The sequence below is a fragment of the Peromyscus californicus genome, unplaced genomic scaffold (assembly GCF_007827085.1).
Source record: "Peromyscus californicus insignis strain IS unplaced genomic scaffold, ASM782708v3 Scaffold_5__1_contigs__length_169319896, whole genome shotgun sequence".
NCBI classification, from domain to species: Eukaryota; Metazoa; Chordata; class Mammalia; order Rodentia; family Cricetidae; genus Peromyscus; species Peromyscus californicus.
The window spans coordinates 85,960,899-86,032,987 of record NW_026294573.1 but is presented as its reverse complement, the minus strand read 5'-3'; the positions used below and the strand labels follow the sequence as shown (position 1 = coordinate 86,032,987).

General features: G+C 42.7%; 1 protein-coding gene across 1 annotated transcript; it reads right to left on the bottom strand.

The window, feature by feature from the left end:
- Positions 1 to 38,434: 38,434 nt before the first annotated feature.
- On the bottom strand, positions 38,435 to 66,253 carry Tnfsf8 (TNF superfamily member 8). The gene is made up of 4 exons (XM_052718240.1): positions 65,469 to 66,253; positions 56,218 to 56,260; positions 44,781 to 44,852; positions 38,435 to 42,313 (listed from the first exon to the last, which is right to left on the bottom strand). Exons 1-4 carry the CDS (start codon positions 65,676 to 65,678, stop codon positions 41,919 to 41,921), a joined length of 720 nt encoding a protein of 239 aa, XP_052574200.1. The 5' UTR covers positions 65,679 to 66,253; the 3' UTR covers positions 38,435 to 41,918.
- Between the last annotated feature and the right edge of the window lie 5,836 nt (positions 66,254 to 72,089).

Here is a 72,089-nt window from a genome sequence, read left to right as displayed (position 1 = left end):
TTTTTTTTACTGAGTAGTTAGGTAACATTAAATTTTAAATCTGGAGAGAAAGCAGGGAGTATTTCACATCCAATTGTAGAATCCAAGAGGACTAATTATAGAGAAATAAAATGAGGAAAGATGCCAACGCTGAGGGATTCACAGGAGAGAACTGCTTCTGTGAGTAGAAAGGGAACATGTTCGTTATTTCCCCAGTGGAACTCACAATTTTTCAGTGATTGGTTTCAACAAAAAACTGATGCAACAAGAGAGGAACTCACAGAACCACTCCTAGTCAGGTCTTCCAGCCAGATTTCCTCCATTGCTATATCCAAGGCAGAGCAATGCAGGGGATTCTCCTAAGCCTTTTAGGTTTGGGACCTCAATAATGTCAGGTGAAAGCCCTTTGTCTTTTAGGGCTAGTGTCTTGGGGGCCCTTGATATGTGGCCTAGCTTGGGAATCAGAGGTGAGAAATACAACTCTTCAGCCTCACAATGCTCAGCTGGTGACACATTTGAACTTGAACTTGGGAGCCAAGGTCTTAGAGGAGAGTTGGGTAGTGGTAGAGGAGAGTTCAGACGAGGCTGCCCTAGGAAAATCCCAAACCTGTTCTCTTTTCAAATTTTTTTCTTTCATTCCTTGTGTTAATTTAAACACACTCAGATTTTATATAACACACATGGCCTTGGTCCAGCACACAGTGTTCTCCTCTGATTTCTAGTTGTCCCCTAATTTTTTGCTTTCTTTTACTAGGAAAACAACATCCTGCTTTCCTATACCAATTATGAATCCTCAGTGAAACCCTTCTCCCCTTGGATCAAGGTCATGGCCCCCTCATTTGTGTCCTCACCTCCAGTGCTTTCCTTTTGTCCTTCCAGCACAGAATGAGTGGATGATGCTCATGTTCCTACAATACCCACCTGTGGAGGATACAGCTTTAGTTCTATTATTGCTAAGGCTATGTGTTTTGACTATTGAGTGAAGTCTAGATAAAACATAGCGTGTAAACTCATTTCACTCATTTCTAGTCCTTTCCACTGCCGCCTTATCCTCTCGTTATTCCACACTATCATGATGTAGTCAGACTTTTCTTTGGGCTGTCAGCTCACAATGACAAGGAGACTTATGATTGATGATGAAAGCTTGGCCTTAGCTTAGGCTTTTTCCTAACTAGCTCTTATAACTTAAATTAACCTGTCTCTATTAATCTACATTCTGCCACATGGCTTGGTTACCTCTGCTCTGTAGTATGTCCAACTTCTTCAGAGTCTCCTGATATCTCCACATCTCTTCTTCCCAGAATCCTCCCTTTCCCCAGAAGCCCTGCTTACTCTCTCCTGCCTAGTTATTAGCAGTCAGCTCTTTATTAAGCCAGTCAGAAGGCACCTTAGGCAGAGACACATCTTTACACTGTACACAAATATTCCACAACATCATGGTCCAACCCTGTGTCTTTCCCGTGTGGTTTTCCCTCTTCCCATGTCTTCTTGGTTTGATCATGTTCATCTTTCAACACTCCCTCTCAAAGTTTCCATGTGCATAAAGTCTTGCCGGGTGCTTCAGCCAGGATGGCCTTCCTCTGCATTTTTCATAATTACTTTTATTGTCTTCATTTGATTATCTAGTGTATTTTGCATGTGTCCCCCGTCCTTTCTTGAGGAGCTCCATGGTATTCTTCTGACAAGGGACTTACGTAACTTGTCTCCTGACTTCACTCTTCCCAAGGTTTTACATGCAGTGAACGTTCAGCACACACCCGCCAAATCGTCAGTGCTCAGTAAGCATTTAGCATTGACAATTCTGCTGGGTTGCCATTAACCCAGGGGTCAACTTAAATTTAATTGCCACTTAGAAGTTTCTAGAGCAAGGCTAATTAACACTATTTGCACAAAAGCTTTTAGGGGAAGGAGACATTTTCACAGCTCGTTTGAAGTATGGATTTTCAAGCCTCATTTTGAATTTGTAAGTAGCAACTCTGTATTGATACCTCAACGAATTCATCCTTTCATGGTAAGTCTGTCTTAAGTCAGGTCTAAAATAACAGCTGCACACAAGTCTTTATAAGGCATACTAAGTTATGGGGAATGAAGTAAAACAGAAATGTACTTTTAAATCATCTTTAAGAAACTATAAAAGATGAACAATAGGTACATTCTACTCGCTGTTTGTTGTATTATTCTAAGTGCTCAACTTGTGTTAATGTATTTAACCCTTGGAATGCCTCTAAGAGATATTTAAAAATTATATTTTTTTTTTGTTTTGAAACAGCAGCTTTCTATGTAACCAGGGCTGGCCTCAAACTGTAGGCCTCCCCAGTGCTAGGATTATCAGAGTGTACCACCCTGCCTGGCCTCAGTTAGCCTTTGGTCTGACTAGACCACATGCTGATCTAGAGGGTTCATTCAGAAAGAAGATAGGATATAAAAGTTAAGAGGAACATTATAGAACCAAAGGCTCTGGGCTTCTGAGATGAATTTTCTGTTCCACAAAGAGAAGTGAGCTGCGAATCTTAAGATTTGTATTTTGTCATACCCTGAAAGTATGCTGTTGTGGAATATTACTTTAAATATGTAAAGGTGTGTTACATTTGTTTATGCTGCATTTATTTAATGATGTAAAGATGTGTTGCCTTGCCTGCCTAATACACCTGATTGGTCTAATAAAAAGCTGAATGGCCAATAGCAAGGCAGTAGAGGGATAGGTAGGGCTGGCAGGCAGAGAGAACAAATAAGAGGAGGAATCTAGGCTCAAGAGGGAGGGAGAAGGGGAGACAGCTGGGGCTAGTCAGCCAGATACCGAAGAAGCAGGAAAAGTAGGACATACAGAATGAAAGAAAGGTAAAAAGCCCTGAGGCAAAATGTAGATGAAGAAAAACAGGTTAATTAAGTTATAAGAGCTAGTGGGACAAGCATAGGGCTGAACATTTATAACCAATAACAAGTCTCTGTGTTTTGGAGCTGGTTGGTGGCCCAGAAGAAAGTTTGCAGCAGTATGCACCCAAATTTCTTTGCTATAATGTCCTAATATGTGAGTATTTATTCCAGTGAGATAAAGTCATACCTCATTCAGAGCAGAAAAATGAATTCTTTGATCAATTTTTCTTATTGTGTTTAGAGCTTATACTAGGAAAAATGGATCTACAGTTCTCAAAATGTGATCTGGGGCCCATGGGTGACCTTAAGACACTTGAGACCCATGGATGCCCCTAAGACACTTCTAAGATTATCTTCACAAAAAAACGAAGATTCAGGGCCCATGTGGCCATCATGGTCTATTATGTGGCTGCCAGTTAAAGGCAGGAGCAGATGTGAGAATATGGCTGACTTCTGCCATACCAAAAATTAAATTTGAAAATAAAAAGTAAAATACCTATTTTTCTCATCAAATTATTTTTGTCTTGGAAAAGTTATTTTTTATAACAATATATTAATTATATTGACCTTTTGACATCTGGTGGGTATAATGGGTTTACTGTTGTAATTTCAAAATAAAAAAATATATTTTTAAAGATTTATTTTATTTTAAATTATGTGTATGTAGGTGGGTATGTGCATATGTGTGCATGTGCCTGCTGGGGCCAGAAGAACCCCTGGAGCTGGGGTTTCAGGCAGGTGTGAGCCTCACAATGTGGGTGCTGAAACCGAACTTCTGCCCTGCCAGAGTGGCGAGTGCTCTTAACTGCCGTGCCGTCTTGCCAGCTAGCCCAATGAATAAATATTCTAAGTGCTCACTTAAAAATCTGAATTTAGTCAATATTAACAGATACAACCCGTATGAACAAAAACATAATATAATTGGTGAGATTAGGATCATATTTATTAATTTACTCATTGTATTAAGTTAAAACACAAAGGAACCAACAATTTGAAATCTATTGATGTGGGGGAGCTAGAACGGATGCAAGTCTTGAATTGCACCTAGATTATCCTCTTTTTTTCTTTTTTTGCCCCAAAATTTTTTACTTAAAAATACCATTGTTTGAGAATTTCTTACACGAAGATAATGTGTTTTGATCAGATACACCCCATCTCTACCCCTCTCCTCTAACTCTTTCCACGCTCCCCCACTTTTCTGTTTTAAGTTTATGCTTTCCTTATTTTGTTATTTTTTTATGGTTCTGGAGTTTGAACCCAGAGCTTGGCTAATGCTCCTCTGTGGAGCTACATTCCTTCCTTGAATTGGTTTCTGAAACTGTAGTTCAGTTCTCCGTGTGTGCTTAAATATTTAAACTTGAATGCATTCTGTCCTGTGGGTTCATTTGATTTGAAATTTTATTCAAGTATGCAATGTGTATTTGTAAATCCTATCATGTGGTAGGTGCACAGCTGAGCATTAGAAGCAAGATGGGACATGGGAATGCCTGCCATCAAGGAGCTTGATCTTGGCGTTCAGTCTGAACAGTTCCCGAGTGGCTGTTCTCTGTGTCTACTGCTTAGCAAGGCCCCTGGGTAGTTGATAACAAGGGGAGCTAAGGTGCCATGTGGGCTCTTCCAAGCAAATCAAGGTGACTACACTTTAGACAATGCCCCCTAGCAGGTCTGTAGTTGGTTTTTATTTTTACTCTTTGCTTTTGGGGGGCCTGCCACCCAGCTCCCAAATAAATACACAGAGACTTATTCTTACTTAGCTTGACTTATTTCTAGCCAGCTTTTATTAACTTAAATTAACCTGTCTACCTTTTTGCTCTTGGCTTTTACCTTTCTCTATTCTATATACCTCTCTTTCTTTCTCTATGGCTGGCTGTGTGGCTGGGTGGTAGGCCCCTGGTGTCCTCCTCTCCTTTTCCTTTCTCACTCCTCCCCCTTTGCTCATTCTTCTCTCTTCTTTTATTTATTCTCTCTGCTCATTTCTCTCTTCTTCCTAGCTATTGGCCGTTCATCTCCTTATTAGACCATTTAGGTGTTTTAGACAGGCAAGGCAACACAGCTTTACAGTGTTAAAAAATGCAACATAAAAGAATGCAACGCATCTTTGTATCATTAAACTAATATTCCACAGCATAAACAATGTAACACATCTTTAACTTAATATTCCACAACACAGGTCTCAGGATACAGAGTCCAAGGAAGGGAGAGGTCTGTGCATACTGACATGAAAGGACATTTGGGTCTGGTGTGAACTCTGAGGTTCAGAAAACAGACAGACTGAGACTGAATGGCTAAGTTGAACTGAGTAGCTGGCAATGTCAAGCTAAGTGTGGAGAGGTGGGCATGCTCATGGAAGTGAGATCACTGCTCCCTGTGTACAAAATGTGGGGTGTGGCAGGAGCCTGCCAGGGTAGACACTGGAGGGGGGATTTCTGACCCACACTAGCCTTTCTGCTGTTGCCTATGAGAGCTTTCTGATGTCTTCTAGATTACTGGCAAGCAGATTTCTCTCTTGGGTGTGCTTAAATGTCCATGCCATCATCTTGTGTTTCCTAAACTTGCCAGATTCCAAACTTTCCCACAAGCGTTAACTGGAAGGGCTAGTTATGGACACATGTGTCAGAGTCAGCCATGGATGTGTTGACCTCAGCAGGGGCCTGGGGTTCCGCGTCCTCATCCAGATGTCCAGGAAGTCTTCTTTAAAAATTACCATCAAGGGTTTGTGAAATGGCTCAGAGGTTAAGAGCACCTGCTGCCAAGGCTGATGACCCAAATTTACCAGAACTCACATGGTGGAGGGAGGGAACCAATTCCTGAGAGTTGTCCTTTGACCCTCTACAGGTGTGCTGTGGGATGACACCTTCCCCTAAATAAATAAATAAATAAATAAATAAATAAGACGACTGTAATCCCATTACCAACTTCAAAACTGCACACTGGGAAACTTAAAAGATAAAAAAGCCCCAAAATGTTTGTTAGACCCTAGTCACAGTGACCCAATCTAACACAGCAAAAACAGTCACAGTAAATGTATGCTAGCAATAATCAGGACACTATGATGAGAGTCTTGGGCATTTGCTTGTTCCTTTAATGGCACCATGTCCTTCACAGCCTCAGAGCCCTGGCTCTGCTGGGACATCACAGGTGACCTCATTGCTGGTGTTTTCCTGGTTTTAAGATGCATGCCAAGAACATGGCATTAGAGTGAGGGGTATGATTAGTGGTGCTGGAGGAGGTGGGGGAATGACAGCTTGCTGGTGGGGAAGGGGAGGCAAGCTTGTCTTTGGTTGGGGCTGTAAGTGTTTGTCAGTTCATGGCCAAAGTTAAGAGCAATCTACTGAGGCCAAGTGGAAAATGGAGCTCTAGGCTTCACTTAACTGGAAACTTTGAAGGACTGGAGAGAGATGAATCACAGCCGGGCTCTCATTTGTACCAGAGAACTTCCTGAGTAGCAGTGAAGTCTGTGTTGTCTGATCCCACGGTAAAGCACTTCAGTTTTACTGGAGAAAGTGGTTTTTCAATTTGTGAAATTACGGATACCATGTTTTGAGGACAACCAAGCTAAAAGATATCAGAGATACCAACCTTCTGTTTTTTCCTCACACAGCCTGGTCTGGGAGCCAGTAGATATGAACTGTAAGCTACCTGTGGCACTGGCTTGCAGGGTGACCTGGGGCAAGCTCATGCCTTTTTCCAGTCTCATCTTCCCAGCCTGCTTAAAGAAAGGTGCATGGATTCCTTCTGTTTGGAATATTGCAAAAACAGAAAGCTGTCATGACCCTGTCTGCAGTCTTCTTAGAGGAAGCAGCCTGAGTATATGGGGGTAAAAGTCTGAGCTGTCTCTACTGTGTTCTGAACTACTTTTGTTGTGTGGCCAAAATACACAGTGTCAGCTTGGGAACTCAAAGAACAAGTGTGTGTGTGTGTGTGTGTGTGTGTGTGTGTGTGTGTGTGTGTGTGTTTGGTCATGTATTCATTTACCTAGACACTGAAAAAAAAAAAGCAAGTGAAGAACAGTTCTGGGGCTGGAGAGTTTGCTCAGTGGTTAAGAATGTTTGCTGTTCTCTCGGAAGACACTAGTTCTATTCCCAGTACCCGAGTGGTTTGCTCACAACCATCTATAACTTCAATTTCAGGGTATCTGTTGCTATCTTCTGGCCTCCAAGGGCATTAGGCAAGCATGCAGTGCACATGCATACATGCAAGCAGAACATTCATACGTATAAAGTAAAATAAAGAAATCCTTAATAAAATATCCAGTTTCTTGTGATTGATGGATAAAGATTGGATATAAGTAAAGTATATGATGCTTTAAGATGTGAATACAAACCGACATATAGATTACCTGATATATGATTTTTGTGGGTGGTTATATTGTATAAGATTTTCTTATCATATTTCAGCAATAGAATACAACATTATTAACTATTCATTTTATAACTGTAACTTTATGCATTCTGTCCTTTACTACCTGCCTTCCAGGCCCCTTTAACCACCATTAGACTTTGTCACTGTGAACTTGGCTTTTTAAAAAAACGTGTCACAAATAAGTGAGATCATACAGCATTTACCCGTGATTCTGTATCTGCCTCATTTCACTATCACAATATCTTTACGATATGTCCCTCTTATTAAAAATAGGATTCCCTTCTTTTTTGTAAGGCTGATAAATGTTGATGTGTGTGTGTGTGTGTGTGTGTGTGTGTGTGTGTGTGTGTGTGTGTGTGTGTGTGTATGCATGTCTTTGGTACTCATCAGGCTGCTGCCTCCATGAGTAGCTCTGCAGTGACTACAGGAGTGTCCCCTTCAGCTCCCTGCTGGGTTCAATGGCTGTGAACTTTCCCCTGAGATCATAGTTTTCATCCTCAGGTGTGAATGACAGATTGCCTCTGCCCACCCCAGAGATGTGCTTTGTGATGTATTTCCCAAGTATGAACTTTTTGTGCAAGTCACTGGCATGGATGAAGGACATTCAGGTTCTCTCTAAGGGCAGTTTCCCAGTATGAGGAACAGTCGGCCTCTGCTCACCTTCTCTTCCAGTCACAGTCCTTAGAACTGAGCAGTGTTGGCCAGGACTCGAAATTGCCTCAGGTTGTTAGGTGTCAGGCCTCGGATCAGGACTTTGGATCTGGTCCCAGTCCTTTAGTTTCTTATTTCCTGTGGGACATGGCATGGGTCACCTGCTGCATTGGCGATGGTACTACAAACAGGCACTTTAGAATGTGTGTGGAGCTCTGTACAACGGGCTGTATTGTATGCAGATACACAGGCCTAGACCTCACTGTCAGGGATTCTGGGTCACATAAGTAAAAAAACAAATTGTGAGTCACTCTTCTGGACCTGTGGCAACTGCACATTTAAGCCTAGATGCCTTCCATTGTGTGGTGTGGCGCAACCCACCCACCCATGGAAATATGAGGGAGCCTTGGGCAAGTTTCCTCTTGCATAGGGTTGCCACGAGTTTCTGGGTCTGTCACTCTCCAATGGGTCACAGGATCTTCTGGAAGTCCTCGGCCAGAACCAAATGTGAGCCCTCCCTTCCTGTTTGAAGAGGCTAAGGATATCATAAGTCTTTCCATATGGCTGAGGGCTGTTTGCTAGAATCTTCTATCTCAGCTTGAGTTCTGCCGAAGGCAGATGCTAAAGCAAGGGTGAGATGAGATGCTTATTTAGAAGCTGATCTTCTGGAACGGAAGAGTAGGAAGGGACAATAGTCTAAAGAGAGTATGCTGTTAAGTTGGTCATTCTGTGGACAGCAGGGGCATTTCTTCCTTTTGGGGACCCTTTGTAAATATGTGGAGTTTGGTGGGTTCAGTCAGGCGTGTTTTATTTGACAAGGTATGAAATCATTTTGGTTGTCAAAACTGGAAGATGATATCCACATCGGGGCCAGGCATTGTGGTGAACACCTCATAACATTCACTGGCTTACTGTTAAAAGCTGACTGGGGAAAGAATATATGCTAGATATGTGTACAAGTGTTATTCGGCCATGAAGAATGAAGCGTTATTCGCAGGACAATGGATGGAATAGAAGGATGTCATGTTCGGTTTTGTAATCCAGACAGAACTGAAAGACAGCTGTTGGATGATTTCTCTCATTTGTGGAAGAAAGAAAGAAAGAAAGAAGAAGGATGACCTGAATGTAGAAGATGGACTAAAAGGAAGGGTACTGGGGAGAGAGAAAGAGAAGAGAAGAGATGTGAGATACACAATAAATGTAGGGATAGGAGTGTCATTAATTTGAGCCTAGGAAGGTATCTCAGTGGGCAAAGTATTTGCCATATAACCACAAAGACCTGAGTTCTGATCCCCAGAATTCATGAAAGCTAGACACAAGAGCTTATATCTGTCATCTGAGTGCTCCCATCACCAGAGAGAATCCTTGGAGGTATATGTAGTGACAGACAAAATACCCTGTCTCAAACAAAGTGCAAGGTTACATCCAACCCCTGAGATTGTCCTCTGGTCTCCATGTGTGCTATAGCACATGCTCACTTCCCCTCCCTCCCCCTCACTCTTTTATACACACAGAGAGACATACAGACACAGCATAAACGTACACACATAAGACAAAAAAGAAATGTTGTTAACTGTCACAATTAATATACATTAGAATTAGAAAGAAATTATATGCTCTAAAATATCTACTGTGCTAAATCTGAGAAACCTAGAGATTCTGCCTCAGGGTTGTCCCCCTGGTGGACCATGATCGTGGAGCATCTATCAAGTCTTACCCACCTTCAGGTAAGGGTCCACTCTGAGGATGCAGGTGCCTGCATACAGCCAGGCTGCACTTGCACTAACACCAGTCAGACTTCTGTGGTCTTGGAAAACTCATTGAGACAGAAAAGCAGAGACACCATGACACACATCAGTAGGACAATGCTTGCTTTAGTGCTTGCAATAGCTATGGCACGTACTAAAGTTGTATCAGTGCCCAGTGGGTGTGGCGCGTTATGGTTTTCTTAGTTGAGTAATGATTCTGGGACTCTGTAGAATTTTGGTACAACTGAAAATTCTGTGGAACAAAATTAGTTGTAACTTAATTCTGGTCATGGATATATACAAAGGCTGGAAATAGGGTGGAGTGGCTATCTGATCAAACAGTCCAAAGCTCTGTCTCTAGGCCAAGATCAAATCCAGCCTCCAGTAGTGGGTAGCTTGGTGCCTTTGCCAAGACAATGAACCTTTTTCTGTTTCTGACTTGTCTAGGGTGTGTGTGTGTGTGTGTGTGTGTGTGTGTGTGTGTGTGTGTGTGTGTGTGTGTGTGAGACAGAGAGAGGGGGGGTAGTAGTGCCTGACATTGAGTGAACATTAATTGATTGACAATTGACATCGGACCAGGGATTTTGTGACATCAGTCTACCTTGTTCTCTCCTCCAATCGACACTGGTGCTAGGCACAGGAGTTTCAGTTCAATCGAAAAACATTTATTGAGCTCATGTTGTAAGGTGCTGGGACTGGCTCTTGACCAAGATCTTAGTAATAATAGGAGTCTTTTATTTTCTCTGTCATTCCCTCTGTTTTTGCACTGCTTTTTTTGTTCTTTGTTTTTGTTTTTGAAATGTAAGTAACGGATACAGGGATGTATGCTTGTAACTCCAGAAGTTGAGAGGCTGAGACAGGAGGATCATGAATTCTAAGCAGCCTCAGATGTATAGTGAGACCTTGTCTGAAAGAAATAAAAATTAATAAATGAAACACAGGCGGACAATAAAGATAATAGAAGTTGAAGAGATGAATTGTAGTTCTATGATCAACATTGCTATTGGTTGTGGATTTGAGCTGTTTTTCCATCTTCACATTCACAGAATGAGTGTAACTACATAACTCACACCCACCTCACTGTGTGGCTTGGGGTATAAATGTATCAACAAGTATTCTAAGAATTGATAAGTGAGCCAAAAGTTTATTGCCTTACTAAAACTTAGTGTCCTAACTCTGTGTGAATTTAAGAAGTTTTTCTGCGTTCTTTTTACGTGATTATTGATATGCCTGGATCCATTGTAGCTTGAATCAGAGATGCTTTTCAGTCTCATGTTGTGAACACTCCTAGATGGTGGCACTATTTTGAGCAGCTGTAGAATATTTAGGAGGCACAGCCTCTGAGTGGAAGTAGTTCTGTAAATACAGCTTTATGTTTTATAAGTGGTTTGCTCTATGCTTCCAGCCATGATGTGAACAACCTGTACCACATGCTCCTTCTGCCTTGTACATGGATTTCCTGCCATGGCAGACTGAAATCCTCTTAAACTATGAGACAAAGTATCTCTGCCATCCACTGTTTTTTTTTTCCTTTTGATACTGTGGTTCCAGTTACATGAGACTGTTTAATACAGAGATTTAAAGAATCAGTAATGTAAAGAAATTTAGTATTGATGACCAGCTAGATTTGAAAAACACTGAACCCTGTTGTAAAACTCATTAGCAAGGATCATGCCTTATTATGCTTTGCCATCCCAGGCTAACATAGGTCCTAATGGAGAATGTGATCAATAAATGTTTACGGATAGATAAAAGGCCAAGCTTTAAAGCAGAGTTGCTGTGGATATCGCTCTATATAAATAAAGCACTGATTGGCCAGTAACCAGGCAGGAAGTATAGGTGGGACAAGGAGAGAGGAGAATTGAGGAAGGAGGAAGGAAAGAGGGACTGACTGGAGTCACCGCCAAGACAAGGAAGATGTAAAGTACCGGTAAGCCACGAGCCACGTGGCAAAGTAAAGATTAATAGAAATGGGCTGAATATAAGAGTGAGAGCTAGACAATGATAGGCCTGAGCTAATGGCCAAGCAGTTTAAATAATGTAAGAGTCTGTGTGTTTATTTTATAAGTGGGCTCCGGGACTGGTGGGAGCTGGAGAAAAATTCTCCAGCTACACAGAGTATATTTACAGAACGTGGGAGTCATCCTTCTCCCCAATCTACTTATTTGTCTTAGCCTACTTTTCTTAGATTGAAATACTTGTTGCTACTTGAAGTATGTGAATTGATTTATACCCATAATTGTAAAACCTTGTGTTCAGAATCATCAGAAATGATAATATTTGCTCTTTCTACTACAAAGGTTGTGTTGAAAATGAAGGGGATAATACATTTTAAAAATTGAGTCTCAGATGGCAGCACAGTATAAATATACAAGAAATAAATAGTAATTTCTAAAAATTGTACATGGAGGCAGGAGGATTGGGAGTTTGAGACCAGCCTGGGTTACATAAGTGAGAACCATCACAGAAACTAAAGGAAAAGAAGTTTATATAATGTAACCTCATGATTATTCAAGGCCCAGTAGGTACTGACTGAACAAGAAAGAACACTCTCCAGTTAGTCTCTGTAGTCACCGAGTTAGTACTAATGTGATTCAGAGACCCGACTTAATAGGAAAACATTGAAAGGGCACATACAGAGAGGTCAGAGGAATACAAGTGAGGGCAATCCAAAATAGTACAGAGGGACCATGGTTAACAGCAGAAAGTAAAATTCAAGGCAAGAGACGATTAAGAGTTCAGAAGTGACCACTTTATGATCAACCTTAGGATTTGCAATGAAATGTAACTGTCTAGCACAGGTATGCATGAAAACCACAAGTAGTTGGGCATGATGTCATAGTCCTATGAACTAAGGTGGGGAGGGGCGACTGAGATGAAAGGATCATGAGCTGGAAGGCAACTGGGATGCACAGAAGAAACACTACTTCACAAAACAAAAATAACTTAGTGAAAAACTTACTACACCTGCCTGGCACTTTGGTAGATCTAGTGGGTACAAAGTAAAAGAGGCTATGAACCTAATTTCAAAATTATTTCTTTAGAAGCAAATTGAACTCTGCAAACAATAATAATCACACCCCCACATTTCAAAAAGAGCCCACATAGTGAAATTTTACCACATCTTAGGTGAAAAAAAAAAACCCTAATAGTTTTTCTAGGAGCAAACAACATTGGCCTGAACTGTCCAGTATAGAAATAGTGATTCATGTCTAGTTCCTGAATGCTTGAAATATGGCTTGCTTGAATTGAGCTGGGATATGATGCAAATTGGATTTCAAAGAATCTTGAAAAATACATAATTCATTCATGTTTATATTGATTAATGTTTTAATTAAAATATTTTCCCACATGGAGCTAAATAAAACGTTGAATTTAATGCCATCCATTTCATTGCGCCTTGTTGTGTGACTCTAGATATATTTAAAATTGTATATGTGTTTCATATTTGGGGCTTCCACTTTATATAGATGTGTGTGTGTGTGTGTGTGTGTGTGTGTGTGTGTGTGTGTGTGTCCTGAATGCATGTGTACCTGAGTACAGGTGCCTTTAGGGGCCAGAAGAGGGCATCAAACCCCTTGTGCTTAGAGTTACAGGCAGTTTTGAACCACCATGTGGGTGCTGGGGATCAAATTCTGGTCCTCTGCAAGAATACTTTCAACCATTCAGTAGTCAGTCCAGCCACTGCATGACATTTTTATTGGCTAACACTTCTGTAGATGATATTCTTTCCAATGTATTGTATTTAAAAAATAAAATAAAAAGTATAATAATCCCCAAACTTGGCATAGGAATTGTTAAAAAAATCAAATAGTAAACTGTGTATTTAAAACTTTTTGTGACAAAGAAAAAGCCAAATTGTCAATAGGAGGTGAATACAGTGTGCTGGTTAGTTTTATGTCATCTTGACACAAGGTATTCAAGAGGAGGGAACCTCAATTAAGAAAATGCCTCCATAAGACCAGGCTGTAGGCAAGACTATAGGGCATTTTCTTAATTAGTGATTGATGGGGGAGGGCCCAGCCTACTGAGGGTGGTAGCATCCTTGGACTGATGGTCTTGGTTTCTATAACAAAGAAGGTGGAGAAATCAATGAGAAACAAACCAATAAGCAGCACCCCTTGATGGCCTCTGCATCAGCTCCTATTTCCAGGTCCCTGCCTTGTTTCAGTTCCTATCCCGACTTCCTTTAATAATGGACTACAATGTGTATGTGTAAGCCAAATAAATCCTTTTCTCCCCAACTTGCTTTTACTCATGGTGTTTTATTGCAGCAATAGAAACCTTAACTAAAACAAGTTGGTACCAAGAGTGGGGTATTGCTGTGTCAGACCTGACCTTGTTCTTTTTTCGGAGGATTGTGGAAGGACTGGAATGTTGGACTAGAAAAGTCATGGAAGATAAGAATATTGAGAGCAGTGCAGATGATGGAAGCCTGGCTTCTGAAGTTTCAGAGGGAAGCAAAGACTCTACCGAGCCCTTTTTTTTTTTTGTGAAGAATCTGTGTGTCTGGTAAGCTGGAGCTGAAGAATTGGCCCTAATTAACAAGAGACCAAAACCATGAAAGTAAAACATTTGCTTTGCCGGGGTAATTGATGCTCATTAGTGTCAGCACCCTGAAGTTGTGTCCCAGAGGCAGCCAAGATTGTACCTCCTGCTGGAACACAGCTTTGGTGCTGATCCTGAGGAGCTACTTCCCAGAAGATTCACCTCAATGATGCTGGCCTCTTCTTAACCACAGCTCATTCTTCAGCCCCAGCTAACCAGCATCAATTGTCCCACTGATGACTTGGACTATATACTGGAAGTAGGGATGAAGAAGGGGAGGAATGTGAGATGATATTAGGAGGGAGCACTACAATCACCTGTTGCTTGAGTCTTGGGTATTAGTGAAGATGAGATTCCTGGTTTAGTCAGTAAAGCTGATGATCATAACATTTGGTAAGGAAGTCCAGACAAAGGGAGGCAAGGGAAAGAAGATCCTAAAGTAATGACTCATAGACAGTTAAACTTTGAAATGGCAAGAAGAAAATGTTACAGTTCCATTTGGAAGAGAACTCTCTTAATTAGAGGGAGATGAAGCAGCTACAGCATATATTTGGCATTTGAGTTGATAGTCATTGGGGAGCTAATAGTGGGAAAGATACTCCAAAGAACCCTAAGTTGGAGGAAGAGAGGGACCAGGACACTAGTCACATGGGCATTGAAACTAGGGATGTTGAAGACCCCTAAGTCACTGAGAAAGATATCTCACTTAGGTGGGTGGGAAAAGCCAAGTTATTGTGGGGTTATAGAAACTGAGGCTGATGCATATGGAAGGCAGACACTTGAAAGACTGAGAAACGAGAACAGGAGATGACAATTGAATTTAGAACCATGGGGTTTGTTGGCTGATGATGTGAAGAGCAGTTTTGGTTGGGTGGTGAGGGAAAAGCTAGAGTGATTGAGAATAAAGGTTGGCACCCAAATCCCCTTTTGTTCCACACCTCTAGTTGTGTTATGATTAATTCCACAGCAGTTATCTCTGCTGTGTATTTTGCATGTATACATTTTTTTTAATGAATTAAGGCACAGATACATCTAAGTATCCATTTCTTTCCATTTTAAAATTTCTTAGTAAATGAACATTAAGGGAAAGTATTAAAGTGGGTTTCAAAACAGAGCACATGAAGGTGGGAGACAGAATGGTGGAGTGGTAGGGAAGGAATTAGAAGAAAAGGGTTAAGGGATAAACTTGATCTAAATCCATTGTTGCATATGTGAGATTCTTAAATAATAAGAAGAACTTAGGTATGGAAATATGTTTACTCACCGATGAGAATGATTTAGAAGAGGTGAGGGGAAAACCAATCATGTTTCAGGAAAGAAATAAAGAGAACATATAATACAGTTCTTTGAAGGCAGTGAGGGAGCCATTGAATGGGATTTCAAACCCAAAGGACACTTAATCTTTATTTGGCCTAATGGACACTTCCTCCATCATACAGGTTAAAAGAAGGAAGACATGGCCAGATACTGTGGGCTTGAGACATTGGGAGTCTAATTCTGATAACTTTCATATCCCTTAAGTGTGAGACAAGGTCATCAGCTGACACAGGATGGAGGAGGTGGTGTGAGAAGGGTGGGGAGAGAAAGGTCACTTACTCAGTGAGTGGAAAAAGGAGGCTGTCAAAGAAAGATGGCCATCTTTCTGGTGACAGTGAGAGGTTAGAGTTAGGGTTAGAGATCCTTAGATCATTATGCTGATGAAAAATCCATCATCTCAGTTGTGTGCTTGTTTTCTCTATCTAGCATCACACAGCTGCTTTGGGACAGCCTTAGAGAAAGGAAGTGCTGTGGCTAATGTTTTCAAGTGCATGTGGTGGAAGGCATGTAGATGAAGGGATATTTGCCAGGAAACATTTTAAATGATTATGAATGAGATCTGGCAATATGCATGAAGGGAAAGAGTCTGGAGAGGCAGAGGGATGCTGGGAATTGATGGAGACTGGAGGGTAAGGTCAAATAATTATGATTGAAGTGGTGGGTGCTGTTCTAGAGTTTATGATCTGGGATGATGGAAGATGTTAGGCCAGAAGAGGGAGTTAAAGTTGATTCTTCATATATGATGTTTGTTTTGTTGGTTAGAAGGTCTAGGATATGACTGTGAAATTGGGTAGCTCAGGTAGAGTGGAGGAAGGCAGAAGGCAGAGAGGCCAGGATGCTGGGTGGTTATTTCCTCCTATGAATGCCAAAACTCGACATGTTGAGGATGGGTGTTGGCATGAAGAAAGAAACTTAATTGGGTCTTCAAGATTGTGGAGGGGCTGCTAGGAAGTCATTTGTTCATAATAACAAGGATAGTGTTGCATGACTTTTATAGTTATTCATATATACATATACACAATGGAGTACTACTCAGCAGAGAAAAACAATGACATCATGAAATTTGCAGGCAAATGGATGGAACTAGAAAATATCATCCTGAGTGAGGTAACCCAGACTCAGAAGGACAAACATGGCATGTACTCCCTCATAAGTGAATACTAGAAGTAAAGCAAAGGATAACCAGACAACAAACCACAACTCCAGAGAAGCTAGCTAACAAGGAAGACCCTAAGAGGGATACATGGATTGCCCTGGGAAGGGGAAATAAATGAGATCTCCATGAGTAAACTGGGGATGAGGGGTGGGCAATGAAGTGCAGGGGATAGGGCATGATAACATAAGGGAATGGGATGGTCGAGCTGGAACAGGGATGGAGTGGGAGAGCAATGAAAGAGACACCATGATGGAGGGAGACATCATGGGGATAGAGAGAATTCCTAGGGAAGTTGCCAGGAATCCCCAAGGATGACCCCAGCTTGGACTACTAGAAATAGTGGAGAGGGTGCCTGAACTGAACTGGCTTACCCCAGTGATCAGATCAGTGAATACCCTAACTGTCATCACAGGACTTTTCTCCAGTAATTGATGGAAGCGAAGCAGATGCAGAGATCTACAGCCAAACACCAGGCAGAGCTCCAGGAGTCCAGTCAAAGAGAGAGAAGAGGGATTCTATGAGCAAATACATCAGAATCATGTTGGGGAAACCTGCAGAGACGACCAAACCAAACTAGTGAGTGGGAAGTTGTATCAATGGCTGTGGAGTCTGCATGGGACTGGACTAGGCCCCTCTGCATGGTGACACAATTGTATAGCTTGATCTGCTTGAGGGGCTCCTGGGGGTACGATCAGAATCCATCCCTGGTGCATGAGGGGGCTTTTTGGAGCCCACTGCCTGTGATGGGACACCTCGTACAGCCTTGAGGCTGGGGGAAGGGCTTGGACTTGCCTCTACTGGATGTGCCTCCCCATGGGAGGCCTTGCCTTCTTGTGAGGGGGAGGGGGAGTGGGTTGGGAGGGGGAGGCTGGGGGGGTGGAAGGAGGGAAGAGGGGGATCTTTGGTGTGTAAAATGAATGAAAAAAAGAAAGCTAGCTGAGGATGAACCCATAAGAAATATTCCTTTATGGTTTCTGTGTCAGCTCCTGCCCTGACTTGGGATTGTAAGCCACATAGAGTATTTTTCTCCTCCAAGTTTCTTTCGCTCAAAGTATCTTATCACAGCAATAAATCAATGTAGAACAGTAGTGTAATACCCAAGGCTTATTTATAATCTAGCAAAACTATTAGTGATAATTCTCCCCCTGCAATTTTCATAGTGCCTTCTGGTACTACAATCCAAAGAATAAGTCCAGTCACAGCCTGGTGCTGTGGGATGGTCTGTATGTCAAATGTGTTGCTGATTGGTCAATAAATAAATCACTGATTGGCCCGTGGCCAGGCAGGAAGTATAGGCGGGACAAGGAGGAGAATAGAGAAGGGAAGAGACACACTGCGAGCCGCCATGATGACAAGCCGCCTGGGAAGATGCCGGTAAGCCACGAGCCATGTGGCAAGGTATAGATTAATGGAAATGGATTAATTTAAGCTGTAAGAACAGTCAGCAAGAAGCCTGCCACGGCCATACAGTTTGTAACCAATATAAGTCTCTGTGTTTACTTGATTGGGTTTGAGCAGCTTGGGACTGGCGGGTGAGAGAGATTTGCCCTGACTGTGGGCCAGGCAGAAAAACTCTAGCAACAAATGGCGTCCAACGTGGTGGCAAGAGTTTCCACCTAAAACCTGAGAAAAAAGATTCTAAAACGGAGCTAAAAACAGCTTCCTAATTGTCTCTCTCAAATGAGCGGCAGCTGCCGGTTTGAGCTACTGGCGGGTTGCTGGCGTGCGCGCTCGACCTGCAGTATGGCGGGAATGAGGCCTCTGCAAGTGGCACACTAAGCTACATTGTGGATTTAGCCTTTGCTAGTACAAAACAAAAAAAGAGGTTTCTGGACTGCATGCTGCTTGGATAAAAGCATAGACCCACGATAGCTCCCAGAGCTGGTGGTAAAGTACCACGCCCTGTTGGGAAGCTGCGGTGGGCGGAGCCAGCAGCCACAGCTGCTGCAGCTTAAAGCAATAGATTCACAATAAGACAGATTCAGATGTAATAGTTTAAAATGTGTGTAAAATATACGTAGGCTTGAAAGAGACAAAAAAGGTGATATATACAGTATAGAAACAAATACATGGTTTTAAAAAATAAAGTCTTTAAAGAGACAGTAAAATTAATATAAAAAATAAGCCACGTAGAGATGACTATTACACAGAGAGTCTGGATTGTGTTGTCTTTGGGATTCTTAACTACAGAGAGATGTTTGATTATAAAGGAAGCTGAGTTAAACCAGTACGTATATTTTAAAGATACTTTGACTTCAAAATTTGGATGTAAGGATATGTTGCTTTGGAAAAGAGTCTCTTTTGTTTCCACAGAAAGCAAGAGGCTATGGATTTGTTCCAGAGTAAGATACATCAGGTTTGACCAGCCAAGACCCCCTGAAAGGTCTCCGATGACACCATGGCCCAGATGATCCAACATCCAGAACCGTTTCAAGACAACTGGCTCAGATGATACAGCCTCACGGACTACTCCATGATCCTAAAATTTTCTTTGTTTCCCCGGAAGATACAGCGCCCCCCTCCAGCAGGAAGTAGTAAGAGAAACTACGCCCAAATTCCCAAATATACCAAGCTGACTTTGGAGATGTGTAAAGGTTAAAACCTTCCTTTTTAAGAAAAGAAAAGGGGAGGTGCTGTGGGATGGTCTGTATGTCAAATGTGTTGCTGATTGGTCAATAAATAAATCACTGATTGGCCCGTGGCCAGGCAGGAAGTATAGGCGGGACAAGGAGGAGAATAGAGAAGGGAAGAGACACACTGCGAGCCGCCATGATGACAAGCCGCCTGGGAAGATGCCGGTAAGCCACGAGCCATGTGGCAAGGTATAGATTAATGGAAATGGATTAATTTAAGCTGTAAGAACAGTCAGCAAGAAGCCTGCCACGGCCATACAGTTTGTAACCAATATAAGTCTCTGTGTTTACTTGATTGGGTTTGAGCAGCTTGGGACTGGCGGGTGAGAGAGATTTGCCCTGACTGTGGGCCAGGCAGAAAAACTCTAGCAACAGCCTGGTATCTACAAAGTAGTGGTGTCCTCCACAATATGGCCTTATATTATCTAGTTCTTCAATTTAACCAACCATAGTAACAATAGCCTTATGGCTTGGGTGGCCTCGGGGATCTCCCAGGACACAAATTCAGAGGGAGGTAATTCACTACTTCTTTTTGGGATTTCCTTGGGGAGCCTATTGCCACCCCACAGGATGTCTTTATTTATTAAGGCATTTGTAAGACACTCAGGGTTAGGATTACATAAAGAAACTTCTTTTTTCCCAGAGGAAAGGAACTCTTTAAAGGCTAGCTTTTGTCTACTCTAAGCAAGTGTCAGTTGGTCTTAGGTGGCCAAGGAGATAGTAAAAAGGAATTACTAGTAAGGTCCAATACACCACAAAGATATCTTATCATTTGTATAAATTGTTTTTATCAAGAAAGCAATGTTGGACACAGCAGCATGGTTGGAAACACTAACCCACCCAGCACTCAGTGATCTATATTCAATATCCACAAGTCAACTAGCCTCCTCATTCCGGAATGCTACTGTTGCCATGGGAATGTTGTGTATCCCCCTAGTCCCCCACCCCCGCCCTAACTTGATGGTCTTGGTGAAGCTGCCTTTTGCTGTTTGGCCTGGCTTAGGCCCGAAAGGAAGCAAGGATTTTCTCTGGCTTTCATATCTGGCACAGGCACTGGCCTTTCTATCAGTCACACCTGGATCCTGAAAGTCCTGGTTTGGGTAAATCGTTCTCACCAGCAGTGTAGTTTCTTGCAGAGGAGAAAAGTACACAGCTTACTTTGGGATAGTGATTACCTACCTCTGGGACAAGCTTAATCTTTGGATTTTTGTCTCCTCTGTTTTATTGTTTACATCTTCTGTGAACTGTTGCTTAGGTTTTGGAACCACTGAAAGGCCATCAGAATTTCCTTTTTCTGTTATATTTTCATCCATAATTCTGTTCAACACTAATCTTGTCACATGTGCCATCAAATGACTCCCTTGTCATCGTTCCTCCTCTCTGGTCCCCTTGTGATTGCTCCATGTCTTTGCAAGACTGATTAACAAATAGTTCTAAAACATTTAGATTTGCCAAAGCCTCTCTTGTCTTGTAAAGATCCCATCTCAGGGCTCAGCAAAGACACTACAACTCCATACCAGTTTTGAGGTCCCCTCCGAATCAACTTCTTTTTTAAACTCTCCTGTGAATATGATGCTACCGAGTCCAGTGAATGTCAAATACTGCCTCTCTCATTCCAAGTTCCCCCAGTAATGCTATCTCTCCTCTATTGTCTTCCCAGTATCTCCAGTGACTCATATCTCCACTGGGACCTGATTTTCCTTATGTTACTTCGGTTTACGCATTCATTGTCTCTAGAAGGGACAAGTAGTTATGTTGCTCAGTTTCTCTGCATCCACAGCATTCAGACTGACTCCACCTGCACCTATGTCCCTTAGCCACGTAAACCAGGCCTATTGGAGGCTCTTTCCCTGCTGGATTAAAAGACTTTACCAACTTAAGCAGTTCAGATGCTAAGCATGCCCTGATTATCATAGTTTCCTATACCATGCCATTATTAAGGCCCTTTGTCTGCACACTAAATCCTAGATTACCCTTCCTCTGTACTAAAGGTCAGACTTGGGGGTCTATCTTCTATGACTCCTACCATTTTTTTTTTTATCACTAGGGGACTATTCTCATAGGTTTCAACTTTTTGGATCCCAGCAAGGGCTCCTTAGCACAGATACAATTTACACTAAACTTTCCATTGCATTTGGCCTCAGCTGGGCAGTAGTGGCTCACGCCTTTAATCCTAGTACTCCAGAAGCAGAGGCAGGTGGATCTCTGAATTTGAGGTCAGCTTGGTCTACAGAGTGAGTTCCAGGACAGCCAGGGCTACACAGAGAAGTCCTGTCTTGAAAAGAAAGAAAGAAAGAAAGAAAGAAAGAAAGAAAGAAAGAAAGAAAGAAAGAAAGAAAGAAAGAAAGAAAGAAAGAGAGAGAGAGAGAGAAAGAAAGAAAGAAAGAAAAGAAGGAAGGAAGAAGAAAGAAGGGAAGGAAGGAAGAAAGAAAGAAGTAAGAAAGAAATCAAGTGCAAGCCTACACCTCATCTCATCCTCTCTTATTCCCATTGCCTCTGCCTCTACAAATCAGAGACCAATGCAGAAGATAGTATGCACATGTCTTTTCCCCATTGGTACTCCTTCACTTACACAGACATGTTCTTTGGGGAAACAGGCATCTGTTCCTTGTCTTATCACCTAGAATAAAGGCCTCATAACTGACACCACAACTTCTTATAATCCTCTTCTGTTTGTGCTACTTTCAGAGATTCTCTAGTCTACTGGCAGTTCTGGGGAAATCTCCATACCTGTATGGCAAGCATCACTCCCAAGGATGTGTGCTACTCCATGGCAAGTAGAGGAAGATGGGCACGTTAGGATTCCCACCAAGTATTCTCCACTTCCGATGGATTTTTCTTGGTTGGGTCTGTTTTCATGCATCACAGACTTCTACAGCAAGAAAGCACACCATCCCTTACCACATGGGAAAAGCAGTTGTGTTGGGTCAACCTACACGGATCAACTTTGGTTACGTGTCCCACAACCCATTGCGGTAGGGGTGTAGCCATTCCTCCCCAACTCATCTTTGGTCCTTTGGCTCCTAGTTGGATATCAATTATGTTGCATGAACAAACAAGTATCTAGCCATTCCAGATAAGACACTCATGATCAAAGCAGCAATTCTATTCAATTAAAGCTTAGTGAACCAGCTAGCTTATTGGGTTACTAACAGAAAGAGGGATGGGAGTTACTTTGGAGTATGGGTGACACAAAGACAGATGAATCACTAAAAAAGCTCATCGTTTGTAGCATGAGTGATGACCCACAAAAGCTGAATACTTAGAGCAGCTTGGCTGGCTAGAGACTCCTCTCAGCAGCAGCTATTGCTACTTATATAACTGTAAAGGAGGCTTGAGAAATTATGAACTTCATTTACTTCTCAAGCCTTATGAGTTTCATTTACTTCCTGAGTCTTACAAGGCCCCTTCCTCCCTCCAAGAAGGAATTTTAATTCGGAGGAAATAACTATGTAAGAGAATGTGAGTTTACAAGAGACTTATGGGTAATGGAAAGGAATTATGTATATCTTAGTTACTTTTCTATTGCTATGATAAGTTACCATGACCGAGGCAACTTATAGAAGAAAGTTTATTTTATTTGGGGATTATGATTTCAGAGGGTGAGTGTCTGACCATCACGGAGAGGAGCATGGTAACAGACAGGCAGCCATGGCTGGCTGGTCGTGGCTGGTGCTGAAGCAGCAGCTAAGAGCCTACATCTTGAGAACCCAACAGGAAGGAGAGAGAGAGGGAGGGAGGGAGGGAGGGAGGGAGGGAGAGAGAGAGAGAGAGAGAGAGAGAGAGAGAGAGAGAGAGAGTGCTAACTGGGAATGGCATGAGGTTTTGAAACTTCAAGGCCTACCCTCAGTGACACACTCAGCCAAACCTCCTAATCCTTCCTAAATAGTACCACCAACTGGAGATTAAGCATTCAAATATATGAGTCTATGGGGGCCTTTCTCACTCAAGCCACGACTGTATGGAAGAAGAAATGGAATGTAAGGAGGACATAACCCATCTCAAGTCTTCTTGCTATGGAGTATGAGAAAACAAAAACTCTGTCTGGGAAGGCAATAGCAACAATGGTGCCTCATTGAGGCAAAATGGTAAAAAGAACTCACGAAACCACTCTGAACCATTTTCCAAAGCAGTTTTCTATGCCCACAACTTGGTGTTTTGCCCCTGAAAGTTTGAGCATTTTTGATCTTCTATTAAGGTTTTCAATCCATTTTGAGTTAATTTTGGTGCTAAGTGAGCAGTCCGGATCTAGTCTAGTCTCACTCTTCTGCTTGCGGATACAGTTTTTCCAGGACCATTTGTTGAAGAAGGTTTTCCTCTTCCAATGTGTGTTCTTGACACCTCTATCAAATGTTAGGTGGCTAGAGCTGTGTCACCCTACTTCTGGATCCTTTGACCTAAACACTGCCCCGTGTGTCTTTTTTTTGTGTATGTGTGAGCTAGAACCATTCTCCAGTTTACAATGGATACAGGCCCAGGTTTAACGAGTAACAGATGAGTGGAAAGACATAAAGATTAAAGGCTAATTTTTGCTTACAGTTTGAGGGTATAGTTCCCCCATGGTGTGGCAGCCGTCAGCAGGAACTTCAGGCAGCTGGCTGCAGTGTGTCTGCAGTCAGGAAGTCCAGAGAGAGAAGTGTTAGTCCCCAGCCTACTTTCTGCTTTTAAATCAATCAAGGATCCCCGCTAAGGAGATTGTGCCACCCACAGCTAAAGTTGGTCTTTGCACCTCAGTTAACCCAACCTAGAATCTCCCTCCACAGGCAAGACCAGAGATTTGTCTTTTAGGTGATTATAGACATTGTCATGTTGATAATCAATATTAACCATCACAGGACTATTAGAGCTGTTATAAGCGTCCCTGTACCTGTTATTTTGTGGCTGTATGACCTGATTTCTTTGTGAAATGGGTCTAGGTGGGGAGTAGTTGGGTCATAAGACAAGCACGGGTATTTCTTTAGTGAACACTGCTGGACAGTGTTGCCAAATGGCAGCACCGCTTCCCCAAGCAGTGACTGAGATTTCCAGATGCTTCACATCCTTAGCAGCCAGCACTTAGTGTTGGCCATAGCTTGCTTTCAGTCATTTGGTGGGAGTGTAGTTACATCACACTGTGGTTTCCATCCTCATTTCTTTGATGTCCTCGTAATACTATCAGGGAATTACGAACACACCGGACACAGAGCAATCTCTTCATTGAAGTCTTATTCAAATCATCAGCTCAGTATACATTTGAATGGATACTATGTGTCCATATGAAGACGATTTGTCTTTTCAATGGACGTGTCGGGATTTTCATGTTGTGGATATGAATCTTTTGCTACATAGTAAGGGTTTTCTAAATCTGTGACTTTTTCAATTCACTGACATAGGGACAAGCGAAAGTTCTTCGTTTCAGTAAGTACTAGGTTAAAAGATTTGTTCTCTTATAGCTTGTGCTTTTCATATTTTATATTCTGTGCACTTGTTCTCAATATCATGAAGATACTCTACATATTATCTTAAAAGCTTTGTTGGACTACTGTTTACAATCTGTAATCTGATTCTAATTTTTAATGTATGGTGCAGGGACCAACAATACATTTTTATGTAGATAACCAATTGTTCTGGCATTGTTTACCAAGAAGAATGTTGGTATCATTTTGCTGCTACTCAAATACTCCTAAGTATTTGAATTCATTCCGTTTACCTGTTTTTCTCTTTCTGTGCTAACATCACGCTGTTTTAATTTTCTTTGCTTTGTGGTAAGTCAATTTCCGATGATAAGTCTCGCAATTTGCTCATCATTGTCTTCAAAGCTATTTTGGTTGTTTTAAGTTCTATGTATTTCCAAGTAGATTTCACAGCTTGTCAACTTCTTTTCTTCCACTTTTTTTTTGTGGTGCTGGGGGTGAGAGCCAGGGCTTCACACATTATAGGTGAAAACTCTGCAACAGAGCCGCATCTTCAACGCAGCTTGTCAGTTTCTTTTGTTCTCCTTGTTTCTGAGAGTCTCATGCATACATAAAATGTACTGTCACCATATTCACCTGCATTCCCTGCTGGGAGCCCCCTTTCACTGCCTGTCGTACCCCTTCTGAGTTCTACTTCGTCCCGCAGGGGCTGTGTTAGAGAAAAATGACACCCTGTCTTGTTTACTTCTCAACTGTTGTGACAAAACACCACCACGACCAAGGAACTTAGAAAAGAAAGCATTGAATTGATCTTATGTTTCAAAAGGTTAGATCCCATGATGGCAGAGCAGAGGCAGAGCCGTAGGAACAGCTGAGAGCTCACATTCTGATCTTCAAGTAGGAGGCCGAGAACACCCGGGGAATGACCAGAATTTTTTGAAACCTCTTAGACTATCCCTAGTGACACACCTCCTCCAACAAGACCACACCTCCTAATCCCTCCCTAAAGGTGCCACCAACTGGGGACCAAGTTTTCAAACATATGGACCTATGGGGGCCCTTCTCACTCAAGCTACCACATACCTCCTCCTCCATCAGCCATTAGCCATCATTATTCCCTAAAGAAGAGATGGGCCTCATAGGTATTTCTCTAGTATTTTCATTAGTTTCTCAATTTCTATTAAAAAAAAAAACACACCCATAGAAATTTTAACTGGCATGACATTTTTTTTTTTCTCAACACAGTTCTCTGTGTACCTTTGGAGCCTGTCCTAGAACTTACTCTGTAGACCAGGCTGGCCTCAAACTCATCGAGATCTACCTGCCTCTGACTCCCGAGTGCTGGGATTAAAGGAGTGCACTACCACCACCACCCAGCATGACATTGTTTTTTTTTTTTTTTTTTTTTTGGTTTTTCGAGACAGGGTTTCTCTGTGTAGCTTTGCGCCTTTTCCTGGAACTCACTTGGTAGCCCAGGCTGGCCTCGAACTCACAGAGATCCGCCTGGCTCTGCCTCCCGAGTGCTGGGATTAAAGGCGTGAGCCACCACCGCCCGGCATGACATTGTTTTTAAGGACCAGTTTGGGTAGACTTTTTTTGGCTTATTCTTGCAGTCTCTCTCTGTGTAAGGTCTTCATCTCCTCTCAGAACTACTTTAGAATTTTCAATCTGAAGAATTTTTACATCTTTCATTAGAAATTATCTTTATGTCTGTGAAAGTTTAAGTATTATTACAATTGCTATGCTTCCCCGAATTTTGTTTTCCAATTTCCTGTTGACAGTTTAAGGCATAGAATTTATTTGTAGATACCCACACTTTATCTAGCAACTTCTTAAAGAAGAAAGGTGACTTGCAGAAGATTACTGGGAGGTGAGAACACAGAAGTGTGAGGGATTAAGAGGAGCGAATGAGAAGAGAGTAAATATTGTCAAAGGGCACGGTGTGCATGGCAAACTATGAAATGTAATACTATAACAGTGACGATGTCAATACAGTTGTTCATAAATCTCATTTAAAACTATCTACATAATATAGTAATGCAAAATTTAATTTCCTTTCTTTCTTTCTTCTTTCCTTCTCTCTCTCTCTCTCTCTCTCTCTCTCTCTCTCTCTCTCTCTCTCTCTCTTTCTTTCTTTCTTTCATCATCTTACTCTGGCTAGACCCTCACTTTGGTATTGAATAGAATGGGTGATATTGGGCAATCCTCAGTACTTTACCGTGGAGTATCATTCCAGTTGTATGTTTTTATAAGTATGGTTTCTTTGTTTCCTGGCATTGTTTTAAAGGGCAATGAATGTAGGGGGAACACTCCCATTCTTTAGAAGTTTCTTTCACACCAAAGAACTGGAGCGCATGCTACCCCATGTCTCCCTTGCTCTTGTTTACTCTGCCACAGGGAGGCTTGACCCCCTTCTCTGCTGGGTGCCTGTGCTGGCCAGTGGGATATCAATTTGACACAAGCTGGAGTCACCTGAGAGGCGGGAACTCCAATTAGGAAAGTTTCCATAAGATCTGGCTATAGGCAAGCCCGCAGGGAATTTTCTTAGTGGTTGATGTGGGCCAGCTCATTGTGGGTGGTGCCACCCTGGGCTGGTTGTCTTGGATTGTCTAAGAAAGTGGGCTGAATAAACCAGTAAGCAGCAGCCTCCATGACCTCTGCATCAGCTCCTGCCTCCAGGTTCCTGCCCTGTTTGAGTTCCTGTCCTGACTTCCTTCAATGAGATGATCAGGGATGTGGGAGCCAAATAAATCCTTTCTTCTACAAGTTGTTTCTGGTCATGGAATTTCACCCTAGCAGTAGTGACATTTTCTAAGACAGTGCCCCTGGGAACAGTGAGAATCTTTCTTTTAATTTTATGACATTACATTTCAGTATTTAAAATTAAAAAATGGCATTTTGTTTATTATTATTATTTTTATTATTATTGGAGTGTAGGTGGGTAGGTGGGTGGGTAGGTGCACCCATGCCACAGTAATCATTTAGAAGTCAGAGGATACTTTATTGTTATCTGTGTAAAGTTTGCAGCTTTACTTGGGTTTGGGGGGCCAATTCAGATTACTAGACAAGTATCTTAAGCATACTAAGTCATCTCAGCAGCCCCTCTATCAGTATTTTTTTTTTTTTTATAAAACAAGCATGTCACAAGGAAATTTGAAAAATAGTTCTGTCTGTGCTAGATATTTTCCAAGTGTGATCTTCAGGGGTCATTGGATTCTCCTTCCTCATCTTGTGGCCCTTTCCCTGTTTCATTTCCTCTTCTGTGCTCTTCCTAGTGTACTTTTCCATGTTTCTTCCCTTCCCTCCCTTGATCCCACCACATCTGCACAGCTGTGGTGGTCCTCCCCTCATCCCCAGCTGGTGGGATCCACAGGGTTGCTTTCTGATTGATTTCAGACACCACCACCGTGTACACTGAATTAAATTAGTCTCTCAGGGCTTTGCTTGCTTCTCTTGAGATTGGGGATAACAATAGGGCCAACCCTACAGAAATAAGATGAAATGAGCCCTCTGGATGTAAAAGTTCTTAGACAAGAGCCTGGATGATAGCAAGCTCATTGTACATCAGCTATTGCTATTAGCTGATACTACATTTGTGAGCTTTAACATACATCATCATATACTTTTATCAGAATGCTTTGTGCACACATGACCTCTCTTCCAAATGAGTTTCCAAACTCCATAAAAGCACACCTGGGGCTCACACTTTTCTTTCATTTCCATTGTGCTTGTCAAATTTACTAACCACAATGAAACTAATAATTTGGAATTCAGGGGTTTTTAAATCTGTATTTCTGATAATATCATTAGCCTGGTCCTTTTTGAAGCTCTGATGTAGATGGCAGCTATGCCTCTCCATGCAGACCTTTTGTTCTTTTGAGTACTGGGAAGAGATGAAGAAGCTTCTCAAAGAAATTGGATGAAAATGAATTTGACCTCTGAAAATCTGGGTTGGAGTCCTTCGGAAACATTGCTCAGTGAGATGCCCTGTGTCTCAGCCTCAGCATCTGTATCTCCATATCAGTAAAAGGGGGACCACAATGCCTCCCCTTTAACACCATATTTAGCTTTCTCCCATATTCAGATTTAAAACTACTCCAACAGTCACATCTCTTAGATGAGAACAGTCCTCAAAAGTAGCTGAACCCCTGGAATACAGTGTCAACTTTGCAGTCATGTGTATGTGTGTGTGTGTGAATTTGTGTGTACACTAACACAACATTGTTGAAGTGACAACATCTGTAAAGAAAGCAGACCAATTACCAAGGACAGTTTTTCTACAGATACTAACAGTTTGGGTGGAGCAGGTTTAAAAATAGACAAAAAACAATTTTGAAAAATTGTACAATAACCACAGAGGAAAAATCAGTTCTATTGTCTAGGACATAAATTATGCTTTTATGGGTAAGGCTTATGTGCATTGCTACCAATTTTCTACAACTTTCAGGATTATAATAATTTAGAGACAATGGCAGCTTGAAATAACCCCACTTCATGAAGCAATGCTCTCAGGAAACTTGTGTCTCAGAATTTCCTCCTTTACCTCATATTTTTGCAAATAGAACATCATTCTTGTTCATACTTGATGTAAAAGGAGGAAAGAATAAACACAGGAAGCTTGTGTTTGTAAGTGACAGCAGCTTTCCGCATGTGACTCCAAGAGTGGTGGCATTTTTTCCTTCCTGGCCGTCTACTATGTCTCTCTACTCGCAGGGATGTGCTTTGGTACTTGTTTTAGCAGGTCCTCATGTCTCATATTATAATTCTAGAGGTCTGAGTAGTTCAATCTAAAATACAGCCATAAAGAGAAATTTTAAATCCACACAGGCTTCATTAAACGCCCCTTACTAGTGTAAATGGAAAGATTATTTTTATTTCCCTTGAATGGAAATGCTGGTCTTTGCTTCCTTGGGTAGGTAGCTACCTGAAAACCAAAACAAAGACCCCACAGGGCAAAAACCATGCGACACTTTTCCGGCAGCATTGTGTTCTTATATCTTCTTTAGAGAGACTTTTATTAAACTCCCTTACATTTTTTAACTTTGTGAGATGAGGTCTCAATGTGTGGTCCAGGCTTGCCTTGATTTACTGTGTCCTCCAACTCTCCTCCTGCCTCACTACCCCAGCCCCCACAAGGCGGGCATTCTAGATGTGCACCACATGTCCACCAGCTCAGAAGCCCTCCTCGTGACTGTAAAGTTCACATACTCAACTGGCAGCCTCCTTATTTTAGAACACAGTCTTCACTTTAGTAACCCACATACACTAATGTGCTTTTTCAAAACCAAATGAACTCTTGGCCTTTCAGGTCTAATTCAAAGTTTTGATAGTAGGAAGCTCTCAGCAGCTGCTTCTCTAACTCAAGCCATCAAGATTTAAAATGAAGTAAAAACAAAACAAAACAGCAATGGTGCAACAACAAAATAAATATGTTGTCAAAGCGTGGTGTTATGGCAACTTCTCTACTGTACGAGTGGGTGGGGCTTAACCTCTGTTTAGAGGGTCCACGTTGTTATCTTTTTCTCCTTTCTCCTTTTGGTAGATTTGTGTCAGAGGCCTCTTTTTCTTTTCCCTCCCTTCCTCCCTCCCTCCCCCTCCCTTCCTCCCTCTTTCCCTCCCTCCTTCTTCCCTTCTTCCTTCTCTCCCACTCTTTTCAACATCTTCATGCTATGAGGATGAAGACATATTACCAAGTACATGGTCAAGGCCTATGAATTTCCCCCAACCTTGACAGGCCTAATTGTGAAAAACTTTGATACACCCTCTATCACTGCAGGCAGTCTTGAGGGGTTCAGGTAGAAATGTTAGAGTGCTATTCACTTTGTGTGTGAGTTTATAATGTGTGTGGGAGTGAACTGTGCATATCTGAACGTACAAGGCACCAATAAAAATAAGCAGGGCTAATGAACATTTTCTTTAAAGGGCCGAATAGTCAGATTTTCAGGACAGCCACTCACTCCCCTCACTGCTGTTGCATAAAACCAGCAACGGATTCTGAGCGATGAAGGATGAAGCTGAGCTGCTTTTACACTTCTTGGTCAGCCATTCCCAGAGGCTGCCCCTTGCTGACCCCTATACAAAAGTGTAGTACTGGGTAAAACTAGCAAGACCAGGGCCCCCGGTCTTTATCAGTGAACGGTATTGCTTAGTTCTCTCAACTGTCATCCGAAGTAATTGTTTTGTAAACCCAAAAGTGCTGTGTAGGCATCAAAGATGGCATTTGCTCCACCTTTCACTTATTGAAGAAATAGACATCAAATACCCACTGTGTGTCAAGAGCTCTCCTCAAGTCACAATGATGATAGATAAGAATGAGTCACATAAAGTTTAGAAAAGGTACTATTGCTGGAGTGTTGGGTGTTTGTCAGGTTGGGCTCCTAGCACAGGATGGCAGCCTGAAGGTGGGAGTGGGATCTTACCCCAGAAGGAATTAGTTCTCATACAGGCACTCATGAAGGGAAGTGGTTCATCCTAGGCAGGAAATGAGTACACACTTTGGGATGGGGTGGCCATACTTCTTCCTCTCTCTGGTGCCCAGGAAAATCGTGCCAAGACTCCAAATTATAGAAAGATCTGAGTGATTCTGCATGCGGGAGTGAGCTGTTTCCTGGCTATTCTGGGTTTGGCTTAGGGTGATTAGTATCATCCAGTTCATACTTTTCCACTCCCCAGTGTCAGCGGCAAAAAGGAGAGGTACCCAACTTCTGGAGCAACCAGCACAAAAACTCAAGATTCTGCAGAGGCACAAAGGAGCAAGTCCTTTTCTGGAGCCCAGAGTAGAGTGGGAATAGCAGAGGATCAGGCCAGAGTAACTAACGGAAGAATGCCTTTACTTTGTAGACATGAGAGGGAGTGTGTTCTGCATTTAGATGCCATTCTTACAGAACAAAGGCAAACATGTAGGGTGCAGAGTGTGAGGCCATCGGGCTCATGTTGGATGTCTAATTTAGCCTGAGAGTGATTCTTGAGAAATGATGTCTGATTTGAGATTTTATCAAAGAAGTAAAGTTAACTAAGCTGAATGGGTAGGAGTGGGGTAACATCCTTGTGGCTGATGCTTGCCCAAGGTCAAGTGTCTCCTGACTGCTCACAATACTGTGGGGATAGATGAGACTCTGGAGTCAGATGGAGAATGTTTACATCTGGTTCTTCAGCTAAGAAGTTTCTTATGCTGGGACAAGCTTTTACATTTCTCGGAACCCCCATTTCTCCAATAATCTCATGTGACTATTGGGAGGGTGGAAATGGCTTACAGTATCCGGGAGCTTCAGCATGCTGCCTGGAACCTGGTGAGCAAGGACTCAGTAAGCGTTAGCAATAATGTTTGTGTGTTTTAGAGTGGTTTAAACAAATATGCCATGACTGACATCAGGGGAGCGTGAAAAGATCACAGTTGAGGTCTGTGTATTTGTGAATATACATCAACAGCAGAAATGAAGTCTCCTTCAGCCTTTGGTTACTGGTTCCTTAATTGTACTGTCCATCCTGGAAAGGGTTAGGCCTTTTTTTCCCTGACTGCAGAGCTTCTGCTGACTATATAAGGACAGCTAGTAAAAGGAAACCAGAGAGACAGCAGAGGGCAGAGGAATCAGAAGGTCACCACAGTTACGTCATCTGCGGTCCTAGCCATGGGAATGGAATGGTGAGTTATTTAGTCTTGGTGTCTCTTGGAGGAAGACTGACTTCAGCTTAGTGTGTCCTGAGACATTTTAGTCAATAGGTTGGGCTATAGTTCCCTCATTCTACTGATGGTGGGATCCCGTTATTTCTTTCCCCACTGGTCACCTCTGCAGGTTTTCTCTCCTTTCTTTGTCACAGGGAAAGTACAACCTTCACTGGAGCATCTGTATGGTGTCTGAAGATTTCTTCTCCTAATCCCAGCACTTGCCTAAGAGTCCCAAGGGAGAAAGCAGGTTAAAAGGCAAGGTTTAAAAACTGATGATAATTACCAATGAACAGTAGCGTCATGTTGACTCCGTGATGTGTTCTCTAAATTCTAGACTGTCATACTTGTCCAGGTGCAGAAAGGGAAGGGAGAATCTATTTCCCAAAGGCAGATGGAGCAGGTGGAATGGGGGACACAGTGGATTCTAAACAGTCTCTACTAGGGAAGCCAGTGTTCTCCAGACATCATGGTGCTTGGGGATAGCTCATGATTCTTAACAAAATTCCACATTGTTTCATCCCTATAAGAGATGCTACATTTTATGCAATTTGTCTGGTGATGCCAAACACTAGGACATAATTTGGATGGTAAAAATTTAATCTATCAATTTTATTATGTTGCTTATTTTAGCACACATTAAAAATTTTAATTTAAAGTATTTTTTATTTATTCTTTACCAGTTGTATAATAAATAAAATGTATCTTGCTCATATCACACTCCACCTACCTTTATCTCTTCTTTCCTGGTTTTAATGACCCACGGAGTTCAATTGGTTTTGCCTGCATGTGCATGGTCAATCCACCAGCAGCTACAGCCACAAAGGAAAACTGCACTCCCCAGTTATTCATTGCCAATAGCCCCTCAGCTCGGGGTAGAGCCTCATGAGCCCCTCCACTATTTATGCTAGAATAAATGCACATTTTGAGTTTATTCTCCATGAGAATAAATCAAGCCACTTCCCAGGCAGACACCATCTGATTCCTTAAATGATGCCAAGAAGTATTTTGTTTAAAAAATAATCATTGCCTTAATCGTCATCTCACCAAACAAGAGAGAGAAAGGCAAGTGCCAACCACCTTGTTTGTAGCGCTGTATGTTTTCCTAATAACCCCAGGAAAGCAGTTTATGGTCTCAGGTACTGGAGTAAGGAAGAGGAGTGGGCGGGGTTTAAACCTAGCACACTCATTTCTTTCCAAGTCTGGGCACCTGCAGTGAGTACAACAACCTCATCTCTTCATGGTTTCTCCTTGCTTCCTGAAACACATGCATAAGATCTAACAAAACACAAGTGTCACAAGACAACACACACTGCACGCTATCCCATGTAGAATTTTTAAATTAAAAATTTTATTATTTTTTTTGAGAATTTTGTACTGTATGTTTTAATCGTGTTTACCCTCTCTTTCAACTTATTCCAGATCCACTCCCTTCCCCACCCACCCAACTTTGTGTCCTCCAAGTCCATTTTTGAAATAATGTTTTAGCTATTCTTTGAAAATTCCATACATGCATAAAGTGTATTTTGATTGTTCCTGATTCCTGCTTTCAAAACTCTCCTCAACCCAATTTCATGTCCTCCTCCCCTTTCTCCCTCTTCCTGTCCCTCTTCATGTCTCTCTATCTCTATCTCTCTTTCTTTAGAATATCTCACTGAGTCCAGTTAGGGCCATCCATGTGCACATGGGCATGGGGCTGTACACCGGAGCGTGGGTGATCTATTAGCACCTACACCCCTCAAAGAAAAATGATTCTCCTTTCTCTATCAAACGACACTAGATCTTCAGCTAGGAGTACGGCCTTGTGAGTTCCTTCCCCATCTGTGTTGGAATTTAGATTGGCTTGATCTTGTGCAGGCCTACGGTAACCATAGTTTCTGTGAGTTCATAAGCACAAGGGCCATATCGTATCTGGAAGACATTATTCCACAGTGTCTCTCCCCATCCTCCAGCTCTTAGTTTTTTTCTGCCTCCTCTTTTGCTAAGTACTGGTGAGAGTTTATAATTGTCCCGTTTAGGGCTGAGCTCTAATAGCTACTTGTTGCAGACCAGTTACAACTGCTGCCCACTTCAAAGAGAAGTTTCTCTGACCAGTTGAGTCTAGCACAGATTTATGGGTATAGACATAAATATTTAGAAGCTAGTTTGGCAAACAGACCTTTCAGCAAAATAACAACAGTAGGATCCTCCCTAGGGCCAATGATCTCCTAGCCATGAACTTTTGACTACGTTTATAGCATCAGACATGAGTTCTATCCTCGGGATCAGAACTCAAATTCAACCAGAAAATAGTTTGCTAACCCCATAACAGTCATACCATCATTGTACCAGTGGGCACATCTTATCTAGTGGACAAGTATTGGAGCTTGCAGGGTCCAGAACTACATAAGATCACTGATGCCTTTTTTCTTTCAGTGAAAAGTATGGCACCTTTTGGCCCTGGCTAAACTGAGATTGATTTCTCTGTATTCTGCAGCCAAAGTGTGTGGTGTCTTCCTTGGGTTTTACTGTCTAGTTATGATGAGAAGCTAAGAGCAATGACAATAGACTGTGCTGTTTGGAGACTGCTGGGGCCTCCCTGACTAATAACTCATAGAAAGATGTCCCATGCTGAGCACTGAGATTTTAAGTAATAACTCATGTCTTCTGGGAGCCATATTGTCCACCCATGCAAGGTACCTCTGTTCAAGATCCTTTAAAAATATATTCTGTAATTATCTTACAAATATGGGACAGGTCTCCATAAAGCTTTTTCATACATCCTTAGTTTTGGTTAATCCGCTCCTTAACTCTCCTTACTCCCATCCTCCAAAACCACTAACTCTTAAACTTGTTTTAAAACTTAGGAAGTTAGAATAATCCTGATGCTTATATTCAAGCCTCAGAGATTATAATTTAATTGCTCTTGTGTGGAGCTTTGGATTTTAGGATTAAAAAAAAAACAAACAACTTTCATTTGATTCTAGGGTACACCAAAAGGTAATAAAAATTCTCTGAGGTTAGTATCATCACTAATTATTTCTAACATCAATATGACGAAAATAGCAAACTTTCAACTTAGAGTAAGAAGAGGGGACATGCATTATTACATAGCATATACACTACACTTTGCCTATAAGAACCATCCAGTAAAGGCAAGGAAGAATGGCCCTTTCCCCTTCCGAGTTCTCAGATAGAACAGGTGAATATTATCTTCTGCATACACCATCTTTATTTAATAGGCATTCTCTGAAATAATGTGTTGAAAACCATTCATAAGAAAAACAGCACATTAAGTTACATTTCTATATTTTGGGTTTATTTTTAAGTGTTGAGATGGAAACAGGATGTCTTATGCAATGTCCTTTCCATAAAATGGTCTTGGGTTTTAAATAGCTTTCTTCAATATTCATTTATAAAATATTCAGTAAATAGTCAGCCATGTCCCAGGAACCGTGCTGACTGTGCCTAGTGATGAATAAGTGGTGCCTTCTTGGATTTGAATGTCAGTGGGGATGTCCACAGAGAGAACCAAGGGATGCAATGAAGAGTGGTGTCACTGAGCATGGGGGAAGCATCGGAAGAGCCAGAAGACTCCCATTAGGAAGAAACACGGAAATAGGAAAGAGAGCAATGAAAAGGAAAATGTGAGTAAGCTTTTCATGGGAAAGAAGAAATTAGACACCTGGTGACAGGGAAGATTTGGAAGGCTGGATAAATGGGAAGGACTTAAATGTGATTTGAGCAAAGACAGCAGGAAGAGGGGCAGGCACAAAGGAGAGATATGTGAGGCTCCTGAATTAAACTCTACCAGTCACTGGTTGTGAGATGTTGGCCATGCCACTCAAAGCATGGACTCTTCGTGTCATTATTGGTAGCATGGGTGTAATGATATCTATGTCCTAAGGCTGGTTGGAAGAAGAAACAAATGAATGTATGAAAAATGCCAAACAAGTAAGAGCTTGAAAAATGACTGCTACTACTCTCAATTATTAATGTTGTCTGGAGGTGGCCTTGTAAGGAGTGAGACAGCCAAGGATGTGAGTTGGGAAGGATTTCGAACAATGTAGGTGAGTTGATGGTGGTTGGAATGAGATACTGGAGGAATGGTCAGATGCTACTTGGTAGGAAATATAAAGAATCATGAAAGACTGCCAGGAAGAGAACAATGGCTAAGTGCAGCCAGTTTGGACATATTGAGATTGTATTCAATAGAAATCCATAGGAGGGAAGAGGCTTCATTCTAGCACACTACCAAGGCCAACTAGAGATTGACCACAGTGCTTTAAATAGGACTGACAGAACAGAATGAGCCTTTATCGAGGCAACTGCTCCAGCCACTCCCAGGAAGTAAAATGCCACAATAGCAGTCACCCCTTCAACAGTCCAGCAACCAGGAGGCTGGTCCCTAGAACCACAACACTGTTGTCATGAACAGGAAACCAATGCCGTCAGGAAGCTGCTCCACTGCTGTGGATGACATTGCATTACCAGAATGGATGCTCTTCCTGCTCTAGCCAGCCTCCCTGTGACGTATTCTGCTAGCAGCTGAACACTGGGACATCTACCAATACAGCTGTAGACTAAAACCAAGTACCTCTCCACAGCTGTGCTTGCTGACTGAGTGGACAAACAATCCCAAGTCCTGCCTGTCTCAGACTCAATAGCACTGGAGTCCTAGCTACTCTGGGGTCAGGGAAGTATATTTTAGCTTTGAAACATCTGGACTGCTTACTAAGATAGTGGTTTACATAATACAGTGTGTGACTAACGAGACTATCATATAGCCAAGATGGCAAGTACAAGGGTTTTTATTTTGGTCCTCTCTGGCAATGTGAGATATTTCTTCTGGGTTGGGTGCAATTCTGGAAAAACTACTGTACTGGCTGGCACATATTAGTCTTCATTATAAAGTCACAGGAAAGAACCAAGGGTAGAGTCCAATGACTACTGAAGGCATGTGGCTGGATTTAAGGATAAAAGCAAGTTAGGGATGTATTTTTACAGGAATTTGAAGAAAGCCGTCACTCAAAGACACAAAAGTGAACTGTCATCCCATCAGATACTGGGGAAAATGAAGAAAAAGGAACCTGGACGAGACACAAGGAATCTAGACATTTGATCTTGGGAGAAGAACCCCTTTCTGGAGCTTTTCTTTGTCCTTATGTATGCTGGTACTTTTCAATTACTCTCTAGAAAAAGAACCAAATACAGAAAATATCCAGACTACCTTGGAAAGACACGGTGTAAATGCACTCACCATGCTGGGTCATACACTGGCACCCCTTATGGGGCCTGCTGTACACTGGCACTCAGGAAGGAAGTGTTGAATGCCTGAACAGAGAAGGGCAGTTCTCACGAGATAGAAAGAGCACTTCAAACCCATGAACTGTGGACTGGTGGCTGTGGAGCCCCCATGGGACTGGACTAGGCCCTCTGGACATGGAAGATGGTTGTTTGGCTCGAACTATTTGGGGGACACCCAGGCAGGGGGATCGGGATCTGTCCCTGGTGCATGGGCAGGCTTCTGGGAATCCGGTGCCTGTGATGTGACACCTTGCATAGCCTTGGTGCAGTGGGAAGGGGCTTGGTCCTGCCTAGGCTCAGTGTGCTGGGCTCTGCTGACTCCCCATGGGGGACCTCGATTTGGGGGATGTGGGGATGCCGGGTGGCTTGGGAAAGAGGGCTGGGGGGTCTGTGGATAGCATGAGGAGTGAGTAGAAAATTTCTTAGTAAAGAAAAAAAACATACTGGGGGGAAAAAAAAAAGAAAAGAAAGAGCACTTCAGATTCCTGGGAGTAAGGTTCACTTCTCAAACGTGGTCATAGGGTGTTTATGCCCTCATAGCCAAGCAGCTATGAGGACCACCATTTTCCTTTGTACAGAAAAATGACAGTGAGAGGTGAGAGTTACACACACACACACACACACACACACACACACACACACACACACACAAGTGCATTGCAGTAACGTGAATTAAACGTTTTCCTTATGAGAATGGGCAAAGATATTTTGAAACAATGAAATAAATATCTCATCTTTAAGTGAATGAACTAGATTTACATGTGTCAATCAGGGTAAACCCCAAAACTTTACTGTTAACATGAAAAAACGCAAGTCACAAAATGTTACGTAAAGTGTGTCTTTTATTAAAAAATTTAAAAGCACACAGAATTGTACTATATATCCTTATTAGAAAACAAATGTAAATTTATGTAAATGAAAGGCAGACACAGACTTCCAGACAGCAGTTAGGACTCCCTGGAGAGAGAGTGGGGGATGGGAGAGTGGGACTAAGCTCTATCTTAGTTTTTTTTTATTTTCAAAGGAGCAGATGTAAATATGGTAAAATATTAATAATTATTAAATAAGCTGATTAAGCCTAGGAGAAATATTATTTTCACTTCTCTTCTTAATTAAAAATAAATATAAACATATATAAACTTTGCAATCCCCAAGGCAAGCATCAGGCTTCCTCCCTGAACCAGGCTAAGCAGATATACATAAAACATGATGGGAAAAATGTACACACAAACATATATGTGTGTATATGAGCATACATGTATACTTACATGTACACCTATGTATGTGAATAGGTACAAATTAAACAATAAACTTTATTACTTTAATTAAAAAATAATATTGGCTTGATCATAAACATCTTTGGTTCTGAGGGTCATAACTCTAACAGCTCTAACCCTTTTCTATGACTCAGTCATGGACCGAATCTAGAGAAGATGGAGATGGCCAGAGTAGAGAGAAGAGGGCGGAGCATTCCCTGGATGCTGGGGGCTGCTTCAGTATAGGGCTGGAAAGACATGACCTGAAGTTTTTCACAAAGGCTAAAGGAGGCCCAGTAAAGTCTGGTGAGCACAGCAGAGCAGGAGTTAGGAGGCTGGGTGCCACTCCTCAAGGGCTGGATAAGGCTAGGCATCCCCCTGGCTTTCTACACAGCAGGAACTCTACCGGGGCTAAAGGACCTCACTACAGAGATGCCTCAGGCTGGCTTCATTGTCTTTTTCAATTGGAAAGTTTTGGCTGTTTCAAATAATCAATGATATTATGCTGAATCTGCATCTTTGTATATTTAATTCTCACCAAATTCTACCTCAGTATTTTGTCTGTTCATATCAAACCTTTCCTGGACACTGAATGATTCTCTGAGCCATTTTTTATGTGGCTGGGGGATTCTGAAGAGGTATCAGGTCATGCAGTTTGCAGAGGGCACTTGTGGGTTTTGGAGAGCAGGTGAAAACAGTTTCTGAATGTAGAGAAACACACATAGCTTCCCCTCCCTCCTCTAAACATCAGGGATACTTTATTTTTGCACAGTAAAGGTGGAACATTTCAAATTATACATGATCTTCTTTACACATGATCTTCGTTAAGTTCTGTAAGGGTACTGGTATATGTATGTGCGTGCGTGCGTGCGTGCGTGCGTGTGTGCGTGTGTGTGTGTGTGTGTGTGTGTGTGTGTGTGTGTGTGTCCACATGCTGTGAGTGGCACATAAGAGGAGCACGTGAGTGCATAGTGTGGAAACTCACTGAATTTTTACCAAATTAGCATTTGTCTTAGGTAGCCTAAGTATCCAGTTAGAAAAATGATGTGCTCACTTACATATGTGTGGTGATAATTAATCATTGTCAAGTTGACAGGGTTTGCAGTCTCTAGGAGACAAACATCTGACTGTTTCTGTGAGTCTCTAGACAGATTCAGTTAGGGATTCGAGATTCATCCTGAATGTGGGCAGCGCTATACTATAGAATCCCAGACTGAATAAATGGAAAAAAGGAGGAAGTAAGATGAGCACCAGCATCCATCTCTCTACTTCTTGACTGTGGACCCAATGTGACCAGAGGCCCCCCCCCCATACTCTTTCTGCTGTGCCTTCCAGCTGAGGGGAGCTGTAGCCTTTAAGCCAAAGCAAATCTTTCCATTCAATTGTGTCCATCAGGTACTCTGTCACAGCAATGAAAAATAAAATTATTACATATGTGCCAGAAAGTCCCCAGGGGCTGGTTAACCCTCAAAAATATCATAATTTAGTTTTAAATTCCCTGGATTGTTCACTTCCTATTTACATTCCAGTTGACTTATCAATAACCATGGTCTATTTGTTTTCATTTTGCTACATTTCACTTTTTTTTTTTTAAATTGAAGTGCCCTCCTGTCTTTAGTGAATGGCTTTCTGAGCACAGCTTGATAGAGACTGCAATTAGGAACAAATCAACCATAGTGCAAAGGTCAGGTACCTCTGCCCAGAGGACAGTCTATGAAAAATAAACATGGAGCCATTCTTGACTCAGAGTCTGAGAGGGGAGAGCGTTTGCTTAGTTCCCACGCAGATGGCATGTGCCTTTTCTAGAATGCTCCAGTTGATTTAACCTAAGGTTCACTTGCCCCACATCTGCGTACAACACACACACACTGCTGGTCCCCTTACTCTCCAGCCCTGAATTCACAGTACCTCATTCTATTTGACCATACACCATAACTTGACCTGTACAATGCAACTCCTCTTCCTGTACCTATAGAGGAGACCAAAGAGGAGGTTGACATAGCCGCTCTTCTTCGTCATTTTTGTTTCCCTGTGTTCCACTCACACATCAAAACAGCTGCGTTTTATTCTTATCCTTTTAAATCTGTTCTAGCCTTTCTCTGAAAAATGTTATTCTTCTCTTTTCCTTCAGAGAAACTCACATTTTGCTCCATCCTTTCACACAGCACTGGCAGGACTCGCCTTCCTTACTGAAGCATACCTCCCAGGGGCTCATACATCAATTCAAATGATTTGTTAAAGTCTGTCTCCCACAATGGTGTAGAACTCTCAAACCTGCTGAGGCTAGGGGAACTGAGTGGCCTCTCAGGTCAGGAAAGACTGTTGATGTCTATTGCCCAGAAGCTCCCCTCTTTTTCAGGATCCTCATTGTCTGTCAAAACCTTTTTGGGGGACTTCAAAACCATACTAAAAATGGACTGAGGTGTTTGAAGCAGGGAATGCCACATGTACGTCCAAGGAGATGGCAGCAGCTATTCCCTAGGTAAGAGACAGCATCACCTTGGGCATTACAGGCTGGTGGAGTATTATTCTACAAGGCAGCATGGAGTCCCTGTGACCCTCTGAGATGACAAGAAGACAGACATTCCTGGTGGTATCAGTTTCATCATGACATGTGAGGCCTTCCTCTGCTTGGGACCTTCCAGAACTCTATCTGGAATCTCAGCTCACAAATTTCATCTTCTGAGATGAAGGGAACACCAGGGAGACGCAAACCCCATCTCCCACTCTTTCAGATGCAGACCCTGAGTTCCAGGGAGAGGAAAAGGGGCTCATGGTCAAACAGTGAATTAGTGGTTAGGCTGGGGCAACCCAAACCCTTCTAGTGCCCATGTGGGTATCTGTCCACATACTATGTTCCTTCCTTGCTATCCATCTGAAGGAGACCACTTTTTAAGCCAAGGCGCTGTATCTTTCCAAAGGACAGAAAAGGAATACACTAATTCATACACTTAGTTTCAGTTGTCCTAACATTTCTTTTTGCCCATGTTTGGACAGATGAAGTACTATATGGTAGACAACATTTTTCTACTTAAAGGTCAAGAGCAACTATTCAGTCTGAACTACTATATAAGAAGATGGACAGCACGTTTTGAAGAGGAAAAGTTTTTGTATCCACGTACTGGAAATTATCCACCACCACTGATATGGTGGAGTTGACCTGTAAGTAAGACAGCAAGAACTGAGAGAGATTCTGGTAGGTGTTCTCAGTTTGAATTCCAGACTGGCACATTGTTACCAGTGCCTGCTTCTTGACTTTGTTATTGATGAGGAGCTGCAACGTCAGGTCCACAGAATGATTTGAGCACTGCACAACAAATTGCAACTGACAAATGATGAAGTACCAGCCTGGGAACTGGACTACCAGGCTCCCATCCTGGTATCCGACTCCATGGATGGCACCATCTTGGTTCCATGACAGTTTGGTATTGTTGAGATTTTTTGACACTGGAAAGATAGAAGAAGAATTATTGCTCACATGTTAGGTACAGTTTTTCAAGGTTCCCAGTCAGCAGTCCTGTTTTCTAGAACACTGCTTGCTGTCCCAAACATTTAAATATCTTCTGAAATACTCTTTCTAGAATATTCTTTCATAGTTCATTGTTTCTACTTAGTAATGATGAAGTACCAGCCTGGGAACTAGACTACCAGGCTCCCGTCATGGTATCCAACTCCATGGATGGCACCATCTTGGTTCCATGGCAGTTTGGTATTGTTGAGATGTTTTGACACCAGAAAGGCACAAGAAGAAAACCATCTATAATTTTTTTGTTGGTTTCATGCTCAAAGCTAGAGGGTTGGAGTGCATACAGTATTACACTGGAAAAGGAAAGACCTTGCAGGAGAGTTTTCTAATGGAAGACAGCACCTATAGATGATTTTCTCTTAATTATTATCTATCACATCATATGGTTGTTAATATTTTCTTTTTACCCCCTTTCAGTGCCTATGTGTATATGTATATATGTGTTTGTATTAGACCCATGAGTGTATGCAGGTGCAGGTACATGCATGTACCTGTGTATATTTAGCCCAAAGGACAACCTTGTGTATCAGTCTTTACACATCATCTACCTTGTTTCTGCTTTTTTCTCTAAAGGTTCATTTTTATTTATGTGTATGTATATGAGTATATGCAATGTGTGTGTGTGTGTGTGTGTGTGTGTGTGTGTGTGTGTGTGTGTGTGTGTGTTTATGGAGGCCAGAAGAGGGTATAAGATACCTTGGAGATGTAACTCAAAATAGGCAGTTTTGAGACACCTAATGTGAATGCTGGGAACCAAACTTGGATCTTCTGGAAGAGCAACAAGTGTTCTTAACTGCTGAGCCATCTCTCTATCCCCTTAACTTGTGTTTTTGAGACAGAGACTTTCACTGGCCAGAATCTTGCCAAGCAGACTAGGCTGGTCAGCCAGTGTGCTCCAGGGATCCCCCTGTTCCTGCCTTAGCAGCAATCGCATGGCAAGCCTGAGGAACCATGCTTGGCTTTTAAAAACTAGGTTGCAGCAATTGTTTTACCTCTCAAGCCATTTCTCTGGCTCCTTTCTCTCTTAGATCATACCTACCTGGACTGTATTTTGCAACAAGATCTATGCTATTGTGTCATTTGTCATGAATGAGCATTTAGTGTTGACTACTATTTCGACAGGCATTGCAGATGTCAAAGCTGTGACATTTAATACTGTTCAATTTCAGTATTGAGTTGTTCAGGAGAATCTCTGTTAACTTTTGGATTTAAGAAAAAACCAAGGTATGCTATGTGCATGCATGAAAATATCAACAATGAAACCCATTATCACAGGCAATTGACATATGCTAATAAAAATGAGATACACTCTTTAACATGGTCTGCAGTTTTGAATGTCTCCTTTCCTTAAAGGGCGGTCAAGCTTCCTTGGATGGGCCTCTGGCATGCACAGTGAGGGGCCTGCTACCTAGGACTGTTAGAAAGGCAGAGAATTAACAGAACTTCTAAGCTAAAATGTTTGTGTGAAAGCCAATTCTCTGAGTCCTAACAAATGAAAATTAGCACTGACTGGTAAAGGTGCTCCCAGAACCAGGAAGCTGGCACACCGGTTTTAATTGATTCAGTGCTTTCTCTTCAAACCTTGTTGCAATTCAATGGAAAGGCACGAAGTAATCTAACTGCAAAATGGGATTTTTTTTTGAATAAGCAAAATGGCTATTCAGAGAATCTTGGCCATCTCTTCCATAGCTCATTCTTTCATGCTCTAAGTGCCTCTTACTGTTTCATTTACAAGGGACTCTTCTTACCTGAAGCACACTGCAACATGCAAATAGGCCCTCTGCCAGAGAGCTCATTAAGCTGTCAACCTGGGGACCAGGCAGTTTTGTAGTTCCCCTGTGAGTAACTTGGTAGAGGTAGAGATGGAGGCGGTTCTCTCTTTGCATTAGGGGAAAGACTTGGCCCAAATGAGTAGGTAGGTGCACAGCAGGGGGTTAGTGGGAGAAGGGAGAGGTAATGGAGGTGAGGGACAAAAGGTGAGGGAGGCCAGGTAGGAAACACAAAGGGGTGAATGCAGTGATTCACCTGCTGAGGGAGCTTTTGCTCCCAATACAATCCCTACACAGCTTTCCTCAAGCTCATGGCTTATTTATTTATTTATTTATTTATTTATTTATTTATTTATTTAATTGTGCCACTTAATTGTGCCACTTCTAAACCCACAACTAAACTTTTTTTTTTTCAGCAAATGGGGTAGCTTTAGAGAGAAACACTCTCATCTTCTTCCTCTAAGACATTCGAATTCAATTTATGGAAAGTATGATGTCGGCTAAGAGCACATGTGCAGGTCATGTTTAGCCAGAGAACTCTAACTGGGTCTTTTGGATTAGAAACTGGTACAGGATATGGCTTTTATGAGGTTAGATCTTTCTGGCATTGGGTACTGACCTTGGAGGTAAGCCCAAGACTTCTTGAAATGACTTCTTTTCATGGTACATAAGAGGTCATCTGAGCAATTTCCTAAAAACAAGATCAGGCATGAATCATCTTGTACACCTCTGGGGACTATAGACAACCAGATCTTTTTCTGTGACCCTCTAAGACTGCTGTTTACAGTTCTGCTTCTGTTTGTGGGGTTAAATTAAAACAACAACAGCAACAACAACCCCAAACTTTTGTTTTCATTTTGCTATTAAAAGGCTTAGGATTTTCACATCTCTCTGAAGTTTACTTTTTATTTATTACTGCACTTGGGCTGTTATAGAAGACGGTAGAACTTACACACATACAATCTGAGTTCCCATAGTGTACTGGGCACCATTCCTGACAGTCCTCATGAAAGGGGTTATTGAGTACCTCTAATAGCTTGAGAGAGTCTGGGAATCTCATGTCCTTCAGTCTAAACACTGGTCTCCCTAGCAACAACACTGATGGAGCTATTGCTGCCCAGCATGCTGTGTGGACACTAGACTCTGTGCTTTTACCTGTATCAGCTGATCCGGTTCTCAGACTAAGCCAGGATCAACTTTCCTGAAGACACTCAAGGACACACTCAAGGCTCAGTAAGCATGTGAACATGTGAGAATTCCCTACATCTGCCTCATTCCAGAGGCTGGAATTCCTTCTTTAGGCCATCCTGCCAGACAACAAAGACAAAAACATCCCACTCAATTTTAAGAGGACAAAGCATTAGCAAAATCTTAGCAGGAAGCCTTCCACCTGGAGCTTCTTTGGCAGAGGCAAACACAGTATTTGTGTCCTTGCAGCATTTGAGAAATAAAAATATTCTTAGTATCTTCACTAAGGACCAGAGCTCTTTCTTATTATAATAAGCTATTTTGTATGGTAAGAACCAACTTATACATTCCCTGTAAGGACTCATGAATTCAATTTATTTGGAGTAAACCTCTTCTCTTCTTTGGACCTTGGCTCCCCTATCTATACACTGGAAGCTCTCCAACCTGAGGTTGTTGACTTTTTGATGATGTCACCAGAGATGAGCACTCAGCCCATCCATTAGAAATTAACAGGCGTAAACTCATGCACTAGGGGCAGTGCCCTGCTGTGCTTACTCTCTGAATAGTATAAGCACCCTACCTATCCCATTGCTTTCTCCACTCAGATTTGAGAAAGTCCCTGGGGCCTGAGAGTGGTTCAAAGTTGAGTGAAGGGTTCCCTCTGCTGTCTGAGCAAGTTCATTACTAGAAGAACCCCCAGCAAAGTGGGGACAGTATTCATCCCTAGCTGCTCTTGACTTGCAAAGAGCTTCTTGACGCACTCTCTGGATCTTATCCTATACTCATCATCTAAGCAGTGTTCTCGTGAGGCCTGCTGCAGCCCCACACATACTCATAGGGTGTGTATAATCAGAACCCTGATCCCAAAGTGTGATATTTTAATGGATTGTGACTACATTTGACTCCCTGTTGTTCAGTTTCATCTAAAAACAGAGAGATGCAAATTTGACTCTCTTTGCTGGTAATCACTCTCTGATTTCTGTTACCTACAGCTCCTACCGGTGGCATTCATGACATCTTGGGTTCTGACTTCTCCTGATCTCCTCCTCTCAGCCCGTGCCGTCCCTCGTCCCCTTTTACTCTATGTCTTAATAGTAATCAATGTCACTGTCGCTACCATCATCATAACTAGTGGTGACTACTTTTGTAGTACTTTGCTGAACACGCTACATGTAGCCATGATTTCATTTCATTTTCACAACTGTCCTGTGAGAGACAGTTTATAGTTATTTCTATCATGTATGTAAGAAACCCTAGGCTTTGAAAGGTTAACTGGCTTGTTCTGAGCCATGAAGCTAGTTGCTGGTAGGGTGGAGATTACAACTCAGCCAATGAGACTCTAATGCTCAAACACATCCCCTCCCCCGCACCTACTGGAGTTCGGAGACTTGCAGTTCCCCTAAACAACCTCATGGATGCGCTTCCACCTGAACACCTCCCACACCAGCTCCCTGGGACTCCTTCCTCGTCCAGCCAGTTATCCTTTGAAACACAGCCTGGCAGAGACTGCTGTTTAGTCTCTCCTACTGCTCAGCCATGAAAGTGCTTCATAAGCATTTGCTGAATGGAGTCATCTAGTCTATCTCTCTTATTTCCTTCAGTAGGGACTAACTCATTACTTAGAGCATCAGCTTGGCTTGCCCTCCTCCCCACAGGAAGAACACTGGCCTCACTCTCACAGAGTCTGCCAAAGTTGGTTGGGAAAGTAGGACTCACGCCCTTGATCAGAGCCAGGATGTTACATAAAATAGACTCTATCTCTCTTGTCCAAAGGCCCCTTTGTATCAGGTGGCTTGTGGTGACATCTGCAAGAGCTGAGCATCTATAAACAGATGGTGGCAGAAGTACAAGCCCAGGCTTGCCTCTCATACATTCAGGCTTTTTTTTCTTCTGTTTTTCCCCTTTGGTCTTCACGTGTATAGTGGGGTAACCTCAGCTGTAATTCTGAGAAACCCAACGATGGAAAAAAGCAATCTTATTTTGAAGCATTTGCATTTCCTGAAGTCAAATGGCAGGTATAATTTTAGTTTTTCTTAAAGAATTGATTAGATGGGTTCATGCTAAAGGAAAAACATGGGCTTCTCCTTCTAAGAATGACATTGCTGGAAATGCTTCAAGGAGGGGGCTGGTTTTTGAGAGAGTGGCACTACTGAGCTTGAGGAAGACCCCAGAGGCAACATCTCTGTTCTTTCACATCTGGAGATGTTTTCAAAGAGTAACAGATGCTTGGTGGGGCCCAAACACCAAGGGTCTCAGTGGTTTCTAAAGGATCAAAAGCCCTTAGCCAAGGGCTAACATCACTCTGATCCCCTTTCTCCAACATGGTGGTGGGCAGACCTACACCAAGGACATTCAAGTTATAACCCAAGTCACAGAGATGGAAGCTTGAATATTTGTCCGTTCAGTGCTGACCAAGGAGTGGGTGGGATGCTTTGAAAGTCACAGGGCTCTTATGACCTAGACAATATTGTGTGGGGTACCAGCCATGTAGCTCAAGTCTCATCAGCTTGCAAATCCACGATAAGACAGTCTATTGTGGATATGAAGACTTCTAGAGGGGACTCCATGCAGTAGGAACCTTGCAGTGGCCCCAGAGCTTTGGGAATTGGGTGCCTAGACTGTGAACTGTATCTCTGCTCTCTGTTTTCCCAGGGAATATAGTCTGGAGGGCTTAGTTTGAGAAATGGAATATGAGAACCGTCTGGAGATGGAGGCTAAATTGCTGCATTGGGTGTTGGGATTCTGGGAGTTTCTCTTTTAGATTTTAGTGTTCCTATCTAGATGGAGAGCACTGTAGACTGAGGTCTGTAAATGCCTTTCTAGATGGTTCTAGCAGACTATCTCTACACTGCCAGTACTGATGTATCTCTGCACTGTCAGTACTGATGTGGGGGGCGGCAGGGTTGGAAGCTGGGGCCAGGAAGTCAGTCCTAGTTCCAATTTTTTGTTTTTATGTGTCTGCTGCTCTAACTTCAGGTAGGAGGAGACTATGTCTGTACATGTTCAGATTTTTCAGAGACTCAGGGCACAGAAGAGAAAAATTTCACCTTGGTGGCAATCTAAGTTAGGAACATCCTGCTTCGGTAAGAATTCGTATGGCTTTTGAAATAGAAGCTGCCTGCAAGAGCAGGTATCTAAACTTGGCAAACATATGACTTCCATGCTCCCAATGTTGCCCCCATTGCGGGCTTTGTCCTAGGTCACAGAGTGAGTTAGTGACAGAGCCAGGACAAGAGTCTAAAACTCCAGATTCCTTGGTAGGTCATTCTGTCTTCAGATCATTGCAGACTCCATACATTTCTCTGAGCATCAGAGCTTTCAGATAGATGGAGTCAGTGTTTTGTTGACAAGCTCTGGAAGGATGGGAGACTATTCTTTTGCTTAGGAAAACTGGAGAGAAAGACGTGTCAATGGTATTCCAGTGTCTAGTTTCCCAGAGAGGAGGAGAGAGAAGGGGGTGGGGCGGGGATTGAGATTGCTGAAGGTGATCGAAAGGACCAGGCACTAGATAGTAAGGACTGTGACAAACTTAAAACTGGACTCCCTCCTTGAGGTTTTATAATGTTGGACCCAAAGGGTCATGGGAATGGAGATTTGGGTTTTATTAGTGGGAAGGTTGAGCCCGGAGATGCTGGGTTTCCAGACCCCACAGCAGGTAAAAGAGCAGCAGAGCTGGGTTCAGAACTGTTTTTCTTACTCCTAGTGCTTCACTCTGTCCCTAGTTCTTAGTCTTTCTGTGGAGCAGTGAGTGCTCAATGAAGGAAGAAATGATTCTGTAGCTATTTCACACACTGTAGCCAAAGTCTCTGGACACAGCTGGAGGGAGGTGCTGGGAAAGCAGCCCCAGAGCCTTCCTGATCCTGCAGGGTGGGAGAATGTCAGAAGATAACTTCAAGTCTATGTTTGGAACTGGGTCAAGTCAAAGGTTGGGGCAACTGGGCTTTCTAGGCAGATGACGTGTGATCTAAATACTATCAACTTTGGCCCTGCAGAACCCCTCCAGTAAGGACCGGGCAGGCAGATGGTGCTTCTCAGAGAGCATGTGGTTCTAGTGAAGGCTTTGGATCCATCATCTCCTCTCCTGGAACTTCAGCTACTGTACTACCAAAGTGAGGACAGTAACAGTCAACACAGATGTGCAGCTGATGGGACACACATAAAGATTACAGATGTCAAATAATGAGCCCAACACGTGGCTATCGGAGCCACTGCAAATGTGAGGTCCATTCTCTTCTTGTCTCTCTCTCTTTTTTTTTTTTTTTTGTTATCTTGGCACAGCTCTGTGACACCTCACGGCACAGAGGATTGGCTAAGGATTGGCTTCATTAAAATGAAACCCACGGTATTACCTGTCGGACTAGACTTTCTCGATCTGTACACAATTGTTTGAGGCTCTCTGATACTTTTGGGGAAGGATGAAGACTTCTTGGAAATATTTTAATCTTTGAGGAAATGAAAAGGCTTATATTTTAGTTTCATCTCCCTTGAAGAACACCCAGGGAAGTCCCAACAGCGACATCTAGAGGAGTCTCCACTCTCAGCAGCATTTGGGACCAAAGTGAGCCCTTAATCTGGTGGGGGCAGGTTGGCGGGTAAGAGGTGGGTCATTTCACAGGCCTTCAAATCTAATCATTTGCTTGATGCCATCAGGCAGGAACATTTATGATGCAGACATAAAGAGCAAGTAAGTAGCCATTTGCAAAAGAACAGATGGGTGACTCTGGAGTCACGACAGTACTTGGGACGCCCCAGATGGATAACATGCTTATTGTTGAACACAGAGAAAACAGTGGATAAAAATGGGTTGAAACCAAGTTGGAATTCACATAACTCATATGAAGGCTTTTGGGAGCTGGAAGCCTTGTAAGTTCCGATCTGTTGTGGTTTGTAAGGTAAATACATTTGACTCTAGGAGTACTTCGTTGGCGTTAACGTCTATTAGAGGCAGGCTGAACTGACATTGTTGGGGGGTGGTCATTAAGAAACACCTTAAAGTTCTTCTAACATTCTAACTAACCTTCATAATGCCCCGCTTATTTGCAATGCGGAAGCACAGAGGCACTTTCGGGAAGTTAGGCTTTGGCTCAGACACAGAAGCCTGAATCCCACCCTGGTTACTTCCTAGTTGTATGGTTTAGCACAAACGTGTAGGCCTCTTTGAACTGCTCTTTCTTCTTCCAGGTGAAGATAATATCTACCTCAACAGCTGGCCAGAGGATTAAACGAAATAAGGTACAACACTGAGCCTGCTGTATACCACACAAACAATAGCAAATAATTGATGCCCCTTCTCTGTTCCGGGGCTTGGGCTACCTGGTTGGCAGAGATTCAAGACAACCATAGATGTTGTGTCTGGGGACTTGAAGTGAATATAAAAAAGGAATCAGTTTGAGGTCTAGGACTATCTGCCCTTCTTCTGCCTCCTCTCCCTTCGTCCCGCTTCCCCCTCCCCCGTTTCTTAAAGTGTTAGGATAGTAGGGAAAGGAGACATTAGCCTCTGGAGTGAGAGACTGGCAGATTGTATCTGCCAATTTTAGTATCAAACCTCAGCCTTTTCATCTTCCTTGTGTTCTCTCCTTTCCTCTGCTCTGCCTCTCTTCCCTTCCCTCCTCATTCTTTCTGGGCGTGAGGATTCAGAATGGTGGCCTTAGAACCCTAGAGAGCCTCTCCAGAACTCCATTGCTCTTCAGTCTGAAGGGCTCACTTTCTGGGTATTTTCAACACAAAGATTTCTGATTCTTGTTAGCTCTGCCTGGAGAAAGAGAAAGTGGGCTTAAGAGTGGGTTTTAGTGAGTGTGTTCAGAGCGAACGGAGGAACAAATTGGTTCATTGTGGCCAGTGAAGTAACCAGCTGGAAAGCAATTTACCGCTGCCCTCAGCTGGCCCCACCTCGCCCAGGAGAGCATCCTACACTGGCCAAGGGGACAGAAGAGAAAGTGGAAACCAAAAGGAACACACTGGAGACAGACATTCAGGATGCAGCTCTACACCTCAGACCGAGCAGGGCTCTGCCAGCCCGAGGTTATTCTCCTGAGGGGAAGGGGTTGGGAGGAAAAGGAAGGCAGCGTCTCTTTACACCCTCTCTGTCATTACTGCTGCTTCCACGCGGCACCTGGTCACAGACTGGGTCAGTGGAATACTGGGGAGAAACTAGTCTCCTTGGCTGTTCAGTTTCCTCACCCTCAGTATTTCTTTATTACGGGGCCATCTCATTTAGTGTCTTGTGATGCCCATATTCTCCTTTTAGTTGCAGAGGATGAGGAGGGCAGCTTGCCAAAATATGTAAAAAAAAAAAATCAACATAATGAAATGGTCAGAGAATTCTAGGATAGCTGTTCAATTCACAGATTTTATATCAGAAGCAAAATCCATTCATTCCGGGCTTCAGCCATATGGTTCAGCCCGAGATAGACACTCAGAAGTAGGAAACACAAGACTCTGGGAGGAACACAGAGATGCTTCATGTTTCAAGACTGGACTGTAAGAATTCCATGTTCTAGTCCAGTTCTTTGTCTTTTGTGTCTGTTTTCAGCTGGAGGCAGAATTCAAGTCAGGCTGGATAGTGAGCAGAGGGGACCCAGAACCTGCATTTAATGTCTGAGTTTCCTTTGGGCTTCCAGTACCTGTGGGTACCATGAGCCACATAGCATTTACAGGGAAAAATATCTTTTTCTACTGACAACCCAGAGTCTACTGAATCAACCCAGGTCACATGACCTTCACAAACATGCCCAGAAGCCACAGTACCCCTCTCTGTTCCAGAATTTAGGGATAGACTATGCTAGCTTTTGAGAAGTTCCTAGTGGCTGAAATAACTTCTGCTTTATGAGAAAGAGCCTCAGAGATCTCTACCACCTGCCGGGAGACATTGTGCTGAACTTTGCTGCCATGCTAGCCTTTGTTTATGTCTCAAATCTTTCTGCAGGTATGGCTATACACAGAAGCAAGGTTCTGTTGGGACTCCTGGAAAATCCAGATGAAGGGGGCTGCAATCTGAGATTTGACAAATAAGCCCAGAGCATGAGCAACTTAAGAGATCCAAAATTCTGTGGAAGCAGAACATGAACAAAAAATGATGAGGAGTTGTGGGAGCCTTGGTATATGGAGGAGGTAGGGTCATTTCATGGAACATGGGAGAGCAAGGTGGACCAGATGGGTGATCTCAGGTTCAATCAAGCAGCACAACGAAGGTATTTTTTGGTTCCATTTCATGTTCAGGGTGGGCTCCCTGAAGGAGGCAAGTTACCTCTGTGTGCTGGAGGAGAGGCTAAAACCCCGTGAGAAGAGGATGGGAAAGGCTTGCCTCCCAGTATCTCTGCTTGTCCGTGGATCCAAATGAACCCTCAGAATGACCCACAAGTCTCAGGCACAGTGGAGTGAGTGCGGGTTGGCAGTTGGCTGGGGCCTATTTTCTGGCCAGGAATAGCAAGTTACCATTACCAGCACGGGTGTGGTTTTCTGTGGTTTCCCTGTAGCTAAGGACATCCTGTGCTGGGCTGCTCCGGCCTGTGTGCAGAGCCTGCATTCCAGGCTCTGGCCACTGCTGGTTTTCTGGAGGTGTCAGATTTACAACAGCTGTCTTGGCTGAGGGCACCCCATCCTTGTGGCTTCTGTCCTGTGACAAACCTCATGCCACCCCTGGGATTTCCTCCCAGGAATTTCTGGAAGGTAGGTCTGCCCGGCCTGGGATGTCTTGTAACAGTGCCCTCCTTTCCCCAGTCTCCTTTCCTTTTCAAAGAGGGCGATTCGCTTCTTGTTTAGGGTTAAGACCAGCTTGCTAGTGACAGACATTGTAGCTTCATAGTTTCTTCAGACAAGTGTCAGGCTGTTACTTTCTGTCTTTATATACAGGTCAAGAGAATTCTAGTCTCAGGAAGTGTCGAACTCTGCTATGTGTGTGTGTGTGTGTGTGTGTGTGTGTGTGTGTGTGTGTGTGTGTGTGTGTGTGTATTCATGTGTGTATATGTGTGCAGAGGCCAGAGACATCAAAGCTGGATGTCTTCCTCAATTGCTGGCTATCTTATTTTTTAAGATAAGGTCTATCACTGAACCTGGAACCTTCCAGTTTGGTCAGACTGGCTGGCCAGTGAGCCCCGGAGATCCTCCTGTCTCTGCCTTCTCAGTGCTGGGATTATAAGTATACCTAGCGGCTCCTGGCTTTTTCTGTGGCTGACGGGGTCTGACACAGGCTTTTACACTGTACAACAGGCGCTTTACCTACTTACAAGTCTGTGCGGTGAGCATTCTTCCCGGCCCCAATTTTGAGTTCATTTAGAATGTTTAGGAGTGGTGTTTGGAGAGGAGAAAAGAATTTCCTAAAGAGACCTAGCCTGCTGGTGTGAGGACCCAGGTTTTGCCTTCAGATGTTACTTTCTCTTTCACCCTGCTGCTGTGTTCACAGTATGCGGAGCTAAGGCAGGGGTAGGCGTGCATTAAACGTGGGAGTTGTGGGCAGCACGCAGCAGGCTGCTAGCTCCTCAAAGCTGAAGCACATCATGTAAGGGTAACAGAGGGAACCTCGGATTCTCACGTTTGCCACACTGTTGCCTCCTGCTTAACCCCTGGCAAATCACTCTGACTTCTCGGATCTCAGTAACTTATCTACGAATGGGAATGTTGGTGGAAATATGCCCCATCCCTCCAAGCCTGTACTGCTAGCTCTTGGGGCTGGTATGCAGACCAACTCAAAGGAAGTAGGGAAAGGGGTGGGTGGGGTATTTATCAGCATTGACAAACAGAATCTGGTTGTAGAACACTGAATCAGAAGCTACTTTTTTATTGTTCTTAGTTTTTGTTCTGATATTCCGAGTCGTGAGCCAGGTAAGGAGGGAACCCATAAATGGTCCAATCCACGGTCCCCCAAATTTGGGACTTCATGAACTAAAGACATTTCTCCCTCAAATGAAAAGCTGGGGAGCAACATGGAGAAGACAGATTTTATTTTGCTTCTTATGGTCATTAAAACAAGATAAGTGACAGAGTAAACAATTTAGCATCTTTCTATATTAATTTCTTACCATGAAGGGAGGGGTATTTCACCAAAACAGAGGAGGGTAGGCGTGCCTAGAAAGAGTGTTTACACCTTAAGTGTAACTGACTAGTTGGCAAGAGGACAAGTTTGCTCTTTATTTCCTATTCATGTGATCTGGTGCTAACTGTAAGCCCCTAGTTAGAGTGGACTTTTGTACTTGGCAACTTATGACTGGAGTGTCCACCAACAGGAAAGCACAGCTCTTCCCTGTGGCTGGGGTTCTGATGCCTAATCAAGGCTGTCTTTGTCACTGACACTTTGTCCATGGGGCGTGGCTGCTGCCCCTCATCAAATGCAAACTTCCAATTTGACTGAGAAATATCTAAGTGGAGGTGGTGGTAGGCCAATGAAAGCACAGACTGGAGGAATTACATTCAATCAATGCTAATTGTTCCTTGCAAGGCTCCATGGGAATACGTGCAACACGTTAGCAGGATGTCTAACTCCTGTACCACAAGAGTCTGCTATTCTGGTCTATAAATCCAACCACTGCTCAGCCCGGAAATAAGTTCTGGAGGGATGCAATCATGCCTGTAAAATTGTGTGTTGTTTGACTGTCCTATAATCATGGCAAACTGCAGGACTGATTTCAGCCAAGATGAGAAGGCCTGCAAAGCCTGGAATATTTACAATCTGGATCTTTGTGGACAGTGTCTGTGGCCTCTACACTTTACCTTGATTGATTACATAACTGGTTATCTACATAGGCAGAGGAAATGAGACCACATTCTAGGGGCTAAGTGACTTTGGCCAATATTGAGACATTGTCCATCAAGGCAAGGTTATTTATCTGTCTTCAAAGGTTCAGGAGGCCTGTCCATCCAGGGCTCCTTGCTCATTCTTTCTAAATCTCCAGTAGGGTGTACTGAAGGGAAGAAACTACAAGGGCAATGCTCTTGGTGTAAGGAGCTGTATCACTTTCCCTGTGTTCTCTGGTCCAAGGATGCCCAGCATCTCTACCCTGATGTCCCTGAAGACCTACCTACCTATCCCATCTTCTTTCCTTTCCTCATTTAGTTCTGTGGTTAGCCAGCTGTGCTTGCTACCCAGGCTCTGAAAATTGTGGGTGGAACTTAAGTGAGGGTTGATGTTTTGAATGTAAAGACACTGAATCAGAGTCAAGGACATTTTTGTTTAGCCCATACGATATTGAGCAAAATACTTTGCCTCTTTCTAAGTCTGATTTTTCCTTCTTTGAGTCATGACAACACTAGTTAGATGATCTTGAGTTTAATCTTCAATGTTAACTGAACTCTGCATAGGGACTAGTAAGGGAAATATGTTACTCAATAGCTTCTATGACTGGTAATGTAGAGGGAATGAGCCTGTTTCCACAGGTTTTCCACTTCATTAGATATTTTGGCTATTGCCAGTTATTTGACTATTTCTATATGCCGGTTGTTACACCAAGAAATTATGATTGGCTCTTCTAAAACCACAGTGAGGTAAGCACTGTGATTCCTGTTTAAGGGATGTGTAACTGAGACTTCCAGGTGGGAAGTGGAGTCATATTGAAATTTGTTTAATTTATGGTTTCCAGCTCTAAACACAAGGTTGCCTTGTGTCCCTGCCAGGGCCCGCAGCATGGCTACACTGATGGTGAGTGTTGTTAGTGAGAGTGTTACAGGCAGATGGAAGGTTTGTGTGGATAAGCACAGTGATCAGGAGCTACCCAGATGAGTCAGAAGCGTCAGCTCAGCCCTATCAGTCCCCACCTCCATCTGCCCCACTGCTGTTGAGGACAGTCATGGCATTTCTGGTTGATCAGTAGGCACTACACCTTGTGGTGTCATCAGCATGATTCACTACACATTCATTCCTACATCTGAGATCTTACCTCCTTTAAGGGGAACCTTGTCAGTTGTTCTGGGAGTGGAGTCCTGGAAGAAAAGAGAGAAGAGCAGGGTTACCATTCACATCTCACAAACAGACAAGATGTGTTATCCAGGGAGACACAGTGAGTTCATGGAACTCAGGACCACAGTTGGAACTTCCACCTCCCAGTCAAGAGCTTTCTTCCCCTCCACATGTGCTACTGGTTTTTCCCACTTAAGTCAACATAAGATAAATGAAATGAATAAATGACGTACTTTTTTTCTTTCCATATTTGGTTCATCTGTAAGTGTTGTAAACATACATGGAAGATACCTTTCCACCTCAATTGTTGTTGGAAATTGTGAATTAATTAGTGTTTATATTCCAAAGATTTGGTGATATTGTAAAGAAACTGGTTCTTTGACCTCATGGATTTATTGCAAGTTTATACCCAGATGTAATTAGCAACTATTTATAAATATGTGGCAAAACAGTGTATTTATTTATTTATGCATTTACATTATATTACATATGATGCTTTCTATAATAATCATAAATGTCTACATAGACTTTGATGTAAATGAGTAAGAGGCTGATGGAAACACTGTCTATTGGAAGTTGCCACTGACTCCATCTGGATTTCTTAGTGTTCTGTGCAAGCGCTGATGACCATCTGGAGGTACCATTTTAATTTATGTCCCCAAGAGCTCTGTCATTCTCCTTCTGTGGACACATTATTAGCTGAGAAATAGGATTCTTCTCTAGCCCAAGGGGTGGAGCTCAGCCCAGGAGGCCTTAGGAATGCAAGCCTTGGTGTCGCACTGATCTGGAGAGAATCTATGCATTTGGGCCTCAGCTTTTCAGGGGAAGGGATCCTTGGGAAGATCCTTTCCCCTCTGTTTGTTTTCTGATTGTGTTGTTTTCTTCCCCTGAGAGTTCTTAATGTGGGTAATAGCGCTTTACATCTGTGATTACATGATTACCCATATGCTTCTTAGGAAAATCTGACATCACAAAATTCCCCTTTATGTTGCCTCTGTGAGACAACAGCCAGTCCTTCAATATTTATTAAGCAGCTGACTTAATGCCAAGCATGACTTTCAATTGGCATGAAGCGCAAGCACATGAATGAAGGTATTTCCATTTAGATGAAGCCTAATATGACTGAATGCACCAAGTGCCCTGTATCCAACTAGATACACTAGAGTGAATAGTAAAAGAGGAAACAGCAGCAGAGCCATTCCAGTGGCAGAAAACCATTCATTCAGCTTTGGGTGACCTGTGGTGTGCATTGTGTCACTCACTGCAAGATATGTTATGGACCTAGTTCATTAAAAACAGCCATTTATGAACTACTAATAAATATGGAATCATAATGGTGAGTTGTGAATGGACCAGAGTGCTTAAAGACAGAATTTCTGGAGCTTTACTGCTGAGGCTCTTGAGCTGTAAATTCCCATTCAGCAGGTTTGGGTAGAGCCTGGCTTGCCGTTATTTCTCACAAGCTCCCAGGTGATGTTGATACTCCTAGTCTCCAGAACAGCTTTGAGCATCAAGAGTATAAGCCCTGTATCTGGGAGGAGGATCATTTGTATGGGATGGGGGTGCAGTCCTGGAAGGGAAGGCCTTGCTTTTGCCTGTTAACTGAGAGTTCTTTCTTTCCCTTTAGGCAGAGAGATGCCGAAAATGTTGGCAGGGGGTCCTGTAGCTTCATCCTTTACCCAGGGTCTGGGGAATTCAGGACAGAAGTGTGACTGTTTCTATGTTGAAGAACACAGGGTCTCTACAATTTCCTCTAGTTATGTATAGTAAATGTGATTCCAGAGTCAAAGTGAGAGACAAGCCCAAACATCTTTCCGACCATCAAGTTGATTTTGTAAGGAAGGATGCCAAGAAATTCTAGTCAAGGGCCAATTCTGGGCTAAAATTCTTAGGTGAACGTTCCACTGGCCAAGGATAGAGCAGTTCATTGTTTCTCCTCCCCATTCCATAAGCAGGCCTTGCATTTGAGGATGGAGAAGCAAAGCCTAAGGAAATGATGACTGCTTGCATTTACCAGACATGGTGATGACAGTTAAGATTTGTCAGAGATTGTTTAGACCCCAGGCACTATGCTGAGGTGCCATCTGTAAACTGTTTTAATAAACCGTGCCCAGGAATTTGAGACCTTGGCTGGGGGAAATGAGAACTCTGCTGCTCAGTGACTTGGCTTTGAGTAAGGTAGGACACAGACTTGACCTAGATGTAAACAAATGGGTCCCCCCAGGCTGTCATCTCAGCTCCATAGAGTAGTTCAGGAAAAACAATCACCATGGTTACCAAGCCCTGATACATTTCTGTAAACATACTTCCTCTTTTCTTTTAGCCTCCATGGACATCAGCTGGGCATTCCAACAGTACTAGGGTTCTTTCTGTATGATGGAAAGTATGATCACGCTTAGTCTGTTCCCAGGGGAAGTGACCCCCATCTCAATCATTAGCCTAGAACTGTTTTCTTCTCTCCTTTAATTACTGTGATTAGAGGGCCAATGATTTCTACTCTAGGCTGTTGGAGCCATACCAAGATGGAAATTATTAGCAATTGTTTGAAAACAGTAGCTATTTGAGAGGGACTGCTTTGAGCTTTATAATGTGTTTAATTTGTCATAATTCCCTGAAAGGTCTATTTGCTTTCACAGCAATGATGTGGAGGGCATGGAACAAATCTGTGTAAGTGCCTTTGGTTCCCAAATTTACTTTTCAAACAAAATCCTCTGTTAATGAAAATGATCAAAGGCAACTAAAGTGTGGAATATTCTAGAGAGAATTCCATAGCCCCTTCCTTTCTGGCTTTCACTGTTTTCTAAGATGGTCTCTGGCTCACAGCACATGGAGATCTCTATTATCATTAAGCTAAGATGATCAAACATTTAATGTAGGTTACTCTGGGAGCCAAATCCTTTCTGGGCTTTATTGTATTGCTCTTTAACTGGATTCCAAGAATCAGGAATTGTCTGAGACACAGAGCGGTGACTTAAGGATTACAGAAGACCTCAGAGATGAGAAACTTGGTCATACTGGCTGTGAAGGCCAACACTCTGCAGCATTGTCCCTCTAGATAAAGGCAGACAAAACAGCAGCATGCTCTCCCAAAACCCAATGGGAGACTGAATGACAGTCATAGAAGACCCCCAGGGAAAGTATTTTTACTGGGAACTCGTGGTTTGGCAGTTCAAAGATTTAGACCACAATGGCTTAAACAGCATTTCTCACACTTGCAAGGTCTTCCCATCCTGTGAGATATTCATGAAAATAGGGATTCTGATTCAGTGGGTCTGGGTAATCTCTGAGGTGTTATATAGTTCTAGCCAGTCTCCTTTCTATGTCAGCATGTCTGGGCCATGGGATACTCTTTGAGCATCACTGGCTTCAAGACAGGACACAATAGGCAGATATGATACTTACGGTCTTGAAAGGTGGCTCCAGGGAGCTGGACTCAAATATGATATTAGGAAATCTTCCTGCTCTGAAGATGGAATTAGCATTCTGTCCTCTTGGCCTCATCTATCAATGTATTTTGTCTAGTCCCACTTCCTGCTTTGTCTTTGTCTGCTCTGGAGGATGGCCATTGTTCATACTACAGTAACTCTCAGTCTCAATCCAGTTTGTCTTCCTCTGAACCATGCCTCAACTCATTGTCTGGCTTGCTGGGTTCCACCTCCACCTGCTTCCATCCTGCTAATGGAGAGTTCATCTTTATAGGACATAACGAGTGAGTGGAAGGAATGACAGCATCTAATAATCTTCCACCATCAATCCTCAGGATGGTAAAGGATTCAGATAAGGATCATTAAGAAACGCCAGACTGCTGAGTGGAAGACATTCATGTCTTCAGAATATTACCCCATAGATTGGGTTTTTATGAGGAAGAGTGTTTCACAAACCAGGTTGTTGCTAGCTGTCCCCTTAATGAAGTGACTAAACATATAACTGTATATAACCAGACATATGTTCCTAGACATGCTATAATAATACCAAGCATGGATAAACCTCAGGCATTCCCAGAATGTAAATTGTTCTACTACAGAATCAGCCTGTCTTTTGCAGAATAGTCTACACCAAAAACAAACGCTTGAGGGTAGGCGTAATGATTAGCTCAGGGCTTCTCAAATTATATTGATTTTACAGATGTTCTGCATTATAAAAATGCAGGTTTGACTCAGTAGCTCTGGGATGGGGCTAGGAAGTCTTAATATCTCTCTCTTTGTGTGTGTGTTTGTGTGCATTATGTGTGTGGGTATGTGTGTCTGCGCATATTGATGGGTCTGAGTGTGGATATGTATATGCAATGATGCTCTTGTGGTGGCCGAAGGACAAGCTCGGGGATCAATGCTCAGCTTTTGCCATATTTGTCTCTTTGTTGGTCACTACTGTGTTTACTACCTACTAGCTGGCTGAGAACACTGTCATTCTCCTGTCTCTACCTCCTGTCCTGTTCTCAGAGCCATGGCTTTATAGTTGTGCATCTGGACTTTGGACATTCAAATTTAGTTCCCAATGCTTGGTAGCAAGGGATTTAACTACGGAGCAATCTCTTAAGTTAAGTCTGTATTTCTAACAAGCTCTCAGGACAATTTATTTATGGGTTTTCTTGTTTATTTTATTTTGTTTTTCTTGTGTTATTGGAGATTGAACCCAAACCTTGCCTATACTAGGCAAGCGCCCTAGCACTGAATTACATCCCTGAGCCTTTAAACATTTTTATTTTAAAACAAGGTCTCATTAAGTTGCCCAGGATGGTTTGGAATTTGTGATCTTCTTGCCTTAGCTTTGAGAATAGCTAGGATCACAGGCATGAGATGTGCAACCACATAGGGCTAACCACTAAATCATAATGTTTTAGATTAAAACATATGTAGTTATCACACATAAGGCAGTGTGTGAGCCTAGTTTGGATACTAGAGTCCCAAATAACAATAAAACAAAATAGCCACAGAGGATGTGGGGAAATGAAACACGAACTGTATTTGATTGCACGTTATTAGGCAATATTGCTGAGTTAACATGAACTTTCTTGGCTATAGTAACCATGTTGTAGTGGATTAGGATGGATAACAGAATCTGAGTGAGTGAAGTCACACTGCCTACAACTTGCTTACATATACTTACAGAGGCAGCATGAATGTGATGGATACTTGATCAGTTTAGGTGGAAGGTTATATGGGCTTTATTGTACTAGTTTTGGACATTTTCTAAATTTTCTCAGGTTCAGCTTACATTCTAGTTACTGCACAAAGTCCCCCCTGTCTTAAGCAGAGGCCACTCACTCTTTGTTTGGTCAAGAGCATTCTGCCTGAAGCTCAAGGTCATCAGTTTCATTTTCTCAAGTTGGGAGAGTTCCCAGAATGGGTCCTACATGTCCATGTGTGTCTTCCCTTCAAAGCCCTGCTTAAGACTTTATTCTTAGAAAATTCTCAGCTATCAGGAAAAATTTAATTAATTAAACACATTCTTAAATAGAATGAAAGCCAGATGCAGGGAGTCCCTTAAGAAAAGGGAAGTGTCCCAGGGCATTTTCAATTCACTTCTACTATTTGAGTTTGAAAAGCAAGCTGCCTCCCAAACAGCCCCAGTCTTATACTATATTTACTAACAATTAGGGTACTAAAGTCAGTAAGTCAGCAGTCTACTACACTCTTGACCCAGATTCCTCCCTCCATCTCTCTCTCAAGAGAACGGTAGACTTATCTGTTGTCTCTTTCTAGAAATGGTGTACAATATGTGAAAAATCAAACAACCTGAGACCTGGCTATACCACTCCGGACTGTGTGTGTGTTCTTACGTTGGCCTGGATAAGCCCAGCCTCCTGGTTTAGGAAGCAGACATGACTAAGGTTGAGGGTCCAGAGCCTTTATTAAAATATAAACAACTATCTGTAAAGTGCCTGGGAAGCCGGTGCCATCATGGATTCCTCTTTCCCAGGGGTAGATAAGAGAAGCTCTATTGTGTATTTTCCTTTTTCTCTGCTCTGTGTAAAGCTCATCTTGACTCTGTAGTCTTTTCCAGGTTATGGGAAATGTATCCATACACTTGAATTACAGGATTTTTCTTTCCTTTTTCCATAGTGATGTAAAGACATATGCCTTTGATGGTAGACTTTCTTTCTTCAAGATGGTACCATCTTTGTGGAGGCTGATAGACACTTATTCAAGTAAAAAAAAATACACATTTTATTCCTATTTCTAGGGCTTTATTTATACTCGGTCTGTAAAAATGCACAAAGGGCAAAAGGCCCTAGAGGGAAATGTAACAGCCTTCTACAAGGCACAGATAAATCACGAAGCATTGGCAAAACAGAATAAGATATGACTCCACCATGGCACAAAGCAGACTTCTACATATAGACGTGGAATGATCTCCAGGATACACCACTAAATGAATGGAATGCAGTGAATAATGACATGAATGTGCTATGTACTTGTAGATACTAAGAGCACATAGGAATTTGCTCATGGTAGCCATCTCAGCAAAGAGAGGTTGCAGCTAGGAGAAACATTGAATTTCTTTTCCCTTATTTGTTGGTTAGTTTTCCCAAGCAAAGTAAATGTATTTCATAGTAAGTTTTTTTTTTGCTAAATGTAAATAAGCATACAGATATTGCAGGAGGCTTCAAGGACATCATGAGAATGCTGTAGAAATAGTGCAAGGGCCGGGACTTTGCTAAAGGTTTTAGCTAAAGCTATATGCCCAGTGTCTGCAACAGTGTTCTGTGCAAAGCAGATGCTCATTAAATATTAAGATTGATGCCTCCATTTCCCCTTTGTCTCCCCTGTGGAGCTTTCACTTGGAGTTGTTTGGTCATCTAGCCAAGTCTCAAGGATGACATGGTTAACGGCCCCCTCCATCTCTCTTCTCATACTCTGCCGTTGTCCGAGTGGAGTTCTCTCCTCTCACCTCATCCACTCCTTGAAAATCATTCCTCTTTCCCACTCTGACCAGACACTAGTTTTCATTGATGTTTTTCTTCAGTCTGCTGGGGAAACACTCCTTCATAGGAAGTCTCAAAGTGGTCCTATGTATGTCAGTAAAACGATTCTATTCTCACAGTTCCCCACCCAGTCCCAGTGGTACACAGAGTTCTATATGGCCATTAGCCCATTCCATGCTTAGTACTAGGATCTGAGTCTGAGCTCTTTGGACCCTCTCTTTGGTTTCTTCAACAGATTTCCCCCTAAACTTCTTCAGTTGCCAAGTCCACCTGTTTCTAGCAGTCCCCGTCCTTCTTCCTACAGGATATATCCCTGATAGCTGAGGTCAGGGGACTCACATTTCCCTAGTTCTCCCCACAGTTAATGCCTGAGAACGTACTGGAAACGATATGCACAAGACATCAGATTCTCTATATCATGGCTATTAAAATGGAGAGCCCTAGCCTGTGAGCAGGTACCCAACATTTAGGAAATCACAGAGCACCAAAGCATAGACTAAGACTGTGAAGTGCATCTTTCCCTACTTAGACATGGAGGTAAGTCAAATAGATGCACCAGAGGATAAATCTCAGAGAAAAATGGGAACCAAGGCTCGCCACTCTTCTGCCACCATCAATGCAAGCAAAGGGAGCAGCATGCTCATGGAGCAATCAAAAGCAACCAAGCAGTCCCCACTGTACCACTTGCTCAGGGTGGGTTGACTTCAAGCCTGTTCCCTGTCTGGGCTTCATTTTCTGCACGTGCAGAAACGGTGCAGAACAAGGCCTGTCCAGCTTTCCTAGGAGGAATGATTTCAACAACAGATTGGAATTGCATGACAACTGTTCGGAGTTCTCTCTGGTTCTGCACAGCACCATCATCACCCCTCCCCATTTGGGTCTCTCCCTCACACCCGGCAGTTCTACCTGTATCCTTCAACTGAAAATGTCTTAAGACCACTCCGATCTATCTTATCTGGCCCTTGCTTTAAAACAGCACATTTCTGGCATACTGCAAATCACAGTGACAGAAAGTGGAGAATGTGGACAGAAGAAAAGGTACCCAAACCTTTGTCTAAGCGACTCATTCTTAGCAGATGTAGATAGTCCATTAAATGATGAGTCCCACCAGCTCTGACAGCCAAATCAAATGTGAATAACTCCTTTACACTCTCATGGAAGAAGGAGCTTCAAAGCTTCCTTTAAATGTCAATACTTGATGACATTTGTAATGCCTTAGCTCTCTTTCAGCAACTAGTAAGTTGCAGAGCCTGTGGTCCAGGACAAAGAAGGAAAACTAGACAAAAAAAAAATCTGGGAGATTATAATGGGATGACGAGTGAGAACTATGAAATAATAACAGACGCATTCATCCTTGGCCAGGGTGCTGCATACGTGGGTATAATTCATACAGTACCCAAATCACCATGACTGGATCTCACCCCAAGCCTGTGAGTCATGATGCTGACGGTACAGTATTTTCTAGATGGTGAGTAACCGTTGGTTTTCTCTCAATGCTAATTTTCTATTTGCTACATTTTGGCTTTCTCCTTCAATTCCTCTGTCTTCCCCTCCTCCCCCATTTCAAACAAAATAAATCTCCCAAGACAGTGTGGTCCTGCTTGTTGGGTGTGCATCTCAGAGGTGCAGGTGAAAAAACATTGCTCTTTTCTGTTCCTCGGCTCTATTTCTTTCAACACCCTGGGCTCTTCAAAGCTAGTGGCTTGTGAGGAAGCTTTTGATTTCTTCTGTGGGTTTTAACACTGAAGTACCCAGAGTTCTGGGGGAGCCTTGGCTTCTCTTGCTTTGTTTTTTTCTGTGCCACAGTCTCTGAAACTTAGCTAAAACACAAACAACTAAAAACAAACAACAAACAAAAACCAACAGCAACAACCAACTCTTGGCAACAGAGAGGCTTCAGAAGTCCAGGGAGCCTGGATAGGGGACATAACCCTAGAACTAGGCTGAGCACCTTGCAGAGATTACTTCTCTCTATAGACCGTGAGGTTCTCCCTCAGCTGGACTTAAATCATCATTTCTCAAGGCCAGTAGTTCCTCTCTGCTCTTTTGGCTCAACTAGGTCTGGAAATTTTTGAGCTCATGTCCAATTACATTCCTCTAAAAACATTGCAAATTAGTACAGGGAGTTCATTTCTGTCTCTTTCTCCCCTTCTCTGATATCTGTATATATGCACAGTTTTATTTATTTGCATTTTTTACATTTTTGCTCCCAATTTTTCCTATTCATTAGCTCCCAGAGCTGTTCCTCTAGGGGAACACAGATTATAAATTAAGAAAAGAGAAACAAAGAAAAGAAGTTTACTCACTTTCTTCTGGACTACCAGGACCAGGATGATCGCCATTGCCGCAACGAGGCACACCAGTGCGATGGTGCTGAGGTAGAAGTAGCTGTGGCTTGTGGTTCTCCAGGGCCTCGTGCTTCTCCAGGGGCTGGCCACCGAGTCGGGTGGCATCTGCATGGCTGGGTCGGGGGAAGGGGCCCCACGGCTGCCTGCTTGCTGCAGCCCTGGTTCCATGCTTTATATAGTCTGCCCCACATCACACCTTATCTCTCCTCATCTGATTCGATTCTGCCCCCAGCTCTGTTCCAAAAAGGATTTTCCCCCTGCATCCTGGATCATGTGACTTGGAAAAAAACCTTCACCAGTTGCCGGATGAAGAAACTCTTCTCTGGGGGCGTGAAGCGAAGGGTGGCTGGAAGGGTGGGGGAGAGGTTCATTTTTCATCGCCCGGGATTCATTTGAGTGCAGAGAAATTGTAGCGAGAGATGATGGCTGATGTCAGAGGGCGGTAGGAAGGAGATTGTTCCGCATGTGTGAGCACCAACCACTTCTGCTTCCTTTAGGCTCAGCCACAGAACGCCTTCCCGCGGGGACCCTGCACACTGCCTTCTCCAAGCTGGTGGCCCCGAAAAGCTTCCAGAATAGTCTCTTTGCTGGGTCCCTGAGAGACTACAACCCTTTGTCGGAAGTACAAGTACTGTTAAGGCTGCCTGACAGTCACGGCCTGCTGTAAGCTGGAAATACACCCTTTCCTGGGAAAGAAGAGCCCACAGTGTGGACATTCACCTACGTGGTGACAAGCTTGTGGCTGTAGGAAATTTGAGTGAAAGACTAGGAATTTGTAAGCAATTGGCTTTTGAACTAAAGATCCTAAAACTCTTGCAGTGTGTTTTTGGGGTCTGTTAAATTTGCTGAGGAAGCTGGCTTGCCATGAAGTTCATATAAGGGGAAGAAATTAGCGAGGTGTCAGGACCGGGAAGCTGAGCAGTGTGGAACGTGTGTGCATGTGTGTGAGGTGTCTGTGGGGTGTGCCAGGGTGCAAACAGTGCTCCACGTGTTTGTGATGAGTTCGCAGTATGGATGTTGCTAGAATTCACCATTCTGGCTCAGGTACAGTCTTGGGAACTTGGTGTAATGGCTGACTTCACACTCATCATCAGTCTCAGAGGCAGGTAACATTTCTTCTTTGCAGAATGGAAACAGAGGCCCAACAAGCATGAAAACTTTCTCCATCAAACCTACTGGTGCTAATCTAATGGAAGAACTTGGTGTGTCCAAAACCAGCATGGTCCCGAAAGCCTGCAGGAATTTTCTGTTCCAGGCTGAAAACCTCATATCTCCTCTTAGCCCTTTCTCCTTCTAGCTTTGGCCCCTGAATAAGTCACCACAGCCCTTGCTTTAACCCCCTCTGCCTTACAGTCACTGAGAAGATCAAACAACGATGATGTAAGAGTGCTTCCTGAATGGGAACTGCCTTGGCAGCTGCTGCTGAACAATTCCTGTTAAACAACCCAAGTTGCCCTCTGGGCCATGTCTGGAATTTAATATAATAAATAGAGTCCCTGGGACATAGAGCTGGATCACATCTGTGGATATGAATGATCTTCATTTCAGAATACCTCTAGAAGTACTTATCACTGTTTCATAGTTGCCTCCAGATGTGGCCTCCGGAAACCTCGTTTTCTATTTCCCTGGGTGTTGACAGCATCCTTCCCTTTCAGTTGAAGTCTGTCTCTGTGAGCCATGGGAGATACCAGAAGCCCCAAAGAAATGCTGTGCCCAAAGCCAAACTTGGGTTAGTCTCCTTTCTGGTTCTGTGTAGACCTCTCTTTGAGCATTCTTTAAGGCAGCTTAGACTTAGACGATGGTCCAGAGACCCTTTCTGGTGATTTCATAAAATCAAAATCCACAGAGGTTGGAGAGGCAGTGAGGGATGAACTGGTGGATAGCTTTCATGGCAGGCAGTATCTGCAGTTGACTTTCAAGGAGTATCAAGCTGAGCTTGGGTTGGGAAGAAATGTGTGTCCACGCTTGTTTGCTTGTTGGTTTATATAGGGTGAGGTAAGCTGGTAGTTTTGGGGGTGCACTTGGTAGAGTGGGGAGAGAAGGCCTTGTCCTTTGCTGGGTACGGACAAGGAGTGGGTGGCAATCTGCCCAGGGCTGCTGAGAACTGATTGCTCCCTCGGCCCTCTCTGTGTAGCCCCTTTGATCAAAATGGAAAACTTCTGATTGCTGAATGGAAGCTGTGGGTGTTGAAAAATAAAAAGGCTTTGCTTAAAGTTCAGGTCTTCCTGAAGGCCTGTGAGTTTGAGCAGGCAGTGGAAAAAAATGTTTGTCTTACACTTACAGTTTTGCATACTGTATAATGTCCTGGGAGAGAAGGCTGACAAGGGGGAAAATCACCCTTTGTTCTTAGAACCTTCTGAACAGTTGAGATTTTCAGATCAGTCACTAACAGTTTGGGGGGCAAATTTCACTTCTTTTGCTATTGTACTCCTCTGCTTGTGAAATTTCACTGGCTCCCTATTCCCTGTGCCCATTGTTCTCAACTGTTCTAAGCTTTTCACTTGTAGAATTTGGTCCAGCCAATGTGATAGTCAATTCCCTGTGCCAATAGGCTCCTTTCTATTTCTACTTAAGCCACTTGATGTGCAAATAGAAGGGATCTACAGAGTTCCTTGTTGAGTGATTTTCAAATCCTTCTTGGAAGTAAAACTGCACAAGAAGTGTAAAATGGAAAATGGAAGGAAACAAAAGGAGAACTTGCTGGCCGGAGCAGAGGAGGGCCAGGCAGAGAGACTGATCTTAGCTGATTGCTTGGTTTATCAGACCCAGAGTCATTACAAGATAATCAAAATAAGGAGCCTGGTGATTTTTTTTAACTCAAATTATTCATTTAGCAAAGAAGGAAATGTACACATTGGAATGAAGTGACTTGAAATGTTGGGAACTTTCTCAGTGATCAAGCATGAGGATCCAAGTTTGCTCTCCAAAACCCACATAGAAAAGCTGGGCACAGTGGTATGTGTTTATAATCCCAGTGTTGGGGAGACAAAGACAGGTAGATCCCTGGGATTTGCTGACCAGTAAACTCAGCCTAATCAGTGGGTTTCAGGCTACTGAGAAACCCCATCTCAAAAAACAAGGCCAGTGGTTCTTGAGGAACAATACTGAACGTTGACCTGTAGCCTCTGTTGTGTGTGTACTTGCACACACACATATGCACAATTGCACGTATGTTTGTACCCCTCACATGAACATGCACACCACACATATCCTTTTCTTGAAATGGAGTGACTTGGTTCACATGGGGACGAATAGAAACAAGCTTCTTTCCCCCTCTACTTTTTCTCCAGCTGTCTCTGCTATGCTGGGCCCATTCAGGTTCCTTTGAATGTTTTTCTCACCTTCTCTGTCTCTGGCTTTCTAGTCTCTCCAAACTCTGGCCATCTGGCTTCGTCTCCTCAGGTAAAACCTGCCTCCATTTCAGCAGCCCACCAACACACTCTCTAGATACTCAAGTCCAGGCCACATGACCTAATTATTAAATTACCTGCCTGGCTCTGCTTATTTACAAGAGTGTGTGAACATGTATAAAACTTGCCTACCTTGTGAGATGATAGAGTCTCAAAGACACTATGTGCTTTCTTACTCTCTTCATCTGTGAATCCTAACTGCACGATTTAGGGCTAAGCCTATGAATGGTCAACCCTCAATCAACGATCGTCTTGACTTAGTGTTTATGGAACAAGAAAGTTCCAGAGGGTTGAGTATACAAAAGAATTATGCGATGGCATTTCTATCTCTTTTGATTTTCAACTGTTTCCTATGTCCCCATCTTCCATACTTATCTGCCTAGCAGCACGTCCATTCTAGCATGTTCTAGTGAAATGTCCATTGGTGTCCTTCTAGTGTATCAGTAGTTGCTCAGATGTGGTTCCAGTACCTGACACTGTGTTAAACGAAGTTAACTTCTCATCCTTTGATGAGTAAATCTCATTTTGAAAAAAGAAGGAAGGACACAGCTGTAGCTCCCCCGCCTTTCATTGCTTCTTAACAGTCTGGCTTTGGGAACTCCATCCCACAAACTAGGAGCACTTAAGGGGTGTTCGCTAGCTCAGCACCTCCAGTATCAGCATCACTAGGAGAAGAGTGAAGTTTAAAAGCTTCTGGGGCTACTGAAACAGATGCCCAGGTTGGCATAGGGGAAGCCATGTTTGGGAAAGCACCTCAGACTATCCTGGAAGCATTTGGCAAACAGTAGTGTAATGAGTAAGAAAGAACTTGTAAGATAAGCTTTGGGCAGGTATACTATTATTCTTCTATGTAATTGTAAAAAGTGAAGAGGAATAAAGTTAGTTCACAGAGTCATGTGTTTGGGAAGTGCTGGTTTGAGGACTGTTTTTCCAATGCCTTGGTGAGCAATCTATCTAACCTCAGTTATAACCGAGGGATCTAAAGCTACTATTAGTCATGGAGATGGAGATATATCTAGAACAAAATAGAGATGATTTGAACCTATAGTTCTCTTGAATTATCACTATGTAATAAAGATTTTTTAAAAAGTGCATAGTATTTGTGAGAGGGGATGAACTCACTTAGAGTATATTTTAAGCAACAAAGCACAGAACTAAACTACCTTTTGAGGAGGAGGTATCTGTCCCCTTAAATTGAGAGCCTTCAATCTTTCTGGGGCTAACCTGAAGAACTTGGACATTAGACTTGAGTCATAATGACACTTTTCTAAGAGTCATTGTGAGTTAACAGGTTAGAGGTTAGAGGCAATGTCAGTGAAATATGGCCCATGGTTAAATCTGGCAGTCGCCTAGTTTAGTCAATAAGGCTTTATTGAAATAGTCATGAACATTTGCTTATGCACATTCTATGGCTGTATTTTCTATAATGGTAGAGATAAGTAGCTGCAATAAGGACATCACAGTCCATACAATCTGAAATCTCTATTATTTAGCTCTTTATAGGGTTTGCTGACCCCTAATTTAGAATACTGAAATTAACTGAAAGCAAAACAATCAAGAAGGCTTGGGGGAATAACAGAGACAGGTTTAAGCTTCCTTCATAAATCCTTGTGAATGTTTATCTTGCTAACCAATGCTATATATATATATATATATATATATATATATATATATATATCATATAATATATATCATATAATATGATTCTTTCTAGGATTCTGCCATTGTGGAGAAGCTATGTGTACTGGGTGGTACAATGCAAAAGCTGACTGTTGGAAAGAACATAGCGTCTGAAAAGTAGGTGAGGTGGAGAGCATTGGGGAGACACATTCACAGATACTCTCAGCATTCCATGCATTTGTTTATATGCATTAAAGTGGATGTTTTAAGACAATTTAAAAATAAACATACAGGTAATAATGGAAATGATTAACTTAAAGCCAGAGATTTGAAGGGAGGGAGTACGGTTAATGTACTGAAAAATACATTTGAATATGACAGGTATATCTATAAGCTTCTTGATCATCAGGGCAAAGAAGGGAGCATATTGGATTATATCACTCTCTTTGCTCATGAAAAGCAGAGGAGTTCAAAAATAGTAATGCACAATTTACTGGTTATAAAGATGCTTTGAAATATGTAAAATGACTGAGGATTGTTTACAGCATGCCGTTCTGGGGAATCAGGATAACAGCCGACCTTAACAAGTGGAAATATTCAAACATGTTTTAAAAACAAATATAATTTTAGCTAGACCTGGCAAGGCATGACTCTAATTCTAGCACCTGGAAGAGAAGGACAGGAGGACCCCGTGCTTGGGACTAGTCTAGAGTACCTAGTGAGAACTTGCCTCCACAAAGAAATTGACTTTCTTAATTTTTAGTGACACAGAGCTAATGATAAAAGTAGGAAAACCAACCACAGAAGCAAGAGATTAAAATATATTAATTTCCTGACCTCTTCCAGTGTAGTTGGTATAGAAAACTCAAATGCTTGAAACTGTCCTTCAGAATACTGTTGACACTGCACTTATATACTAAGCTGAGGAAACAGTCTTCCTTGCTGATAAGTAATGGTACAAGGAGAGACATCACCATTGAGCATAGAGAGTCTATGTGCAGGACACTGTCAAGTTAACAGTAAAGGAGGCAAGATCATCATATTATCAAGAAAATAATGAGGGAAGCAAGTGTCATCCTTTCTTGCATGGACAGGCTGTTATGAAGTTCATTTAAATAAGTAACTGTAACACAATATGGATGGTGCTCCTAACAGTTGCTTCAGAGTGCTGTATGCACACACGGGGAACTCATGCTGATCTACCATCCTTTAGGTTCATTCGTGGTAGTGGGGAGGCAGTATCCTCTTTGACTTCTTCTATAGTAGTTGTAAAATTACTAATAAGAAGTAATCCACTACCAACTCTTTAATAAGCCATCCAACTCCTTTCCCCTTCTGGATTGAAATCTGTCAGCATCTGCTGTTACTTGCAGAATCCTGGCCGGATCATTTTACAAGACTTCTCTTGCCTCCCTCTACTTCTCATTTGCAGCCTCTGATCCTAATGAGTCATTCCTTTATGAGAGGTGTATCACTTTATTCCAACCCATGTACTTGTTAATCTCTCCATGACACCTCCTTTGTAAGGCCAGCATCCTTCTTGCAACAT

What these genes read in the sequence shown, in the direction of transcription:
- Tnfsf8 (XM_052718240.1), bottom strand. Translation starts at nt 65,678, where the DNA reads ATGGAACCAGGGCTGCAGCAAGCAGGCAGCCGTGGGGCCCCTTCCCCC. An exon ending in TCCTGGTAGTCCAGAAGAAA is followed by an intron (nt 56,261 to 65,468) that starts GTGAGTAAACTT and finishes CTTTTCTTCCAG; the next exon opens with GACTCCACTCCCAGAACAAC. An exon ending in CAAGGTTCCCCTTAAAGGAG is followed by an intron (nt 44,853 to 56,217) that starts GTAAGATCTCAG and finishes TCTTGTTTTTAG; the next exon opens with GAAATTGCTCAGATGACCTC.